The following is a 72,089-nucleotide window of genomic DNA, read 5'->3' on the forward strand; positions in this document are numbered from 1 at the left end:
GAAAAGATTGACTCTGTATTACAGTCTGCGAACAAAGAAATCTGGGTAACCCGGGAGAAGGTATTAGGAATTTCCGAGTTCCGTGGTTCTAGCACGGTTGCTCAACTATTATTATTGGCCTAATTATCTGATTTTAAAACACTTTTAAGCCTATGTGCATTTTAACTTTCAACCGCTTTTAATTATTTTAAGGAAGATTTCAACGTCATCTAAAATACGTCTTTGGACGACGCCACATGAAATGCACCCGCGGTCCGCGACACGTTTTATTTAACGTTGTTAAGATTTGGATTTGGGTCACATGAAATGCACACCCGAGTTTAGGAAGGTAATTTTAAATTACGCGCCTAAAGCAACTACGCACTTGCAACTTTGCGAGGGCCATGGACTCGAATTCTAAGGATTAAAATTAATTAAATGAGGGTCATGCGTTTATGGAAGATTGTTGTAGGAGAGGTAATGTGAATTTGTGAAAAGGAAAAGATGTGAGCCAAGAAAGAAGAAGCACATAGTGTGGGAAATATGCAGATAGTGAATAACCATTAGAGCGCTAGCCAAGAATAAAAGGAGAGGTGTTGCTTTGATTATAAGAAAGGAACATAGTTTAACTAAACAATCAACTATGGATTTCAACCACTTAATATCAAAAGAAATGAATTCATTTACGTTATTATCTAATACCAACGTGAGGAACATGAGGATTTAGAGCAGATTATATGCAGAGGCTTAGGGAGAAGGAAAAAATATTAATTACACGAAGACGGACAATCAATAATTAATCATACAATTACCAAATCTAATCACAAACTACAACATAGCTAGTGCCTTTTTACATCCCTAGAATTATGATGATAACTGTAAGTATCTCTATGTTAAAAAGGATACAAAACCCCCCCATTGAAATCCATGTTTTTTGCAAGATTACTCAAGTTTCAAACCCACGATAGTACCAATACTACATGAGTATGCAGCAGCACATCAGAATCAAATAAGCACATAGCTCAAATTCCCCTCCGGATATTACAAACATGTGCCAAACCATTCCAGGGAAAAAAATGGGACTATCCAATGAATTGATTAACACATGAGGGACATTGAACGACAACATGATTTAGACGCATCAGATATACCCCAAATTGATAGAATAAAACTCACTGAAAACTTCTACTCAACAATGAACCTATCAAAACAAACTCACCCCGCTGATTTCCTTTGGCTGATTAACAATGCAAAACCAAACAGAACTTAGATAAACACATAAAGTAACAAGTAAAGCAGAGCTGCTGCAAGCCAACCAGTGCAGAATTTTACACTCAAAGTCGTGCAAATAGGTTGCCGAGATAGTGCAAACAGGGCAGATTTTCAGCAAAGTAATCCCAGGCTAACTCAAAAGTTGATTCAAGTAAACATACTAATTTTTCATGCTTAGATATGTGAACAAAGAGTCATGAGCATTATTTAACATTATCGGCATTTTTAGGTTAAGGTCAGAAAACTTCGAGCGACATTCTCAACATTTATTTAAAGTTCAAACTCAAACCAGACAAACAGAAATATTCATGACAACGGCAAGCAGTTACACGATGCCTTCGCACTTTGCTAACAATAGTCCAGCTAGTTAAGGTGCCCAATAGACTTCACCTTAAGCAAATAAGATGGATTTCAACATGCCTCAAGGTGGTAAATTGAAATAGCTAAGCAAGTAATGAACAAATCATTCTTTTCATGAGAGCAACTCCAATAGAAAATGATCCCATCACAACTTCGATTTTCATACTCATACTATGATGTTCAAAATCAAGCAAACCTATGATTCAACTTCCCAGTTTTAACAGACAAGAGCAGCTTTACGCTAACAGACTAACCAACTATAACAGGACAACTTTGCAAACATTAGGAGAACCAGTCGACCTAAACTAAGAGTAATGTGACACCCTTCAAGAATCCATACAATCTCAAAGCTGAACACAATTGTTCATTTGAAAACGACGAAATCTTGACTCAAATGAAAACTCGACACCATAATAACAATTAAAGCATATAAGCATAGAGAAAGACCACTCTAAATCAACTTTTACTGACTGAATATACTCAAGTACATCATACCATTGAGAAGAGATTCATCAGCGAGAATAACACGTCAAAAATCATTTTCGAATACGAATCGGGACTAAATGATGAACCCAAGCTCATCTTCTTCATGAAGTTCGATCGCAGAACACAACAAACCATTCTAGATAGGATCTTATAGCTCAGGAATACTTAAAGAATAGGGTCACATAAAAGAGGAAATCGAACCTGAAATTGCAAATTCCCTTTATAATAGTTACAGGAAGAAGCAACAAATACACTTTTGGATTCCAAGATCCTAGAGAGGTTCAGTAGCGAAGCAGTAGGACAGCAGTAGAAAATCGAAGTCGACAAACTTGAATCTCACCACCAATCGAATGACCTCAATTCATTTTATCTCTTTGGAACTTCAAAAGCCAGATTCAGAAATTAAAATATATATGTATCTCACTCTTTGAACCTTTTAGAGAAACTTTTAGAAGAAATTTTTCAGAGAAGAGAAAATGAGAAGCTCCAGAAAATCCTTAAACCTTTCCCTTCCAAATTTTTACTCCCAAAAATCTCCGCCCTCAAAATCGGATGAGGTCCCTTTTTGAAAACAAACCCCTGATGAATGTGGGGCTCGGATTGAGTGAAATCAATCCAACGCCTCACACTCATCCAACGAATATTTCTCAGAACCTTCCAATCGCGTGCTATATCTCAAATTCGAGCGAGTGAGAGGAGGGGGAATCTTTGGTGTAAGAACCGTTAGAAATGGTAAGAGGAGAGAAGGAGGGAACACATGGTTGGAGACTGGATTCACTCACCATGGATTTGGATGATTTAGGGACGAATTTAGGCTTGTTGGAGAAGAAGAACAGTAACGCCCGTTTCTGCGCTTGGGATTTAGGGCTCGTCGCATTGTCTGATTATATTTTGGGCGAGTGGGGCGGGCCGGGTCAGCCAGGCGGGTTGGGTGGGTCTCAGGGGAAAATTGTTTGGGCCTGGGGGAAATTCAATTGATAAGCCCAAAATTCAAATTCTCTTGTTTCAAAACCTTTTTCTCTTTTTCAATTTCAAGTTTTCTTTTCTTTTCAAAATTAAAAATTAAAAATAAAACCTAAATTAAATCCCAAACCAAATTATCCCACAAAATTAGATTAATTACTCAAAATAATATTTACAACAACTAATTAATTATCAAATTAAAGAAAACTACAAGATTCGAAGCTAAGTGCAAAAATGGGTTATTTTTGTGATTTTTTTATTTTTGTAACACAACTAAATTACTAATTAATTTAAAGATGCAAATTAAATCCTAAATGCAAATGCAATATATTTTTTGTATTTTTCATGAATTAAATAAAATAAACGTGCATAGACAAATGCAGGCAATCAACAAAAAATGCTACAAAAATCCACGAAATTGCAAACATTGGGAAAAAATTATTTTGTTTGAATTTATGGGAATAATTCATATAGGGCAAAAATCACGTGCTCACAGCTGCCCCTCTTTGCTTGGAAATACGAAGAGTTTTCGTGCAAAGATAAAGTGAGCGGATACGAGCGATTTTTGCCCGTTTGAATACTCCATGGGAAACATTTTTGAAAGATTTGACCGCACCCTGCTTCCGAGTTTGTCTACATATCCTTGGCTATAAAGAAATCAGGTCAGTGTAGTTCGGAAAGTTTCGGTAGCTGAGACTACCATGAAGCTGTGATTTCAATATTGCTGCTGCTGCTACTGCTTACTGAACTCCTTATTACACCATGACAAAATAAAAGAAGCTAGACTAAATTATGATCTATGCATTACAAGAATCATATCTATATCTTCAAACTTGATCTTGCAGTTCATGTTGCTCTGTTGTCTCGTACTCTCCAGGTGAAACTCCTTTGTTGCCGACTTGAATTGTAATCTGAGATACTTTCCCTTTTCTTCAAGTAGGCGCCTGATTGCTGAACTTGAACCGTCTTCCTTTGAACATTGCTGCTTTGTTCTCCAGGTGGGCTCCTAATTACCGACGCTTGATTTGCTTTGTTCTCCAGGTGGGATCCTGATTACCGACGCTTGATCTGCTTTGTTCTCCAAGTGGGCTCCTGATTACCGACACTTGATCTACCTTGTTCTCTAGGTAGGCTCCTGATTACCGACGCTTGATCTGCTTTGTTCTCCAGGCGGGCTCCTGATTATCGACGCTTGATCTGCTTTGTTTTCCATGTGGGCTCCTGATTACCGACGCTTGATCTGCTTTGTTCTCCAGGTGGGCTCCTGATTACCGACACTTGAATTGTTTTATTCTCCAGGTGGGCTCCTAATTACCGACGCTTGAATTGTTTTGTTCTCCAGGCGGGCTTCTGATTATCAACGCTTGAATTGCTTTGTTCTCCAAGTGGGCTCCTTACTACCGATGCTTGAATTGCTTCCTATCCTTAAAACTGGCATTGTTCTCCCTTGCTCTCCTGATGGGTGCCTGACTTCAACAAAATAGACAAAACAAAGAAAATTTTTTGCCCCAGTTTGGTAGCTGGGCACATCTGTGAGTGTTAACTGAATCAGGTTACCAAATATCACTAAGAATTTGAAAGCTAGATCCCATTATCTAGGAGGTTCCTGAAAACTCCTAGTTAAATGACGGTTTTAAATCTAAATTATATCTTCTAAAGGTTGACTTCCGCTAAATCTTGTTATCTAATAGAAATTTTAGAGCTAAGTCCCATTATTAAGAAGGGTCCCGAAAACTCCTAATTGAATCCTATCTCAAGCATGCAAATTTTGAAGCCAACTTATATTCCTTTGTGGTACATTTATGCTAGATTTTGATACTCATGATTGTTTTGAATTTTAAACTAGGTCCCATTTTCCAGGAGGGTCCTGAGAATTTACGGTCAAACCTGTCTGGTGCTTGCTTTTCCTTACGGAGGATTTCTCCGAAACAAACAAAATTTTTTGCCCCTGTTTCAAATCAAAGAAAAATTTTGTCAGTTTAAAAATATGGTGGTTGGTTTGTGGCCTTGGCTTTGAGGGCGATTGCTCCTTCACTTCCCATGATAACTTTGATTTCCACTCGAAGACCTTGCTTGTTTACTGACTAACCACTTTCTCTGTCACCCTTATCACAGAAAATACCTCTTCTCCGTTCAGACCTAATACCCTCTATTTGTTGCATTGCTCATGAACTAGCATTTACCAAACCTTTGTGTCTCACACGAATCCCAAAGCACGTCAATTGCCACCCACTCAGTGCGTATGTTGTTCCTTCTTGACTTAAACCACTGGCCTTAGCCGTGAGGTCTATTGCTCCATCACTTGCCATGATAACTTTGATTTTTGTTTGGAAGACCTTGCTTGTCACTGGTTAACCACTTTCCTTGTCAATATTATCACAGAAAATACCTTTGATCCGTTCATCTAACACCCTCCATCTGTTGCATTGTTCATGAATTGATATATACCAAACCTTTGTATTTCACATGGATCCCAAAGCATGTTGATTGTTACCAACTCAGTGCGTTTGTTGTTCTTTGCCACTTTGATATGCTAGCCAGATCCTGTTTTGTGCCATTGGAAAGCTGGTGGCAAATTTTGAAGTCATTTCTCACTTGTTTTGACCAAACAGACTCAGAAAGAGGAAGTAAACAAGACAAAAGGAACAGAGTAAAGGACAATGGAAAGAGATGATTCCTACTAAGAAAACTACAAAGTAGAAACCTATCAGATGTGGATACCAACTCTAATGACCATGACATGCACCTGTGGATTAAGTGGCCTAATCTGTCAAGCAAGTCTGATGTTCAACTCTTGTTGTGCCTTTTCACCGTGAAATTGGGCTTCAATGCTCCGATTATCCAGTCTTGATTCACAATCCTTATTCGACTTGTAGTGCCCGAAGGGTTTTCACCATCAAGCCTCTCTCATCTTGTTTTTTCTCTCAACTCATCATCGCCTCATGGTGCCTGTGAAGGTTTTCACCAATAAGACTCTCTCATTTTGTTCTTTTCTTCTTATTCTACTCTGATTCTGCAGATGACAAGGCATTAACCGTGGTAAAAAAAATAGCATATACTCTTGGCATGTCTAAACTCAGCATTCTCAAAGATTATTTGGGAGGGCTTTTTTGGATTGTAATGTGGTTTTTGGACAGGATTAGAAAGAAAGGATATCATAAAGGCTCAAAGTAACTATGACAACAAGGTTATTTATTTACAACTTTTGGAATCCATTCTAAAAACTTTGCCCCAATTTCTAAAGCAAGGGAATTTGATTCTTTTCTTTTTGAGATGGAATTTTCGCACACTCTTGACTTCGTGGGATCATGAAATATTTTATTTGGTGCGACCGAACCATGAGACTGCCTACGTATCTTGTGGTGACAAGAATCAGGTCAAACGTAGTTCACAAAGATACGTTTTGTTGTTGTTATTTTTCTTTTTTCTTTCTTTTCCCCTTTTATATCTATTTTTTTTTTGAATTTTCATTTTGGTATGAACTTTTTCAAATAAACCTATTGAGACATAAACTTCTTTTTTCTTCTTTTTTTATGACTCTAACTTGATTCCAAAAGAGGGGAGGTCAAAGAAACTAGTACAGGCTCAAGAGGGTATCAAATGGTATAAGTATTTGGGTAGCTGAAAGAGGGCCTCCCAATCCCTAAGAATGCCAAGTACAACAAATGCAACTTAAAATGAAAATTGAAGATCATGCACAATATTTCTTTTGCGGCTTCAGCGTTGATATCACTAATATGCCTTCCACTTTCCTTTAGTGCCTTGTCAAGTAGAAAACCCTCGTTGGGTGATTATCTTTTCACAATGGATATCCTCCGTCAATTCGGAGAAAACTTCCTTTAGAGAAATTCAAAACAAGTTAGATGCTCGTGACCCACAACAACTAATAGGGCCAACATTTTAGAACTACTATTTTTATTTTTGCAACTACATACTTTCCTGGAATAAGAAAGCCTGAAGGTGACTTAACTACTTTTGGATCCAGGCAGAATGGGAATATACACCTCTGGATGACCGAAGAACCAAAAGTTTTTGCAACTTGAGATGCACTTGAACTCAAAATTGCTTGCTTCAAATCGTCCGGGATGCACTTTCCTTTAACAAATTCTTGCCATCCTATTAACTTCAAAATTATCTGCCCTCAGTTTCACACAGTTCAGGCTTCAAATGCTCTCAAAATTATCTGCCCCAGTTTCACACAGTTTGGGCTTCAAATGATCTCAAAATTATGTACTTATTTCCTTCAAATGCCCCAATCATCTTCAAAATTGTTTCATTACTTCGTGATTAAACTAACTTTTAAGATCAGACCTAGAATTAATGCGTGCATGTCACGTCACCAGAACTAGCATGAAAAGAACTATAAAAGGAGAATAAAACTAAATAGAAATGACTAGAAATAACAAAAAATAGAAAATTGCATTAGACAAATGGTGAAGGGGTTTGAACAACAAAACAAGCACTAAACTTGGGTTACAACCCTGGAACAAACCTAGACAGCATTAAACGAGTTACTACGACTAAACAAACCAGGCAAAATAAGGGTTTGAGTCACAAGACAATATCCGGATTACAACCCTGAAATAAACTGGACAACAGAAATGACAACAAAATAAACCACCAAGACTCCTCCCTGTCTAGCCAAGAAAGGAGCATCTTTCCAATCACCAAGCTCAACATCTTAGCCACTAAGTTCCGCATCAACATTACTAAGACCTTCATAAGTCTTCATCACATTGAGTTTAGCAAATTGCGTTTGGGTCCCTTTTGCCGGCTCATTCTTAAGATCAATCTCTGATAGCGCTGAAAGATTCGTAGCATGTGGACCTCCGAGGATCTCAGAAGAATTCTCATATTCCTTTTCAAAATAAGTCATACCCACCATATGCGTCTCATTATGAACAGACGATGGACTTTGGCTAGTGTCTGCTGTATCTGGATTTTGCACGACAATGTCACCTAAATCAATAAGCTTCTGAATTGCTTTTTTCAGGTGCCAACATTTTTCTGTAATGTGACCCGGGGCATGGAGCAATATGCGCACCTTTTAGAAAAATCAAACTTCTTTGGCAGAAAGTTTGGCATTTTTATCTGAATCGGCTTCAACATGTCCAATTGTATCAACCTTTGGAACAAACTGGCATATGATTCTTCAATAGGGGTGAAAGCCTTTTCTTTTTTCAGTAGTCTTTTCAGTTTGTATTCTGGCCTCGGTTGGAACCTTTTGCAAGCAGGTGGCTGATATGCTTGAGGGGGAGGGTAAGACATTTGGGGAAGTGGTGCGGGCTATTGCGGGCCTCGTGGGTGTGGAGCATATGGTGGTGCATTGTGGATAGGGTACTGGGAAAGTGATGCATGACTTTGGGGGTTCTGTGGAGAGAAGTAGCATTAGGGAGGATCATCTGGTGCACAATGATATCCATGGGGTCAATGTCGAGGCTGAAAGCGTTGAGCAGGAATGCCCAGCGGATCATCTTTTCTATTTCCCTTTCTCCATGGGATATTCTGAATGTCTTCCGTAGTATCTTTCAATGTCGAATAACTCATGATTTTGCCTGACTTGATTCCCTCTTCTACTATCTCCCCTATTTTTACCATATCATTGAAAGGTTTACCCAAGGTCAGAATCAAATAACTGAAGTAGGTGGGCCCCTGAGCTTGTAGGAAAAGCTCAACCATTTCTTCTTCACCAATCGTGGGGCTGACTCGAATAGCTTGCTCCCTCCACCTGAGCCCAAACTCCCTAAAGCTTTCCTCTGGCTTCTTTTCCATTTTAGATAGGGAGGAGCGGTCTGGGGTAACACCCGATCTGTATTGAAAGTATCGAACAAAATCTTTAGCCATGTCGCCCAATGTATGCCACTTACCGACATCTTGACGATTATGCCATTCCAAAGCTTCCCCAGTCAAGCTCTTACTGAAATATGCCATCAACAAGTCATCTTTCTCTCCAACACTTCTCATTTCACTACAGTAAACCCTCAGGTGGGCTACCGGATCTCCACACCCATCGTACAAGTTAAATTTTGGCGCTTTAAACCCCGCGGGCAGGCGAACGTCAGGGGACACAGACAATTCTTTGTAGGCCACGTTACCCTGGTCTCCCATTCCTTGCTTGTTCTTTAAGGATTGTTCTATGCCTTTCAGCTTCCTGGGTATCTCATCTCGCCCTTCTCTTCCTGTGAACTTTTCATTTTCAACATGAGGCTCATCCCCTGGGCTCTGCTTGTATGAGTTGAAAACCTTGTGGGCAACCTCTGAGGGGTAATATTGGGCATTATGAGCTTTGAGTGGGTATTCATTGTCGGGGATAGTGGCTATGACAGGAGGGCAATTTTGGGGAAAGGTAACTGGAGGACGAGTGATGGAGCTACTAGGGTGGTTGGAAAGCTGTGATAAGCGGGTGGATCTGGAGAGTATGGGGGATCATCTGGCACTATGACCGGAGTTTGGGTAAGGGTAGCATCTAGGAAGCTAGGTGGTGGTGGGGGTGGTACCTTCCCAGTCATCCAAGCATGATACATGTCTGTAATGTGTTGTCTTAACATCCTTACCTCATCAGCCAACCCAGTGTCTTGTTCAACCAAATGTTTTCGGGCACCGATATCAACCAACTCAATCATGTTGTTGTCTGCCATTGCCTTTTGACTTTATGTTGTAGAGAGGAGTTACCACTTTAAAAATCACAAACCAACCACCTTTCTGCTATGAATATAACAAAATGAGGCCATCACATTAGCGTTATGGCATTTAACATAAGATAATTTCGCTTTATGTGCAATGCACCTAGCCACAGTTATCGGTTCTAGAATGACTTCGAGAGTACAAAGGTCAGTTGACATCATCCCAATTTGTTCATTTCAACCTCTCTTTTCTTTTCTTTTCTAGCACTTGCTTGCTCATTTTCCTTCCTCTTTTTATTCTAATTATCACTCTTTTCTTTCCCCTCATTTCTCGCATCCCATAGCTTCATCCTTTTATTTTCCTTTTCTTTTAATAATAAAAACAATGATTTGATCGAACCCTATGTAGGTTGCCTACGTATCATGACGCTGCATGAATCAGATCTTTGCGTAGTTTTGGAAGATCGGAAATAAAGCAAACAAACTAACATTCCTTTTCCTTTTTTTTTCTTTTTCTTTTTACCTTAATGACTACCTTGACGAGAAAAGAGAAATAAAAGAAACAAATCTTTTTTTTTTGTGTTTTCTAGACTTAATGTTCTATAACCTATTCTAAACTCAAGCTTAACGGATTTTTTTCTTTTTTCTTTTCTTTTTGAAACAAATACTCTATTAAGGAAAAATCCTAGAAGAGAAAAATATTTTTTGACTTTTTTTTTAGGAAGGAAATCTAAAGAATGTACCCAAACATATTTTGAATTTTCATTTAATACTCTGAAGAAAAACTTCGCAACGAGAAATGAAAGAAATAAACTATTTTGTATTTTTTTTCTTCTATGCATAATGTCCTAAAGTTCTAGTGAAAATAAAAAGAATATATTTTTGTTGTTTTTTTTAATTTCCGAAAGAATAACCTCAAAGGAAAATCTTTTTGGCTTTTGGAATTAATACCTTAAAAAAACTTGTAAAGAGACATCAAAAGAGAAAAATCCCATTTTTTTGAGTTTTTTAGTCCTAGTATCATAAAGGAAATATAAAAGCAATTTTTGATTTTTTGAGTTCTAGATATTAATTTTCTAAAAAAACCACCTCAATTTTTTTTTAATTTCTAGGAGTAGTATTTCTAAAGAAAACTCTAACGGAAATGTAAAAACGCAAAATATCTCTTTTTTGGATTTTTGAGTTATAACACACTTTTTTTCAAATACAAAATAGAAAGTACAATAACAAAAGACTCGATATTACTGTACAAAACTAGAAGGTAAAAGAAGACATAAAAAGAAAAACATACTCAAAACATAAAAAGAAAAATCTACTTAAGCAACTCCTGAATGAGCGATCTTGACTGGATGGTCCTAGGGCGTCTGTAGACGCCATCTTCCCGTGCCTTGTGTACACAAATATAGCATCCACCCCTAGGTTGTCAGCCATTTCCACTGCACAATTGCAAATTTGCTCAGCAATTTGATCTGGCAAAGATACTTCAAGTTTACGTTGATGCAATAAAGTTTGCTTGTTCTCTTCACGACATGATTGTTCCATTCGGGTGCTAGTTGTACGCAAGACAGAAAGAGCTTTCATTCCATATGATCCAATGGCTGACTCACCAGATAACATCAATGCATCAGCATACTGTCGAACCGCTTCAGAAACATCTGCAACCTCTGCTCGTGTTGGAGTTGGGAATTCAACCATTGACTCCAGAAGTTGAGAGGTGACAATAACGGGCTTGTTGAGCTTCCTGCAAACATAAGTAATATCTTCCTGAACAGATGGACTTTGTTCAAGTGGAATCTCAACTCCAAGTTCTCCCCTTGCTATCATAATCCCATCAGAAGCCTCAACGATCTCTTCCAACCTTTGGAGAGACTGTAAACTCTCTATCTTTGCCAACACTTTTATGGCCTTGGAGGATTTAGTTGCGAGGTAGTCCTTCATATGCTTGATCGCATCAGCATCCTTTACAAATGAAACGGCAATAAAATCGATATCTTCAGATATTCCAAACACAATATCTGACCAATCCTTTGTTGATAGAGTGGGGAGGTCATAATCTGTTCCTAAAAGCTTGCCATCTCTCCAAAACTCAACTTAGCTCTAGGCAGAAGCAGACCGGGGTCTGTGCACTTGCAGCGCAAGTCATTCCCGACTCTCTCTATAACTTCAAAAGTAGCCATTCCTCCATCTACGACAATTTCATCACCAGGATTGACAACCTTCAGAAAAACCTTCATAATTTGCCTGAATTGTAAATGGACGAGAACCTTCAAACTTCTCAGTAGTAAAGTACCAGATTGAATCCTCCTCTGCTTTAACAGAAGATGAAGAGCCATGATCAACTACTTGTATTTGATTCCCCTATGTATCAATCATGACCGATACACCATAACCTTTTCTTGATTCAACATCTTAATTTTCCTAATCACATCTTGATGCCACTCCCTTAAGTTATGACACATTTAGCCTAGCCACATTCATACCTCCTAAAGCTAACTTCTCCAACTCATCCAAAGAACAACAAACTGGTCCAATTGTGCAAACTAACTTTGTTTTCCTTAACCCCAAGAATCAATTTTCCTTTAGTTCCTTTTCTGTCACCACATCAAAGCCTAAATACCCTTTCTTTTTAAACTCTTCAATTCACTTGAACTTTGAATTTTCTCCAACCCCACTCGCATCACTGCTTTGACAGCAATTCTTGATTTTTTAATACATTCCAAATTTTTACCCAAACTCCGGTAAGTAAATTCATACCTGTATGAAAAAAATTAAGACCAAATAAAGTTAAAGACCTAGAACGCTGTGTGAGACAACAACCCTTCCCGTTGGACACCTTCAAGACATGATTGTGACTATTTTTCTAAAATTAACCTATGTGGCTAAAAGTGGCTAAAAATGCAAGATTTGGCTAAGAGCCCGCGAAGCCAAGAACCTAACTCACTAGGAAGACCGGACCCTATGTGGGTTGTCTGTGTATCACACTCTGAAAGACGAGAATCGTGTATGCGTAGTTCGGGCAAATTGGATACGGGCGAGAAATAAAAATAACAACTAATTCAGAGAAGAAAAAATATATTTTGTTTTTTGTTTTGAAAAAAAATGATGAAACATGTAATCATCATTTTGGATTTTATTTTCCCCTTTTTGATTATTTGTTTTTCAGAAAATGATGAAAAAGTGCAATTTTTTTTTTGAATTTTTCATTTTTTTCTTAACAAAAATGTGAAAGAAAATATAATTGAGCCCTACTTGCTTTATTTTCACACTTCACCCTCTTTTTTTTTTTCTTTTTCATTTGCCCTCAACTATCATTGGTCCGCCAAATGAGCCTTTTACCCTTGAAGAAATGCAACATGTAACACGTAGGATGCATCAAGATGGTCTGTTATTTTGAGTACACCTGTCCTAGACGGACCCAACCCCTATGTTGAGTCCCCAAAGTCAAATGCACGTGATGTAACAAACGTTCCTACTAGGGATCTGGCATGAGGCTATGTTATTCTAGGATTAAAAACCTGGGTTTATTTGTTCTAAACCTTACTTACCCGAGTGGACAGCTCGGGCCGAGGGGGGCAGCGTATCGGGATTACAGAAGCTTCACCGGCTTTGCAACTTGTCCGAACCTCGTTCTAAAGTTGGAATATGACTCTAATAGAAGAGAAGTCACATGAAGTGCACACTTCCCAGATGATTTAGAAGACTCAGAGAGAGGAGGATTTCGCAACAATTATATACAGTTCAACAATATCAAAGCGGTAAAAAGCAACATTTAGCACATTAGGCCCAAACATGTGAATAAAACCAGATAATAAATAAAGCCAAAATATAACAATTATTCTAAGCTCGAATTCTTGAACCCTGAACCAGAGATTCTGGGTTCTTCTCCCCAGCAGAGTCGCCAGAGTTGTCACACCTCCTTTTTTCTATACCCCCGGAAGGGTATAAGGGAGTTTTTTTCAACTTAAAATGACAATCGAAACGGGATTATTTATTTCAAGATCAGAGTCGCCACTTGGGATGATTTATGGTGTCCCAAGTCACCGGTTCAAATCCCGAATTGAGGAAAAGATTGACTCTGTATTACAGTCCGCGAACACAGAAATTCGGGTAAGGAATTCTATTAATCCGGGAGAAGGTATTAGGCATTTCCGAGTTCTGTGGTTCTAGCACGGTTGCTCAACTGTTATTATTGGCCTAATTATCTGATTTTAAAATACTTTTAAGCTTATGTGCATTTTAACTTTAAACCGCTTTTAATAATTATTTAAGGAAGATTTCAACGTCATCTAAAACATGTCTTTGGACTACGTCACATGAAATGCACCTGCAGTCCGCGACACGTTTTATTTAACGTTGTTAAGATTTGGATTTGGGTCACATGAAATGAACACCCGAGTTTAGGAAGGTAATTTTAAATTACGCGCCTAAAGCAACTACGCATTTGCAACTTTGCGAGGGCCATGAAAAATTCGCTAAATGGCACGCCTCGAATTCTAAGGATTAAAATTAATTAAATGAGGGCCATGTGTTTATGGAAGATTGTTGTAGGAGAGGTAATGTGAATTTGTGAAAAGGAAAAGATGTGAGCCAAGAAAGAAGAAGCACATAGTGTGGGAAATATGCAGATAGTGAATAACCATTAGAGCGCTAGCCAAGAATAAAAGGAGAGGTGATGCTTTGATTATAAGAAAGGAACATAGTTTAACTAAACAACCAACTATGGATTTCAACCACTTAATATCAAAAGAAATGAATTCATTTACGTTATTATCTTATACTAGCGTGAGCAACATGAGGATTTAGAGCAGATTATATGCAGAGGCTTAGGGAGAAGGAAAAAATGTTAATTACACGAAGACAGACAATCAATAATTAATCATACAATTACGAAATCTAATCACAAACTACAACATAGCTAGTGCCTTTTTACATCCCTAGAATTATGATGATAACTGTAAGTATCTCTATGTTAAAAAGGATGCAAAAAAACTAATTGAAATTCATGTTTTTGCAAGATTACTCAAGTTTCAAACCCATGATAGTACTAGTACTACATGAGTATGCAGCAGCACATCAGAATCAAATAAGCACATAGCTCAAATTTCCCCCTGGATATTACAAACATGTGCCAAACCATTCCAAGGAAAACAAATGGGACTATCCAATGAATTGATTAACACAGGAGGGCCATTGAACGACAACATGATTTAGACGCATCAGATATACCCCAAATTGACAGAATAAAACTCATTGAAAACTTCTACTCAACAATGAACCTATCAAAACAAACTCACCCCGCTGATTTCCTTTGGCTGATTAACAATTGCAAAACCAAACAGAACTCAGATAAATACATAAAGTAACAAGTAAAGCAGAGCTACTGCAAGCCAACTAGTGTAGAATTTTACACTCAAAGTCGTGCAAATAGGTTGCCGAGACAATGCAAACAGGGCAGATTTTCAGCAAAGTAATCCCAGGCTAACTCAAAAGTTGATTCAAGTAAACATACTAATTTTGCATGCTTAGATACGTAAACAAAGAGTTGTTACACCTCCTTTTTTCTACACCCCCCGAAAGGGAGGTACATAAGGGAGTTATTTTCAACTTAAAGTGACAATCAAAATGGGATCATTTTTTATTATTCAGAGTCGCCACTTGGGATAATTTATGGTATCCCAAGTCACTGATTTTAAATCCCGAATTGAGGAACGATTGACTCTGTATTACAGTCCACAAACACAGAAATCCGGGTAAGGAATTTTGTTAACCCGGGAGAAGGTGTTAGGCATTCCCGAGTTCCGTGGTTCTAGCACGGTCGCTCAACTGTTATAATCGACTTATTTATCTGATTTTAACACGTATTTTAACCTATGGTAGATTTTGATTTATTAACCGCTTTTGATCATTTTTAAGAAGATTCAATGCTATTTAAAACACGTCTTGGACTACGCCACATGAAATGCACCCGCGATCCGCAACATATTTTATCTAACGATGTTGAGATTTGGATTTGGGTCACATGAAATGCACACCCGAGTTTAAGGAAGTTAATTTAAAATTACGCGCCTAAAGCAACTACGCGTTTTCAAGTTGGCGAGGGCCATGGAAGATTCACCAGTGGCACACCTCGATTTCTAATTGTGAAGGGAAATGCTTAACTGACTAAAAAGAGGTCCAAAAGTTGGGTTACTCTAAATTAATGTTCAAATTGCCCTTACCAGTTATAAGCCTGTGTTTGATAACACTAGGCACCTTCAATCATATAAAAGGATTTGGGCCAGCAACGAGCCCACTACATTTGCTCAAACATGAACCTCATAATTCAACATCCAGTATTTAAGTACATTTGCCAACACTAACTTTCAAAATTCAGCATTAAGTTGCAAAATTAACTTAACAATCTCATCACATCAATCTAAGGAAACATTAAGACCTCAAATCATGCTAAACTACTGTCAAGTCCATAAACAAAGAACATGGTCAAATGTCCTAGACTAACTGATCACAACATAACTTTCAGGAGTAAAGTTAAAATTCACTCAGCGGAAGAATTAAGAGGTTTGTGACTCCATATGTAATTTGACTTTAACTTATAATGAAACTTCCACATATTCAACCAAGAAAGCTTGTTTTTAACCAAAGACACATACCAAAATTTCCACCAGATGTCAAACACACTTCAATTCTTTAAGAACTAAAATAACAAGTTGATGGATGGAGAAAACATAGCTTAAGCCAAATTTGCAAAGTAGCAACATGAAGGAATACATATTATACTAAGCATGGAGCAGCTTTTAAACCAAATGTATTTAAATAAACCCCGACAAAAGGTGTTCTTCTTGCAAGCCATCCAACATGAAACTATAAATGAATTCATAGTAAATCTTAATGACATCAATGAACGTAATGGACAGTAGAAGCACTAAATTAATATAGAACTTTTAAGAAAATACATTTAATATTCAATGTCAGGAGACTAATGTGCATCTTGGGCTTCCAGTCGATTGCATGGCTTCAAGCTCACATTTCATACATTCATGGGGGTCTGAGAAGTACCTGGGGACAGAAATTAAAGCAAGAGAAGATGAGGAATCAACAGCAGTGTAGTAGTGCAAATCAACAGATCAACAACAACCAATCCCACTTCCTTAAACCATTTCGAGCCCAGAAGGCATTAGAAATTACTTCAAAATTTGAAAACCACCAAGAATTACTGAAAAAACTTCAATGTAACAATAATTTTGTGATTTGTCTTTGTATTTTCTTCTGATTATTCAAACCCCTTCAGTATTTTTGTTTTCAGCCGTTTCTAATCTTTACAAGTCTGATCCCCCTCAAAAATTCAAAAAATGGGACTTTATAGAGATGTTTTTAGGGCAGCAGTAATAGCTTTGTTAATTATCATTCACCCCTTTCCCTAATTTCATTATTTCAGTTCAGACCCCAATTCAAATTAGTTTTTGCAAGCCAATCCCTTACCCCACTTTCCTAGAAGCTTCCCAATGCAGTTACAAAAGATTCCCCTACCCAATTTCCTTGAACTACCCCTTAAACAGCTACTATTTACCTCTAAACTACTGATAATTACCCTTACCCATATCTGAAACTTGGAACCCATTAAATGACTGGCAGACCCAAAACTTCCCCCACAATCTTTTGGGCCTCATCTAATGGGCTCGTCTGCATGTAATGCAGGCCCAATCCAAACAAAGACCCATACACAACGAGTTTGGAAGAAGAAGAAAGCAGCCACAATCTGACTCAATGAAATTAAAACAAATCTAATGGGCCAAAGGCCTATCATGCAAACACATTTGAATAAGAAAAGAAAGACAGAAGAAGAACATCGAAGAGGACAAATACGGACAACGCAATCAAAAGAAAAGAAAGAAAACTAAATGACTAACCACAGCAAATGAAAATAGAGGCGAATCTACTAGCCAACTCGAACTGCTCTTCAAGGGTGAGAAACTCGTCTTAACGAACTCCCTCAAACAAGAATGCCCTATCAAGGCGAGCTTCGAACCCTGACGAGCAAAGGACTTCAACTCGACTCTAGTTTTGAAATCAGATTTAGCCCTAGATCCCAAACTCGGTAAAATCTAGGTTCATTCGGGAAAATAATCTGGAGTTTTGGGTTTGGAGAGACGTAGTGACTGTGGGGGTGCAAATTTGAGTGGATTTGGGTAGTTTAAGGTTCAAGTGCCCGACCTTCGATCTCATATTCGAAGGGTTTAAGGGCGATTTGAAGGGAACGAGTTATAGATTTGGCATGAGGGGACGACAGGGATTCTATGATGTGATTTTGAGGTGGGTAAGGGTGGTGCAAGGTTGCGCCGCCACCAGCGATGATGGTGAGCTTTTAGGGCGGCAGATTAGGGCTCCTGGAGATGAAGTGAAGGGTGTTTGGGAACTGATCGTCTCTGAGGAATTTTGGATAGTCTTAAACGAGAATAGAGAAGTGTTTTAGGCCGTTAGATGAAACAAGATGAAGGGCCCGTATTTGTTGAGGCTACACTGAACTTGAAACGGTGTAGTTCCAATTCTGTACTGCGTCGTCTCGAAGGCCTGGGCGACTGGCTCCTTGGACCGGGTAAAATAGCAGGTTTTGGGCCTAGGCTAAGCGGGTATCCGTGGGGGAATTCACATTGGGCTTGGAAAAATTAAAACAAGACAACCCAACTTTCTAACTTTTCAATTCCCATTTCTTTTTTTTCAAAATAATTCTTTTTTCTTCTTTTTTTTCAAAATTAAATTAATATCTAAATTAAATCCTAGAACCTAATTAACCTGAAAAAACTAATTAAACCTAAATAAAAATTATCACAATTAATTATAAACAAATTAAACGAGACTACTCAAAATCAAAGTTAAAATTAAAGAGTGCAAATTAAACTATTTTTGTGATTTTCCTTTTTTTATAAAATAACTAATTACTAATTAATTCTTAAAAATGCAAAGTTAAATCCTAAATGCACATGCAACATATTTTTTTGTATTTTTCATTAATTAAATAAAACAACTGTGCACAGACAAATGCAAACAATTGATAGAAAATGCCACAAAAATCCACAAAACTACAAACAATGGGAAAATTATTTTGTTCTGAATTTGTGGGAGTAATTCATATAGGGCAAAAATCACGTGCTCATAGCTGCCCCTCTTTGCTCAGAAACACGAAGAGTTTTTGTGCAAAGATAAAGTGAGCGGATACGAGCGATTTTTGCCCGTTTGAATACTCCGTGGAAAGTATTTTTTGAAATATTTGACCGCACCCTACTTCCGAGGTTGCCTACATATCCTTGGCTATAAAGGAATCATGTTAGTGTAGTTCGGAAAGTTTCGGTGGCTGGGACTACCATGAAGCTGTGATTTCACTATTGTTGCTGCTGCTATTGCTTACTGAACTCCTTATTACACCATGATAAAAGAAGCTAGGCTAGACTAGGATATATGAATTACAAGAATCCTAACTATATCTTCAAACTTGATTTTGCGGTTTTTGTTGACATGTATTCTCCCGGTGAAGTCCCTTTGTTGCCGACTTGAATTGTAATCTGAGATGCTTTCCCTTTTCCCCAGGTGGACACCTGATTGCTGAACTTTGAATTATATTCCCGTTCTCTCCAGGTGGGCGCCTGACTGCTAAACTTGAATTGTATTCCCGTGCTCTCCAGGTGGGCGCCTGACTGCTGAACTTGAATTGTATTCCCGTGCTCTCTAGGTGGGTGTCTGATTGCTGAACTTGAAATGTATTCCCGTGCTCTTGAGATGGGCTCCTGACTGCTGAACTTGAATTGTATTCCCGTGCTCTCCAGGTGGGATCCTGATTGTTGAACTTGAATTGTATTCCCGTGCTCTCCAGGTAGGCGCCTGACTGCTGAACTTAAATCATATTCCCGTGCTCTCCAGATGGGCGCCTGACTGCTAAACTTGAACTGATTCTCCATGTTCTCCAAGTGGGTACCTAATTTCAACAAAAATAAACAAAACAAAGAAAAATTTTCTGCCCCAGTTTGGTAGCTGGGCACATATGTGAGTGTTAAACTGACTCATATTACCAAATATTACTAAGAATTTGAAAGCTAGGTCCCGTTATCCAGGAGGGTCGTGACAGCTCCTAGTTAAACGACAGTTTTAAATCTAAATTATATCTCCTAAAGGTATTACTTTCGCTACATCTTGTTATCTAAGCCGATCTTTAGACTACACCCCATTATCCAGGAGGGTCCTGACAACTCTTAATTAAACGATAATTTTAAATCTAAGTTATATCTTCTGAAGGTAAGAAAGTATTAAAGCTACATCTCATTATCCAGGAGGGTCCTGAAAATCAAAAGTCAAGTTTTATCTTAAGAATGACTATATTACGGCTAAATTATATTACCCTACACCAGAACTTACGCTAAATTTGTTATCCAATGGAAATTTTAAAGCTAGGTCCCATTATTCAGGAGGGTCCTGACAGCTCTTAATTGAATACTATCTCAAACATGCAAACTTTGAAGCCAACTTATATTCCTTAGGGTTACATTTATGCTAGATTATGCTACTAATGATTGTTTTGAATTTTAAACTAGGTCCCATTTTCCAGGAGGGTCCTTAAAATTTACAGTCAAACCTGTCTGGTGCTTGCCTTTCCTTACGGTAGGTTTCTCCGAAACAATCGAAATTTTCTGCCCCTGTTTCAATCAAAGAAAAATGTTGTCAGTTTAAAATGTGGTGGTTAGTTTGTGGCATTCTTGCTGAAAATGGCCTCCCCGCTATCGTGCTTTGTTTTGACTGACTTCTCCTGAACTGGCCAAGAACCGCTTGACTTCTCGACTAACTTTCAAACCCCATGACATTGGATGACCCGCGTGTTCTATACCCAAACCATTGTGTTACATCTCTGCCCCATCTGTTTGAACCTCTGCATTTCCCACGAAATTACCAAACCATTTCACCGATGGAACTTCCTCTAACCTTTTATAACCCATTTCACATCATACTATCTCTACGCCCTGTGCCTTGTGCAACTTTGGAAGTTGGGAGTAAGCTTAGAAATTCCTTCTTATTTGCTTAAACAGAACTGACATTAGGAACATCTTAGAGAAATAAACCCAAAAGAAATGAAATGAAATGACTTTCAGAGTTAAGGATAAGAAAAATTTAAAACTGGAAGACTATCTGAAGGGGAAAAAGAAAAGAGACTTATCTGAGTGGAGCAGCTGGCACCAATGATCATGACATGCATTTTGGATTAATCGGCCCAATCTGTCCAACCAATCAACTTTCAGTTGCCATACCTTGTGCCCCGAGACCTTTGAAACCTAATTTCTTTGCCAAAACTTTGACCTTGTTAGACATGTGGTGCCCTGAAGGGTTTTCACCAACAGACCTCTCCCATTTGTTCATTTCTCAACTCACTTTAGCCTCAAGGTGCCCGTGAAGGTTTTTACCAACAAGACTCTCTCATTTTGATTTCTCTTACCTCCCATCGCCTTACGGTGCCCGTGAGGGTTTTCACCAATACGACTCTCTCATTTTTCATTTCTCTCAGCTCTCGTCGCCTTACGGTGCCCGTGAGGGTTTTCACCAATAAGACTCTCTCATTTTTCATTTTCCTGCTTGGACCAGAGTGTTGCCCCTGATATGAATCACTTCTACTTTCTCGACTTGGCATCTCTCGAAGACTGATCAGAAGGTCTTTCTTCGGACCATAATGTGGGCTTTTGGATAGGGTTAGAAAGAAAGGGTGTCACAAGGCTCAAAACAATTTAAATGGGTTCAAAATTACAACTTTCAGAATCAAATTTCTTACAACAACCACAACTTCTGCCCCAGTTTCTTTGCTTGGGGACTTTTGGATTTTTGTTTTGATGGGACCGAACCATGAGGCTGCCTACGTATCCTTAAAAGGAATCAGGTCGAACGTAGTTCATGTCATAGGAATTGCTCTGTGGTTGTGATTTTTCTTTTCTCTTTCTCTTTTCTTTTCTTTTCTTTCTTCCTTTTTCTCTTTTTGTTGTTTTGTTGTTTTTTTCTTTCTTCTTTTTCCTCTTTTTTCTCCTTTTTTTTCTTTTTTTTCCAATTTTCATCTTTTCTTTTCTCTCTTTTCCTTTACTTATCTTTCGTGCTTGCGTTTCTGATCTTTACTACTGATTCCAAAAGAGGGGTACGAAAGGAAGTAAATAAGGCTCAAATGGGGTAACAAAGGATAAAGTGTTTAGACAGCAGAACAAAAATGCCTTCGTCATTCCAATCTTCAAAATATGCCAAGTACAAACAAATACAATTTAACCCAAAGAAAATCATACATAATATCTCTTGACCGCATCGGAATTGATGGCCATTTTTACACACTTGCCTTCTATGTCTGTTAAATACAAAGCACTATTGGACAACACTTTAGTTACGATGAACGGCCCCTGCCGATTTGGGGCGAACTTGCCTTTTGCTTCAGCCTGATGAGAAAGGATGTGTTTCAATACTAACTGACCCACTTCAAACTTTTGTGGACGCACCTTCTTATTATATGCTCTTGCCATTCTCTGTTGACACAACTGGCCATGACACATTGCTGCTAATCTTTTCTCATCAATCAAACTCAGTTGCTCCATGCGGGTTTTGACCCATTCATCATCATCAATTCCGGCTTCAGCGACAATCTGAAGCGACGGGATTTCAACTTCCGCGGGTATTACTACTTCAGTGCCATATACTAACAATAAGGAGTTGCCCCTATTGAAGTACGAATAGTAGTGCGATAACCCAAAAATGCAAAAGGCAGCTTCTCATGCCATTGCCTGGAACCTTCCACCATTTTCCGAAGTATCTTCTTTATATTCTTGTTGGCCGCCTCAACTGCTCTGTTTGCCTTGGGGCGATAAGGGGTGGAATTGCGATGTGTAATCTTGAACTGCTGACATACCTCTTTCATCAGATGGCTATTGAGATTATCCCCATTGTCTGTAATGATCACCTTTGGTATCCCAAACCGACAAATGATATTTGAGTGCACAAAATCAACCACCGCTTTCTTGGTTATAGACTTGAACGTTTAGCCTCTATCCACTTGGTGAAATAGTCGATGACTACTAGAATGAACCTGTGCCCATTTGATGTTGATGGCTCAATTGTCCCAATGACATCCATGCCCCATGCAACAAAAGGCCATGGTGCAGATATTGCATGCAATTCAGATGGTGGAGAATGAATCAAATCTCCGTGCACTTGGCACTTATGACATTTGCGCACGAAACTGATACAATCTCGCTCCATAGTGAGCCAATAATAACCTGCTCGGAGGATCTTCTTTGCCAACGCATACCCACTCATATGCGGTCCACAGACTCCAGAATGTACTTCGGTCATGATAGATGTGGCTTGTCTAGCATCTATGCATCTTAACAATCCAAGATCTGGAGTCCTTTTGTACAAAACCCCTCCGCTGAAGAAAAATTCGCTCGCCAACCGCCGAATTGTTCTCTTTTGATCACTTGTGGCTTGTACCGGATACACCCCCATCCTGATATAGTCCTTGATATCATGAAACCAAGGCTCACCATCAAGTTCTTCTTCTACCACATTACAGTAAGCATGTTGATCATGGACCTGAATATGCAACGGGTCAATATAAGCCTTATCCGGATGATGTAACATTGACGCCAAGGTAGCCAAAGCATCAGCAACTTCGTTATGGATCCTTGAATATGCCTGAACTCTACTGATCGAAATCGTTGACAAAGATCATGCAAACATTGCCAGTACGGTATGAGTTTCAAATCTCGTGTTTCCCATTCCCCTTGAATCTGGTGCACCAGAAGGTCCGAGTCCCTCAAGACCAAAACTTCCTGGACACTCATGTCTGCAGCTAACCTCAAGCCTAAAATGCATGCCTCATACTCAGCCATGTTGTTAGTACAGTAGAAACGAAGCTGAGCCATAACAGGGAGATGTCCTGTTTCAGAAATCAATACAGATCCTATCCCAACGCCTTTCATGTTAGCAGCTCTATCAAAGAAAATTTTCCAACCTGGCTCTCCAACTTGTTCCAACTCATCAATGTGCATTACCTCTTCATCAGGGAAGTAAGTCTTTAAAGGCTCATATTCTTCATCCACTAGGTTCTCAGCCAAATGGTCGGCCAATGCCTGGGCTTTCATTGCAGTCCAGGTCACATAGACGATGTCAAATTCTGTGAGCAAAATCTGCCACTTTGCGAGCCTCCCTGTGGGCATAGGCTTCTGAAAGATATACTTTAATGGATCCAAACGAGAGATGAGGTAAGTAGTGTAAGATGACAAATAATGCTTCAGCTTCTGTGCCACCCAAGTTAGGGCGCAACATGTCCTTTCCAGGTGAGTGTACTTAACCTAGTAAGATGTGAATTTCTTGCTGAGATAATAGATGGCCTGCTCTTTCCTGCCGGTGATATCATGCTGACCTAACACGCAACCAAACGAATTATACAAAATCGTCAAATATTGAATCAAAGGTCTCTCCGGTTCTGGTGGCACCAACACAGGTGGGTTTGACAAATACTCCTTTATCTTATCAAATGCTTCTTGACACTCATCTGTCCACTTGACCGCAACATCTTTCTTCAACAGTTTGAAGATAAGCTCACAAGTTGTCGTAAGCTGAGCAATAAACCTGCTGATGTAATTCAACCTCCCTAATAGACTCATCACTTTAGTCTTGTTCCTTGGAGGTGGCAATTCTTGGATAGCTTTAATCTTTGACGGGTCCAATTCAATACCTTGGCGGCTGACTATGAATCCCAACAATTTTCCAGATGGCACACCGAATGCGCATTTTGCAGGATTGAGCTTAAGATTGTACCTGCGAAGCCTTTGGAAGAACTTTCTCAAATCCCTGACATGGTCAGACTGCTTTCTAGACTTTATGATCATATCATCCACATAAACCTCAATCTCCTTGTGTATCATGTTGTGGAATATGGTCATCATTGCCCTCATGTAAGTTTCCCCAACATTTTTCAAACCGAAAGGCATGACCCTGTAGCAGTATGTTCCCCATGGCGTGATGAATGTCGTCTTCTCTGCATCTTCCTCATCCATTAGATTCGATGATAGCTCGCATAGCAATCCACAAAAGACCCAATCTCATATTTGGCGCAATTGTCAATCAAAATGTGGATGTTTGGCAATGGGAAGTTATCCTTTGGGCTTGCCTTGTTGAGATCTCGATAATCAACACACACCCTGGACTTACCATCCTTCTTTGGCACAGGTACTACATTGGCTAACCAAGTGGGATACCAAGTGACCCGAATGACTTTTGCATCGAACTGCTTGGTGACCTCTTCTTTGAACTTCACACTCATATCAGTTTTAAATTTCCTTAGCTTCTACTTGACAAGAGGGAATGTCGGGTCAGTGGACAATTTGTGAACCACCAAATTAGTGCTTAGACCCGGCATGTCGTCATATGACCATGCAAAAATATCTTTGTACTCAAACAATGCTTTAATTATCTCCTCCCTGAGTTGAGGTTCAAGATGGACACTTATCTTAGTTTCTCTGGTATTATCTGGGTCCCCTAAATTGATTGTTTCTGTATCACTCAAGTTAGGCTTGGGTTTTTCTTCAAAATGGCTTAATTCTTTACTAATCTCTTCAAATGTCTCATCCTCATCATATTCTGATTCATCATCACACTCTATTTCTTGAATTACTATTTCAGAATTAGATTAGCTTTTAAGACTGGGCCGAAGATTCCTCATGCATGTCATGTCATTGAATCCAGCATAAAAAGAACTATACAAGAAAGAAAAGAAAACAAAAATAAAACTATCAGGAATGAAGAAAAAAAGGAAATTGCATTTCATTGAAATTAAAAGATAACAAGGTTTATACATCTAAAAGGACAGAACATAGAATCTAAATTACAACCCTGAAATAATCCAGATAAACTGAAAGAAAATCAAAGCAAACTACCAAAACTCCTTCCTGGTGGGGAGAGGAGTAGCTTCCCAATTGTTAATCTTTGCACTAGGCCCAACAAATTTCGCATACGCCTTGCTAGAACCCTCTCCAGCTTCCACCATGTTCACATTGTCACACCTCCTTTTTACATACCCGCGAGGGTACAAGAGAGTTTTTTCCAATTAAAGGACAATCGAAACGGGATTCGTTTATTTATTTCAGAGTCGCCACTTGGGAGATTTAGGGTGTCCCAAGTCACCAATTTTAATCACGAATCGAGGAAAAGAATGACTCCATATTACAGTCTGCGCACCAGAAATCCGGATAAGGAATTCTGTTAACCCGGGAGAAGGTGTTAGGCATTCCCGAGTTCCGTGGTTCTAGCACGGTCGCTCAACTGTTATATTCGGCTTGATTATCTGATTTTATAAAAATATGAACTTATGTGCAAAATTTTATCTTTTTACCGTCTTACTTATTGTTATTATTTTACGAGAATTGCAACGTCGTGGAAATATATCTCGAACCACGTTACATCAATGAACCCGTAGTTGTTTGGCATATCTCGACTCGGCTGAGATTTGGATTTGGGTCACATAAATGTGCACCCGAGTTAAGGAAAATAAATTATTAAAGGCGCGCCTAAAGCAACTAGCGTCTTGTTATTTTGGGGAAGGCCGTAAAATTCGCTAAACGGCCTGTCCTCGAATTCTAAGTATTTTAATATATACATTTAGAGGGCCCCGCAGCTTGTGCATTTTTTGTTTGTCGAGGCTCGTCTCATTCATTATTAAAAAGAATTTGCAATGTCATGGAAATACATCTCAGATCACGTCACAATCAATGTACCCGTGATTAGAGACACATTTCGATTTCGTTGAGATTTGGATTTGGGTCACATAAATGTGCACCCGAGTTTAAGGAGATAACATTATTAAATACGCGCCTAAAGCGACTAGCGCAGGGTTATTTTGAGAAAAGGCCGTGAAGTTCGCTAAGCGGCCAATCCCGAGTTCTAAGTAATTAACACATACATTTGTGAGGGCCCCACAATCTATATATTTTACTAGGCGAGGCTCATCTCATTTATTTTAAATGGACAAATCCTAAAGCGACTACATCTTTTCTATTAAAATTAGTCTCTAAAATAAATAAAGAAAATCCTAATTAATTACGAGCTTTTTTTATTTAAGAAAGCATGGCATACTAATTGCTATATTAATACAAATATTGATGAACAAGAATTTTACTAAAAAAATTCGAAATTATAAATAAAATAAAAATTTGACAACTAATATTCAAAAGAATCAAATATAGTTAGATTGAAGCTCGCATTGTTATATATAAAAAAACTATTGGAATTAATTATTCACAACCATTTGAAACTGGATTTAACCATAATTACTAAAGCTTAATAGAAAGTTTATTAGACTTAAACGTTCTTCTAATTTTGTTTGAACTCAAATCATGCCTTAATACCTAATTCACGAAATTTAGTTCAAATTCATGCCTTAGCTAAATTTAAGTACTTGTTCACAATTAACCTACTGTTGATAATCTTAGAACCTTCATAGCTAGTGAATTAATCCGTTTTGCCAAGCCGATTCATTAAAGACTAACTTATGTTATTTTCTCTTATTCCAATTATTATTCAATAATACATAAAATAGCCTAAATACAATCAATAAAAGGAACAGAGAAAAAGCGAAATTAAAACTTCAAAATTCGATTCTTCATATGTATTCATGCTTCCACATTTTTAGCTTGCAATAACTAGTATTACATTCGTGTACCTGGTATTGGAAAACAAGAGAAGATGAAGCTGAGAAGCAGCAACAGTAGTAACAATGTAGCACAACAACGACAGTCAAGCAACACAGGAATAGACCAGTAACAGTAGGAATAGTAGAAAACCCAGGAGACTATAAACGACTCCAAGTATAGAGAAGAAGTAAAAGGCAGGAAGGTTCTGACTATTTCAGATCTTAAGCGAGGCAATGAAACAATAACTATTCTTTTTCAACTTCAAAACTCTCCAAAATGAAATCTGCCCCTGTATATTCAGTGTATCCAGAATGTATATCGGGTGTATACCTCTCACTCCGCCCCCTCTTTTTTTCTTCTCTCTATCTAGTTTTTCCTCTTTTTTTTCCACCCCTTCTTCCTAAATTTTCTCTTCTATTTATAGCAAAATTTTCGAAATTTTCAGATTTGTTTTTTTATTATTTTATTATTTTTTTAATTAAAAGAAATCCCACTTACAAATTGCTTTTATTTTTTTAGAAAAAGAAATCTCACCTTTATTTACTTTTATTTTTAAAATTCCAACTTTAATTAATTTATCTTATTTAAAATCCCACTTTTTATTTTTTTAAAAGAGAATCTCACTTTATTTAACTTTTCTTTAAAAAACAAACCACTATCTTTTCTTTTTCTTTTAAAAATGCTACTTTCAATTACTTTAATTTTTTTAAATTTTCAGATACCTTTATATTTATTTTTTAATTCCAACCTTATTTTACTTTTAAATTTTTTAAAACTTTTTACTTTTTTTTTTAAATTTTCTACATTCTTTTACTTTTTTTTATTTTTTTATTTTTTATTTTTTAAAATCATTTCCGAAATTACTATATATATATATATATTTTAAAATAAAAATAATAAATAAAATAAAATATTTTCGAATTTTTTTTTATATATAAAAAAACAAAAAATAAAACTATTAATAGTGATAATTCACTTTTTATTTTTTTATTTTTTTGGTTTTGTTTTGTGTTGGACAAAAATGAAGAAGGGGTGTTGGGTTAATGGAGCGGACCGGATCGAACCGGTTTGAAACGGACCGGGTCATGGGGAAAGTTGGGCAATTATTTGGGCCTGTGGTTTGAAATTGAAGAAGTAGCCCAATCCGATTTTTCTTTGTATTTTTGTTCTCTTTTCTTCTTTTATTTTTCTAAAACTAAATTATAAAAGTACTTAAATTATTATTAAGAACTAAATTAAGTTATAAAAGCGCAAATTAACTTCCAATAACAATTAACGCACAATTAAGTAATAATTAAGCATAAATTGTTCATTTGGACATTAAATGCTAAAAATGCAAAAAATGCCTATTTTTGTATTTTTTATTAATTTAACAAATAAACATGCATAGACAAACATACAAATAGTTACACAAAATATCACAAAAATTGCACACCAAGAAAAATTATTTTATTTTTGAATTTTTTGGGAGTAATTCTCATATAGGGCAAAAATCACGTGCTTACACACATCATCGAATAACTTCTCGAACCTTTCAATCAACTCATTATCAGGACCAACCACAGAACTGGGAACTGTTGTTACTAGGCGTTTCTTGGTGCCGGGCCTAACAAATGATCTGGAGAGACGTGGGATGGGCTTTGGGAGGACCCATGCCCTCTGTTTCAACTTTCTGGCTCTTTTTATGTCTGAAACTGTGGTCTTGAGCCCCAAACAAAATGTATCCAAGTTTTTGGGGAGAGACACCGGCTGTACGATACCTTGCAGAGATGCACCCAAACACTTGCCCGGTACAAAACCATTTTTCAACATTTCAACGGCTACCATGACTGATGTAGAAGCTACCCTCGGAATTGGGACACACTTCCCTTCTGGAATTTTCTCTACCGACACCGTGTCAAAAACCTGGTAGACCCAAGGAACCTTATCGTCTTCAACCTCAATGAACGGAACAATGGCATCACCGAGAGCACACAAATTATCCACGCCGTGCACAACGATTTCCTGTCTATCCCATTCAAACTTTACCATCTGATGCAGTGTAGATGGGATTGCTTTGGCGGCATGAATACAGGGTCGACTCAATAGCAGATTGTAAGAAACAGCCATATCTAGCACCTGGAATTCCATGGTAAATTCAACTGGTTTGATTGCCAGCTTGAGCACTATGTCACCGACTAAATCTTTTCCTCCACCGTCGAATCCCCCAACGCAGATACTGTTCTTGTGAATTCTTTCATCATCCCCTTTCAACTTGTTCAGAGTGGAGAAAGGGCAAATATTCGCACTAGAACCATTGTCGATCAGTACCCGGGTAACCATGGAATCTTCACATTTCACCGTAAGATAGAGGGCTCTATTGTGCTCAGTACCCTCCACTGGCAACTCATCATCAGAAAAAGTGACTCTGTTTACCTCAAATATCTTGTTAGCTATCTTTTCCAAGTGGTTTACTGAGATTTTGTCAAGAACGTGGGCCTCATTCAGGATCTTCATCAAAGCCCGATGATGCTCGTCTGAATGGATCAATAATGACAATAGTGAAATCTGAGTCGGTGTCTTCCTCAGCTACTCTACAATGGAATAGTCCTGCACTTTCATCTTTCTCAAAAACTCTTCTGCCTCTTCTTTGGTCACAGCTTTCTTCACTAGCACTGGGTTCTCTTTGGAGGTTTTAGCTTATCTTAACTCTTCGGGGGCAAAGCATCTCCCCGACCGAGTCAATCCATGGGTCTCATAGACTTCTTCTTTGACTTCTTTGCCTTTGTAAGTCACTGTCACCCGTTCATAATTCCACAGGATGGCCTTGCTGTTGACTATTGGTAATTGAGTTACCGGCTTGATAATGACAGGATCTGTGCGGGCACCCTCCACAATTACAACATGCTTGTTCGCCACTCCTGGAACAACCACTTTGCTCTTTCTTGTTTTACTGCTACATCACTTGGGGTCTCCTTTTTGACTACTGTAGATGGTTCACTATTTGTCCCGCTCAACCTGATTACTGATTTATCACTTGTTGGCATTTCAACCGACCTGACTTCACTGGACCGAATCATCATGACGGTCTGTGAAGGCTTCTTAGTCTCCCCTCCCCTATGCACTATCTCGATCATATTTGTCTCATGATGGGCTGGCAACGGATTCTGGTTGATATTGGGCGCCTCCGGAGCTTGGACCTCAATCCGATTAGTATCAATAAGCTCTTGAATAGCTGTTTTAAATTCCCAGCATTTCTCTGTGTCGTGCCCCGGAGCACCAGAACAATATTCGCAACTCACAGAGTGATCAAGATTCATCGGGGAAGGATTTAGCAGTTTTGGCTTGATCGAACTCAGCATACCCAATTGTCGCAACCTGTGAAACAAACTGGTATAGGATTCTCCCAATGGAGTGAAGGTTTTCTTCTTCTGCAACCTTTCGTTCTTAAATGCTTGGTTGGGCCGGAAACCTGATCCATGAGGGTTTCGATAGGCTCTTAGGGGTGGATAGGCATTTTGTGGAGCTGGGTGTGTATTTTGTGGGACTGGCACACACCATTGTGCGTGGGCCAGAGGTTGGCTGTATGTTTGGGCACGGTGGACAGAAAATAGGGGTCTGGTGGTGGGTAGTAGTGTTGGGGTAGATTATACGGGGTATGAGGATAGGTTTGGTGGTAGGGACGAGGCTGATGATAGTGGTGAGGTGAACCCCTGGGCCCGAACCAAGCTCCTGATTCAACTGTTGCGACATCCTCTTTCTTCTTCTTTCCAATTACTCCCCCAGTTCCACTTTGAATGGCCTGGGTGGTTGCCTTGATCGCCGAATAGCTCATGATTTTGTTTGTCTTGAGTCCTTCTTCTACCATGCTGCCATCTTTACCACTTCATTGAAGGACTTGCCTATAGCTGATACCAGATGACCGTAATAAGTAGGTTCTAAGGCCTGTAGTTCTTTCATTGGAGGGTCAACCCTTGTTGCCTGCTCTCTCCACCTAAAACCATACTCCCTGAAACTTTCATTGTGCTTTTTCTCAAGTTTCATCAAACACAGACGATCCAGAATAATTTCGAGATTGTACTGGAAGTGGCAAGCAAATGCCTGGGCTAGATCATCCTATGTGTACCATCTTCTGTGATCCTATCGAGTATACCATTATAGCGTTGATCCACTCAGACTCTGACTAGAATACGCCATTAGCAGTTCGTCTTTCCCTCCAGCTCCCCTCATTTTGCTACAAAAACCTCTCAAATGTGCCACTGGATCACCGTGCCCATCATACAAATCAAACTTGGGCATCTTAAACCCTGCCGACAATTGCACATCTGGAAACAGACATAGGTCTTTGTAGGCCACACTTACTTGACCTCCCAACCCTCGCATGTCTCTAAATGACTGTTCTAGGCTTTTAACTTTCCTGAACATCTCCTCCTGTTCGGGATTTTTAGATGGTTTTTCGGTTTCTGCATGGAGGTCAAAATGAGGAGTGTAGGAATAGGGTTCGGGAACCTTGAAAGTGGGCTCCGGGGGTAATACTGGTTGTCGTGAGTCTGGAACAGAGGCTCACTAGAGGATCGGTGTAATGCAGTAGGTGGGGGTGCCACAAAAATAGGAATGACTGGTAGAGGAGGGTACATGACTTGTTTGGGTGGTGGAGCTTGTGATGTATGGGAAGTGGTGCCGTGGAATTGTTGGTAGAAGGGAAAGGCCGGAGATGAGTTCACGGTGGGAGGTTCATGGGGCTGAGCCAATGGCGGGATAAAGCAGGGTTGGTGGGGTAAACTGGCGGTGAGTGCCCTTTTTGCCCATCCTTGGTACATTTCAGCCATCTGCTGCTTCAGCTTATACAAGTCATCTTTCAGATTAACCTCCGATTCTTCCACCTCTTTTGACGGATCGACAATACTTGCCTCAAGTTCCTGGTTGGCCATGTTCAGCTTGTTTTTGGACCGGGTGTTGTAGGAGTGAGTTGCCAGAATGCCAATCAAACTAACCACCTGCCTGAACTATAATTTCATCAATAACAAACTTGTTAGCGATTAGGGCTTTAATAGATAAGCAACCACACATTTGAGGAGTGAATGCACCTAAGCAGTTAACCGTTTCTATTATGCATTTGATCGGCTGCTTGCGTCATCCTAGATTTTCCTTATTTTTATTTGCAACTTCCCTTTTCCTCTCTTTTTCACTCTTGCCGCTTTGTTTTTATTCTCTCATTTCTCTCTCTTATTTTTCCATTGTCTCCTTCTTACGGTTCCTTATTTTCTCTCTTTTCTTTTCTTTTCCCTCTTGTTTTTCCTCTCTTCATCTTTTCCTTTCTTTTCATTTGGTTACGGTCGAATCCTATGGAGATTGCCTACGTATCATGACCCCGCATGAATCAGACCAAGCGTAATTCTTGGAGATAAGTGCATAAAATAAATAACAAAATATTTTGGGATTTTCAAATTTTTTCCATAAAATAAAATAGTTTTGATTACAACCACTCATTCTACCAAATTATAAAATTAACAGACTCGAAAAGGGAAATTAACAGACTCTGACTCAAAACAAAACCAACAGACTCTGACAGAAAGGTGAAAACAACAGACTCGAAAACCAACTAACAAACTCCAATAAAATAAAATACAGACTCGCAAACAGACTAACAAACTCTAATGAAAATCATGAATACATTAATGCCTCAAATGCTCCTAGGGCCCGCGGGACATCATTCGGTCTTGCCATGGGCCTATATGCAAGATCCCTTTGAAGCCTCTCCAAATCACTCATTATCTGTCGGACAAACATCATCACTGCCACAAGGAAAGTGGTGCAAGTCATATCCTCACATGCTTGGCATTTCATGATAATGTAGTCGGCAATGGCTCTGACCCGCTCTCGGATTCTACCTTTTTCCTGAAGCAGACGCCCGACCTATTGATTCCGGGCTTCTAACACCTGAGTGTCATGGAGATATTAATTTTGCAACTGTTGCATTTCTTCCTCCATCCGAGCCATCAAATCATAACAGTGTTCCCTATCAGCTTTGAAATCTTTAGCCTGCTTGGCTGCCTCATTCTCAAAAGTAGTTACTTTTCTTTTCAGGCTGGTGATTGTCCCTTCATACTTTCTCTTCATTTGTTGCACAAACTGTGTCTGACCTTTTGCATTTTCCACCAATTGAGCCCGGACTTTCGCTAGACTGGCCTCAGACTTTTCTAGGTCATCTTGACACTCAAGGGCTTTCTTTTTCAGACTGCTTATAAGCCTTTCATCCGCTCGGCTTCTTTTCGGGTTTCTAGCAGCTATTTTCATCTTCCGGATGTGAGCTTTGAGGGCTTCATTTTCCTGAGTTAATTTCTTTTTCTCGCCTTCATCTGCGGTGGCTTGCAACCCATTCTCAAACTGAAGGTCCATGACTTACTTTTCCAACCTACTTATGGTGGCTCGGTACTCATTTTCTTTGGTTAACCAGTCCCGTTACACCTGTGCTCCATCGGTAAATTGTTGGACATGGAGTTTCTTTGTGGGCCTTTCGGGCTCATGATAAACTCGGGATCTTTTACCATACTAAGCAATGTAACTAGGCTCCACCTCGCCTTTGGATAGATCTCGTACTTGAGTTTTAGGCTCTAAGAATCTGCACTGATGCCAAATCCAACGCACTTTTTCTTCTGGAAAAGCGGCTTTTGGTTCCAACTCAATAACCTACCGACTCAAATCCTCATCGTGTGGGATGGTCTGGTATCGGCCCAACTGACGTAGAACTCGGTGCGTAGCATAAGGTTGGATACTCCGAAGACCCATCAACAGCAGAAAACATACCTCAACCGACATATAAATTACTTCACTGACTGAGAGCCACCCGAATGTCCATTCGATCTTATTTGCAGTCAAAGATCTCAAATGAGCATGCCATGCTTCTGCACCATCCGGGAACTCATAACCCTCTACCCGTTTTTCATGTTTTTCAATGCACTCGAGGCCAGTAATACCATAATTCAAGTATCCAGGACGGTGGCAAAGGTATTCCTCCATCCATAATTGTAACAGCATATTGCACCCTTCAAAGAACTTTCCCCCTTCTCGACAAAGGGTCAGAGCTCGGTAAATTTTTGCCAAAATCATCGACACTATGGTCCTATTTGCCTTTTTCATCATAAAGTCGGTTATCCCCACGAGTCCCAACTCTATGTTCCCGTCTTTTCTAGGGCAAATAAAAATACCCAGGAACGCCATTATAAAAGTTAATCCTCTCTGAGGTTCCCACTTGTCTTGGTTTCCCGCGTGAGTAAGACCGGTATCTGGCATCTCGAAGCCATGGGGATTCTCGTAACGTTGGTACAAAAAGTAGAAGGTACAGAATCCTTTGGCCAAATTTCCGTCTCGGATGTCCCGACTGATGCTTAACAAGTCCAAAAATTTGTGAGGGGTTACTGTTCTCGGTGCTACCGGATATTGATTTTTAAGATTCCCCTCGAAACCGGTGTAGCCTGCTATCTCTTCCAGTGTAGGAGTTAACTCGAAATCAGCAAAGTGGAATACATTATGTGCTGGGTCCCAAAATGGTACCAAGGCCTCAATTATGTCCTTTCTCGGCTTAACCTTCAAGAGCCCGACAAGACCACCCAATGCTTTTATCACAACTTTCCTGCTATTGTCCCCCAAATCATGCCACCACATATGTAGCTCCAACGGGATCTCTTCACAGACTGAGAAAGGTTCATTTTGAATTGTGCTCATCCTGCACATTTATTAAGGTGATTTTAATTAAAAGAAAACCATGACTCATTTTGACTCAAGAAAAATGACCATTTTTTCAAAATTTTCACAAAAATATCCGGCTTTGCCAATACGGCCTTTCAGCACTCCGAAAACGAAGATTTTAAGGTTGTGTTCGCTAACCGGCAAAAACCTTGAAAAATGACCAAAGGTGGCTATTCTTGCAAAAACAGCCTTCCGACACCCCTTTGGGGACATTCGGCTATTTTAGACAAGAATGACATCACCTTACTTATTTGCAATAAAATTAAATTTTTTGTTCTTTTAGGCTATTTTTGCAAAAGGTAAGTTGGACCCGATGGGGGCTGCCTACATATCTCACACCTTGTGAAAATCAAACTGGCGTAGTTCGAACAAATAAAATAAAACCAACTATTTTTCAAAACAAAACCCTTTCTTTTTTTTCATTTTCTCAAAAAAAAATTGGCAGAGTTTCAGTACCATTTGGACATTGGATTTTCCAAAATAGGTGATTTAACTCACTTAACCCTCACATTGCTATTTTCTTTTTTCCAACTTTCTCCCATTATTCAAAAGCCGGTCAACATGCAAATTCAAATCAAATAAATGCACAAGTAGCAAGTAAGATGCATCAGGATGGTCTTTTCATTTTTGGTACACTTGTCCTATACAGACCCAACCCCTGTGTTGAGTCTCCAAAGTTAGATGCACATGATGCAGATAAGCGTTCCTACTAGGGATCCGGCATGAGGCTTTGTTATACTAGGTTTAAAACCTGGGTTTATTGTTCTAGACCTGGCTTACCCGAGCGGACAACTCGAGCCGAGAGAGGGCAGCGTACCGGGAATACAGAAGCTTCACCGGCTTTGCAACTTGTCCGAACCTCGTTCTAAAATTTGGGATATGACTCTAACAGAAGAGAAGCCACACGAAGTGCACACTAGTTTATATACAGTTCACAGAATATCAAAGCGGTAAAAGCAACACTTAGCACATTAGGCCCAAACATGTAATAAAATCAGATAATTAATAAAGCCAACTATAATAATTCATCTAAGCTCGAATTCTGAACCCTGAACCAGAGATTCTGGGTTCGATCCCCAGCAGAGTCGCTAGAGCTGTCACACCTCCTTTTTTCTACACCCCCGAAAGGGAGGTATATAAAGGAGTTTTTTCCAACTTAAAGTGACAATCGAAACAGGATCATTTTTTATTATTCAGAGTCGCCACTTGGAATAATTTATGGTGTCCCAAATCACCGGTTTTAAATCCTGAATCGAGGAAAGATTGACTCTATATTACAGTCCGCGAACACAGAAATCTGGGTAAGGAATTCTGTTAACCCGGGAGAAGGTGTTAGACATTCCCGAGTTCCGTGGTTCTAGCACGGTCGCTCAACTGTTATAATCGGCTTATTTATCTGATTTTAACACATATTTTAACCTATGGTAGATTTTGATTTATTAACTGCTTTTGATCATTTTTAAGAAGATTCAACGCTATTTAAAACACGCCTTGGACCATGCCACATGAAGTACACCCGCGATCCGCAACATATTTTATCTAACGTTGTTGAGATTTGGATTTGGGTCACATGAAATGCACACCCGAGTTTAAGGAAGTTAATTTAAAATTACGCGCCTAAAGCAACTACGCGTTTTCAAGTTGGCGAGGGCCATGGAAGATTCACCAGTGACACACCTCGATTTCTAATTGTGAAGGGCAATGCTTAACTGACTAAAAAGAGGTCCAAAAGTTGGCTTTACTCTAAATTAATGTTCAAATTGCCCTTACCAGTTATAAGCCCGTGTTTGATAACACTAGGCACCTTCAATCACATAAAAGGATTTGGGCCAACAACGAGCCCACTACATTTGCTCAAACGTTAACCTCATAATTCAACATCCAGCATTTAAGTACGTTTGCCAACACTAACTTTCAAAATTCAGCATTAAGTTGTAAAATTAACTTAACAATCTCATCGCACATCAATCTAAGGAAACATTAAGACCTCAAATCATGCTAAACTACTGTCAAGTCCATAAACAAAGAACATGGTCAAATGTCATAGACTAACTGACCACAACATAACTTTTAGGAGTAAAGCTAAAATTCACTCAGCCGAAGAATTAAGAGGTTTGTGACTCCATATGTAATTTGACTTTAACTTATAATGAAAATTCCACATATTCAACCAAGAAAGTTTGTTTTTAACCAAAGACACATACCAAAATTTCCACCAGATGTCAAACACACTTCAATTCTTTAAGAACTAAAATAACAAGTTGATGGACGGAGAAAACATAGCTTAAGCCAAATTTGCAAAGTAGCAACATGAAGGAATACATATTATATTAAGCATGGAGCAGCTTTTAAACCAAATGCATTTAAATAAACCCCGACAAGAGGTGTTCTTCTTGCAAGCCATCCAACATGAAACTATAAATGAATTCATAGTAAATCTTAATGACATGAATGAACGTAATGGACCGTAGATGTACTAAATTAATACAGAACTTTTAAGAAAATACAGCTAATATTCAATGTCAGGAGACTAATGTGCATCTTGGGCTTCCAGTCGATTACATGGCTTCAAGCTCACATTTCATACATTCATGGGTGTCTGAGAAGTACCTGGGGACAAAAATTTAAGCAAGAGAAGATGAGGAATCAACAACAGTGTAGTAGTGCAAATCAACAGATCAACAACAACCAATCCCACTTCCTTAGATCATTTCGAGCCCAGAAGGCATCAGAAATTACTTCAAAATTTGAAAACCACCAAGAATTATAGAAAAAACTTCAATGTAATAGTAATTTTGTGATTTGTCTTTGTATTTTCTTCTGATTATTCAAACCCCTTCAGTATTTTTGTTTTCAGCCGTTTCTAATCTTTCCAAGTCTGATACCCCTCAGAAATTCAGGAAATGGGGACTTTATAGAGGGGGTTTTAGGGCAGCAGTAATAGCTTTGTTAATTATCATTCACCCCTTTCCCCAATTTTATTATTTCAGTTCAGACCCCAATTCAAATCCGTTTTTGCAAGCCAATCTCTTCCCCCACTTTCCTAGAAGCTTCCCAATGAAGTTACAAAAGATTCCCCTGCCTAATATCCTTGAACTACCCCTTAAACAGCTACTATTTACCCCTAAACTACTAATAATTACAATTACCCGTATCTGAAACTTGGAACCTATTAAACGACTGGCAGACCCAAAACTTCCCCCACAATCTTTTGGGCCTCATCTAATGGGCCCGTCTGCATGTAATGCAGGCCCAAGCCAAACAAAGACCCACACACGACGAGTTTGGAAGAAGAAGAAAGTCGCGACAATCTGACTCAATGAAATTAAAACAAACCTAATGGGCCAAATCAAACTAAACCACATAATTGTAACAAAGATTAATTAGAGGAATTTAGAAATGACCAATGCAGAACCATACGGATTCAAAGGCCTATCATGCAAACATATTTGAATAAGAAAAAAAAGAGAGAAGAAGAACACCGGAGAGGACAAATACGGACAACGCAATCAAAAGAAAAGAAAGAAAACGAAATGACTAACCACAACAGATGAAAATAGAGGCGAATCTACTAGCCAACTCGAACTGCTCTTCAAGGGTGAGAAACTCGTCTTAACGAACTCCCTCAAACAAGAATGCCCTGTTAAGGCGAGCTTCGAACCCTGACGAGCAAAGGATTTCAACTCGACTCCAGTTTTGAAATCAGATTTAGCCTTAGATCCCAAACTCGGTAAAATCTAGGTTCATTCGGGCAAATAATGTGGAGTTTTGGGTTTGGAGAGACGTAGTGACTGTGGGGGTGCAAATTTGAGTGGATTTGGGTAGTTTAAGTTTCAAGTGCCCGACCTTCGATCTTAGATTCGAAGGGTTTAAGGGTGATTTGAAGGGAACGGGTTATGGATTTGGCATGAGGGGATCTATGATGTGATTTTGAGGCGGGTAAGGGTGGTGCAAGGCTGCGCCGCCACCAGCGATGATGGTGAGCTTTTAGGGCGGCAGATTAGGGCTCCTGGAGATGAAGTGAAGGGTGTTTGGGAACTGACCATCTCAGAGGAATTTTGGACAGTCTTAAAAGAGAATAGAGAAGTGTTTTAGGTCGTTAGATGAAACAAGATGAAGGGCCCAGATTTGTTGAGGCTACACTGAACTTGAAACGACGTAGTTCCAATCCCGTACTGCGTCTTTTCGAAGGCTTGGGCGACTGACTCCTTGGACCGGGTAAAATAACGGGTTTTGGGCCTGGGTTAAGCGGGTATCCATAGGGGAATTCACATTGGGCTTGGACAAATTAAAACAAGACAGCCCAACTTTCTAACTTTTCAATTCCCATTTTTTTTCAAAATAATTCTTTTTTCTTCTTTTTTTCAAATTTAAATTAAATCCTAGAACCTAATTAACCTGAAAAATACTAATTAAACCTAAATAAAAATTATCAAAATTAATTAAAAACAGATTAAAAAAGGACTACTCAAAATCAAAGTTAAAATTAAAGAGTGCGAATTAAACTATTTTGTGATTTTCCTTTTTTTTATAAAATAACTAATAACTAATTACTAATTAATTCTTAAAAATGCAAAGTTATATCATAAATGCACAACATATTTTTTGTATTTTTTATTAATTAAATAAAACAAACGTGCATAGACAAATGCAAACTATTGACAGAAAATGCCACAAAAATCCACAAAATTGCAAACAATGAGAAAAATTATTTTGTTTTGAATTTGTGGGAGTAATTCATATAGGGAAAAAATCACGTGGTCACAAGAGTCATGAAAATTATTTAACATTATCGGCATTTTTATGTTAAGGGCAGAAAACTTCGAGCGACATTCTCAACACTTATTTAAAGTTCAAACTCAAACCAGACAAACAGAAATATTCATGACAGCGACAAGCAGTGACACGATGCCTTCACACTTTTCTAACAATAATCCAGCTAGTTAAGGTGCCCAACAGACTTCACCAAATAAGATGGATTTCAACATGCCTCAAGGTGGTAAATTGAAACAGCTAAGCAAGTAATGAACAGAACATTCTTTTCATGAGAGAAACTCCAATAGAAACTGATCCCATCACAACTTCGATTTTCATACTCATACTATGATGTTCAAAATCAAGCAAACCTATGATTCAACCTCCCAATTTCAACAGACAAGAGCAGCTTTATGCTAACAGACTAACTAACTATAACAGGACAACTTTGCAAACATTAGGAGAACCAGTCGTCCTAAACTAACAGTAATGTGACACCCTTCAAGAATCCATACAATCTCAAAGCTGAACGCAATCGTTCATTTGAAAATGACGAAATCTTGACTCAAATGAAAACTCGACACCATAATAACAGTTAAAGCACATAAGCATAGAGGACGACCAGTCAAAATCAACTTTTACAGACTGAACATACTCAAGTACATCACACCATTGAGAAGAGATTCATCAGCGAGAATAACGCGTCATAAATCATTTTCGACTACGAATCGGGACTAAATGATGAACCCAAGCTCGACTCCTCCATGAAGTTCGATCACAGAACATAACAAACCATTCTAGATAGGATCTTATAGCTCATGAACACTTAAAGAATAAGGTCACATAAAAGAGGAAATCGAACCTGAAATTGCAAATTCCCTTTATAATAATTACAGAAGAAACAGCAAATACACTTTTGGATTCCAAGATCCTAGCGAGGTTCAGCAGCGAAGCAGTAGGACAACAGTAGAAAATCGAAGTCGACGAACTTGAATCTCACTACCAATCGAATGACCTCAATTCATTTTATCTCTTTGGAACTTCAAAAACCATATTCAAAAACTAAAATATATATGTATCTCACTCTTTGAGCCTTTTAGAGAAACTTTTAGAAGAAATTTTTCAGAGAATAGAAAATGAGAAGCTCCAGAAAATCCTTAAACCTTTCCCTTCCAAATTTTTACTCCCAAAAATCTCCGCCCTCAAAATCGGATGAGGTCCCTTTTTGAAAACAAACCCCTGATGAATGTGGGGCTCGGATTGAGTGAAATCAATCCAACGCCTCACACTCATCCAACGAATATTTCTCAGAACCTTCCAATCGCGTGCTATATCTCAAATTCGAGCGAGTGAGAGGAGGGGGAATCTTTGGTGTCAGAACCGTTAGAAATGGCAAAAGGAGAGAAGGAGGGAACGCGTGGTTTGAGATTGGATTCACTCGCCATGGATTTGAGTAATTTAGGGACGAATTTAAGCTTGTTGGAGAAGAAGAACAGTAACGCCCATTTTTGCGCTTGGGATTTAGGGCTCGTCGCATTGTCTGATTATATTTTGGGCGAGTGGGGCGGGCCGGGTCAGCCAGGCGGGTGGGGCGGGTCTCAGGGGAAAATTGTTTGGGCCTGGGGGGAAATTCAATTGATAAGCCCAAAATTCAAATTCTCTTGTTTCAAAACCTTTTTCTCTTTTTCAATTTCAAGTTTTCTTTTCTTTTCAAAATAAAAAATTAAAAATAAAACCTAAATTAAATCCCAAACCAAATTATCCCACCAAATTAGATCAATTACTCAAAATAATATTTACAACAACTAATTAATTACCAAATTAAAGAAAACTACAAGATTCGAATCTAAGTGCAAAAATGGGTTAGTTTTGTGATTTTTCTATTTTTGTAACAACTAAATTACTAATTAATTTAAAGATGCAAAATTAAATCCTAAATGCAAATGCAATATATTTTTTGTATTTTTCATGAATTAAATAAAATAAACGTGCACAAATAAATGCAGGCAATCAACAAAAAATGCTACAAAAATCCACGAAATTGCAAACATTGGGAAAAATTTATTTTGTTTGAATTTATGGGAATAATTCATATAGGGCAAAAATCACGTGCTCACAAACAGAATAGTGTAGAAAATCTTTACACTAGTTGTATATAAACTTAAATCCTTTCATATTTTGTCACCTTTGTGTTCATATATATAAATTGCAAGAATTGCAAAAGTACTTACCAAAGAGCTTCAAGTCCTCATCTTCAAATGTTGGTACTTGACCAAAAGGCTGCATCTGTTTAAAAAAATCTCATTTTTAGAGAGGGGGCATGAATCCCCATGTTCAAAGCTAAAGTTGGAGAAAATGATAAAATGAGACATCTTTATCAATGGTCAATTGCAATATGCTGAAAAGTGGAATGGTGGTAAGTAGAGGCAGGCGGAGACTCTATTCAACGGGTTTCTTTTTCCAGAACATAAATATATATATGTGAATAATCACTAACAATAGACTCAATGTAATTATGCTTACATTGAGGGAAAGGTAAGGGTGCTTCTTGTGTTCGCTAGAGGCCATATCAACAGGGACAAACTCAAAATCCAGCTCCTTCTCGATTAGGCAATTTGTCTGATTTTGATGTTCTTGGTATGTATGGACTCGTGAGAGGATAAGGATTTTATTGATGTAATTTTTATCGGATTTCGAGACGTGGGCCGAGGCCAGGTTTAGCCAATTTCGGGATTTTTGGTATAAATTGGATATTTTCGAATGGACTTTGTTCCCTTAGCATATTTTTTATGGTATGAATCTGCTTTTGGCTAGATTTGGATCATTCGGAGGCCGAGTCGAGAGGCAAAGGCATTGCGGGCTAGATTTTGGATCAGATTGAGGTGAGTAATGATTGTAAATGTTGTCCTGAGGGTATGAAACCCCGAATTTCACATCGTTGTGCTATTTTGAGGTGACGCACATGCTAGACGACGAGCGTGGAGTTGTACACTGTTGGGGATTGTGACTTAGTCCATCCCGAATGACTGTTTTACTGCGTATTTGATTAAAAATTATTTGATATCATCATGTTTTGGGTTGAATGTCATATTTGGGCCTCGTGCCAACTGTTTTGGACCCTTAGGGGATTTTTACCACTATTCATCACTGTTTTGACTTTATACTTGTACTCAGTCATGCTATATTCTATTATTTTCATAACTCAACCATGTTTTACTCTGTTTTGACATCTTAAATGATATTTTGAGCTGAGCATCATATTTTACTGTGCCCGAGTGGCTTTTAGAGATTTCTGACTGAGTAGGGTTGAGGGCATGTGTTGTGAGATTATTATGGGATCGGGCTACATATCGCAGCAGTATTGTACTGATTTAAGATTATAAGGCCGAGGGCCTGAGTTGTTATTCCATGAGGTGGCTTGATATGAGGCCAGGAGCCTATTGATCATGCCACGAGATGGCTTGATATTGCGCTTGGGTTATAAGGGGCCCCTCCCGGAGTCTGTACACCCCCAGTGAGCACAAGTACCCAGTGTGTGATGTGATTAGCCCGAGGAGTTGAGATTGTTCCATGTTATTGCCCGAGGGGCTGATACAAGTGATTGTGAGATAGCCCAAGGGGCTAGTTCTGTTGGTATTTTGCCCGAGGGGTTGATTTTATGTGTTTACCTTTTCTTACTGTTTTCATTCACTCGTTTAACTGTTAAAAGATGTTTCAAAGAAGCTTATACTGAACTAATGTGTTTTTTTACAAGTTCTCACTATTTTATTGTATTGTATTGGTTACACTGCCTCTTTGTGGAATTTTGCTGTGTTTTACGAGTTTTCTTATCTCTCAACTGCTTTTACTTTTATTACTCACTGAGTTGACGTACTCACATTACTCCCTGCACCTTGTGTGCAGACTCAGGTAGTTCTGGACACGGTAATGGGTGTTGATTGCTCAGTGGCAGAATCATTGGAGTTAGCAAGGTAGCCCGACGTTCGCAGCACTGCTTTTCTCCCTCTTGTCTTCCTTCTACTGTATTTAGTACATTCTTAAACTCTTGTTGTACTCAGAACTTAATAGATGCTCGTGACTTGTGACATCCCGATGTCGGGCTTGTATATTATTTCTGCACTATTCATTCAGACTTACATTTTGAGATATTTGATTAATTAAAAGCTTAAAACGAATTATTATTGATTAAATGGTTAACTTGGGAGTTGTGTCGGCTGACCTAGTATTACGATAGGCGCCTTCACGACTGAGTCGGTTTTAGGGTCGTGACACCTTTATGAGCTTGTAGATATACGGTACGAGTTGAGTTCCAAACGCCATAGAAATAGCAAAACTCCTTCACTAGTGGATGCAAGCGGGAATGCCTATTTAGCCCTAAGCTCTAATAAATCGGCCTCCTTCATCGCCGACTCAGAGATTTAGGGCTCAGCTTCAGGCGCCTTTGTAAAATTATACCTGGCTTTCTCACTACGAGGAATTATCTCCTCCACCGTATGGAAGTTCTCGTCTTCAACAACAACGGAGACGCCCTCCACTTGAGGAGGGAAAACCATCGCTAAGGGAACCATGTCACTTTCCTTGCTGGACAAGAAGATACGTTAGACATATTTCCAACGAAATAGAGACTATTCAAAGCAACGGGGAGTTAAAAACAACAAGGATCGCTAGGGCAGGGAAAGGAGATGCACAACAATGGAAGAATAAGAAGACACAAGGTTTCGATATGGGAAATCTGTAAAACTTGTGATTATATCTTCACATCCCTATTTATAAGAGCTTAGGCGTCAGAACCAAGAAATTAGGTCATCATTACTTGGCACCACTATCAAAGCGGCAGATCCAACCAAAAGACGCATGCGAAACGATGCAACGCATCAGGAAAATGCATCATAATGACATTTGACGTCATGACGTCACTCTGATCTAGGAACAACGTAACCCCAAAAGTTGCGGCTCATGAAAGGCCACGTTGCCAACTCGCCTCAAACATCACGACCGACCCACTCGTCCAATCATCTCGACCACGGCAAACAGAATCCGCTCATTAAGCCCGCCTGAGGCCGGCCTCAATAAGTGGGGGACTAACTGTATTGGTCGAAATCTGTCAAATAATATTCGAAATACGAATAGCCCGAAGGAAGAATTCTCCAGTAGTCATTAGTCGAGATAGGCCAAGAAGCAAAAATATTCATAGCCAAAGAGTCGACAGGAGTCGTGATCGAGATGTCGATAATAGTCGAGGTCGAACATCACTGATGAAGTTGTAACGACTAGTTTTTGAAATAAGATATTAAAGGGAATATTCCAGCGAATATTCTTTGCGGTTTGTACTATTAAAGTTTGTTAGAAATATGTTTCATATATATAAAAAGAAGGGCCAATGATGTGAGGCACGTGAACTTTCATATGTAAGAACAAATTTTTGGCTAAAGATTCTCTCTCTTACTATGATACAAGAAGGACCTTTTCATCAAGATTCTTGTCCAAATTATTCCCCACTTTCCATCAGATCCGCGTATAATTCGAACATTCAAGGATTTATCTGTCACTCATCATTGTCAGGAGGAAATAACCACCTAGTTCATCCTTTATTGGGTGAAGCACTCCTTATATTTACTTAAATGTCATTTATTGTTATTCATTGCCATTAAATATTCTATTATTGCTCATGTATTATTGCTCATGTTACTTGGAATGATTATTGCACACCATCACTATATTTCTACCAGATCTGTCCAACGCTAATCACACTTTCGGAACTCGCATCTAGAGATATTATTGTTAATTAGGTTTATCCCTTCATATCATAAATTTAATTATTTAAACCAAGGATTATATTTTTTGGTCAAACAAATATTTCTTCTTTTACTTTTTCCATTCAACTCCCGACACTAATCGTCCCTGAATTGCACCTATAATTTCCTCGAGTACTTTTCAACTCCTAACAATTATATGAGTTTCTCCTTAGTTTAGAAAAGAAACAAGGGTTTGTAAAAGAAAAGGGATAATCTACGCGGTATGCCCATTGAAAATATCAGTTAACACCATAGACCATTAAAATATTTATTTTACTCTGTATACCTACTTTATAAAATTATTTTACCATGTATACCTATTGTATTCTAAAATATAATACTGTATATTCCAAATTAGAATATTGCGATATATTTAATTTGGATATTGTATTTCAAATTAGAATATTGTAGAATATTTAGTTTGAATATTGTATTCCAAATTAATAATTATTGTATATTTGCATTGGATATTGTATTCCAAATTAAAACGTTGTAGTATATTTGATTTGGATACTGTATTCCAAATTAGAATACTATAGTTTGTTTTTGTTAGAATATTATAGTATGTTTAGTTTGGATATTGTATTCTTAATTAAAATATTATGGTAAGCTAGGTTTGGATTTTTCGAATTAGAATATTGTGGTATCTTTAGTTTGAATAATATATTCAAAATTAAAACATTATGGTCTGTTTAGTTAAAATATTGTATTTCAAATTAGAATATATGGTAAGTTAGATTTGGATTGTATTCCAAAGTAGAATATCGTTATATGTTTTAGAATATATGGAGGTATAGCGTGTAATATTTTTGAGATATTTGATGTAATTTCAAAACTTAGGTATATCATGAAAGTGAGCTTTACAAATGAGTATATCATGTAATTTTCCCGAAGAAAAGAGGTTTTGAAAGAAAAAAAAAAGATGAATAAAGGATAAAAGAAAGTCTTTTCGTATTAATTATAACAGAAAAATGACTCTTTTTGCTCAGCTTTAAAATTGGTGACTAAACCTTAAATGGTAGGTTAAAAAATGACCACCCCACGTCATTACCACATTCCTGCCTCAGGGTGAGTTGATTTGCAAATAGTCTATTTTATAGCCTTATATTTAGAAGTTGACCACTTATTTTAAGCTTTAAATTAGTGATCTAAAGTTCGAAAGTTTAAAATTTGAAATTAATATTCAAATTAAGAGTTTAATTTTAATTGTGAAAAAATAACGAACTTCTAAGAGTGTCCACATGGTGTAATTACAATAGGATGACATTGTGTAACTGCTTGTAACACCCCTATTTAATATATATTACTAATATATATCAAGTTTATTAAAGTAGTTAAAATTTAATTAATTTTGACAAACTTCACTGAATCTGTTGGTGCTTCTTACTCAAACATTCTGATATGAATTTATACTTTGCCAAAACCTAAATTCATACCTAAAATTTGAAGTTTTAAAAGCCAAAGTTTAAATTTAGATCTTCGGATGTGAAGTTGGGCTCTTCCACTGTCTAACTTGGGGTATTATCATTTTTAACCCACACCAGAAATTATTTATATTTGGTAGCTGAAAAAGTGTATAAAATTTGTATATAATATACAGAATGTATATATATACAAAAAATATATAAATTTTATACATTTTTCGACTATTATTTTTACAACGGTTATACAGTATCTTTTTCGGTCTAACTTCAGACCTCATGTCTGAATTTAAACTTCAGCCTCACTCTAAATTTGGAAACTTTAAACCCCTGATATTAACTTAAGACTCACATATTTGAAAATTGAAATTAATTATGAGGCGGTTAAGCTCTAAAAACTTTGTAAATTCGGCTATTCCTTAAATAGGGATCCTAAATCGGCTACCTCGTGCAAACCATACGTAAAATTACTCTATTTTGGAATTTGGACAATGGACCGATTGGTCTTTAGCCCAAGAGGTCATTAAAAACCCAGTCTCCCACAAAACCCTAAGGCGGAACTTCACCGGTAATAGTTGAGTAAGAGGAGAGAGTTCCGCCGCACTACAATGGGTATGTTTATCTAATTTTATTTCAGTTATCTCTGCATTACCCTTCTTGTTTGATATTGATTCATGTCAAAATGAGGGTCGCTTTATTCATGTCAAAATAATGGTGCAATTTTTAGTGTTTGAAATGTAATTGTTGGAATTTTGGTAATGCTGGTTTGATCATGCAAATACAGGATATGCTTATATTGTGTTTTTCTGGAAAATGATTGTGGTTTGTTATGTGGTGGATATGTAGGTGCCTATACTTACGTGTCTGAGCTATGGAGGAAGAAACAGTCGGATGTGATGAGGTTTTTGCAGAGGGTGAGGTGCTGGGAGTACCGCCAGCTCCCATCCATAGTGCGTGTCACTAGACCTACTCGTCCTGACAAGGCACGACGCCTCGGCTACAAAGCCAAGCAGGTACTTTTTCTTTTCGTTCTGATATTTGACGGTGTTGAGTTGAGCTTAAATGTAGTGACATGTGTCGTGACGATTCTTGTAGTCAATCCCTACTTGCTTGTAATTGAGGCATAGTTGTTGTTTGTGATATTTTTGACAATGTCACTTGCTGAGAGGTTTCAGTCGTGCATATTGCAAATCTGTACCTATACTCATATGTAGGGTGTGCTAAGTTCTCTGAATCTACAATTGTTTGTTCTTGGATGCACTAAGGTGAAAATGAACTTGGTCTGGTAAAACCTGAGTTTGTGTGTTCAATTGAGATTGTACTTTTGATTTAATTCTGTTGCCTTTGACGGCATGTATTCAATTGATGCGATTCTATTACAATTAGCAATATTTGATTCAATATCTGATTAAATAAATATGCTCCTTTCTCGGCTTAGCCATAATTGTCGTGTCTCTTCTTATTGCCCCTGTAAATAATTGTGTAGAGCAGCATCTGTAATTTCTGTTAACAGGTTGCTGCTATGAGAGTATAATGTCCCTCTTTCCATTCATTGTCATCTGAAATTTCTTGATGCACTGGATTCAAGCAAGTTGCAGTTTTTTTCTTGTAGTACATGCAATTGTTGTATGACTTCTCAAAGTTAGAACTAAGTAACAGTATTGTCAATTCTCCATTTCCATATTAGAAATGGTGCCTTTGTTGTCTACTTTTGATTTATATCCGTGTGACTGTGTTCAATAATATTTGCAGGGCTACGTGGTTTACCGTGTTCGTGTAAAGCGTGGTGGAAGGAAGAGACCTGTACCCAAAGGTATTGTGTATGGTAAGCCTACCAACCAGGGAGTAACCCAGTTGAAGTTTCAGCGCAGTAAGCGCTCTGTTGCTGAGGAGCGTGCTGGTAGGAAATTGGGTGGTCTAAAGGTCCTTAATTCTTACTGGATCAACGAGGTATTTGCCTGTTGACTCTCTTAGCAAAATTTGAATTTTCTACCAGTGCAGATTCTCTGGGCTCATGTCATACAAAACAACTTTTTACGTTGTTGATTGCAGGATTCTACTTATAAGTACTTTGAAGTGATCCTGATTGATGCTGCCCATGCTGCTGTGAGGAATGACCCAAGAATCAACTGGATCTGCAACCCGGTGCACAAGCATAGAGAGCTTCGTGGACTGACTTCAGCTGGCAAGAAAAACAGGGGTCTCCAAGGAAAAGGACACTTGCACCACAAGCAACGCCCCTCAAGAAGGGCAACTTGGAAGAGGAACCAGACTTTGTCTCTACGTCGCTACCGTTGATATGCTTAGACTTTTTAGAGAGAGTTTCTTGTTATATTTTCACGGTTGTAGACCTTTCATCCCTTTTTGGAAATCAAGTTCTGCAGAAACTTCTTAGAACAGCTCGATTTGAGCGTTGGGCAATATGATGATAGATTATTATGTTATACTGGTATATTTTTCAGGTCATTTTAGATGCTACTACATGTCAGCTCATTTCTTTTAAACGTCTGTCTTAGACCCGTGTAATCCAGGCTCAAGCCGTGAGGATTGGCCACTTTTTTGTACTTTTGAAGTTTTTGGAGAGGTTGTTCCTTATTACCATGTTTTTGACTTGGTCATAGAACAAATTTTCCTTCTAATTAACTTGGTTGCAAAGCTTGAAGTTCAAAAGCATACTCTAGTTCTTCAATGCAGAAATACTCGAAAATAAAATATATTATCACATATAGAGAATTCCTGCACTGTTATGCAGGCCCCAAATAGAACTCGGAATTTAATCAACAATACATAGTTTTAGCTATTTACACCTTCCTATGAAACATGCCTTGCACCCCTTTCCAAAAATCAATACTCAAGTGTCTTATATAAGATAGAAGAACCTGCCAAGATAGCATATTTTCTCTCAGTAGTAATTCAACTTCCATCAAAAGGAGAGAGCAGGCTCAAGCCGTGAGGATTGGCCACTTTTTTGTACTTTTAAGTTTTTGGAGAGGTTATTCCTTTTTACCCTGCCTGACTTGGTCATAGAACAAATTTTCCTTCTAATTAATTAGTATCTCACAAGAAACTTTTCATTGTAATAATTAGGAAAGAGGGGCCACCCTTTGTCAAACTGGTATAACAGAATTTTGTATATATTGTCTACAAAATTATGTGCATCTGTGGATGCAGTTCAAACATCCTCTTCTATCTTCCAAGTTGATGAAATCCTATAAGAGAACTCCGCACGAGCTTCTTCTATCTTCACAAAGAGCTCCTTCATGAAATTAGTGTTTGTTCCATGAGTAATTCGCAGTATCTCTGCTGCCTTGGCTAGTGACCTGTATGCTTCCCCAGTCTCACCAAGCCACCTGTAATGAACAAAACAGTTCCTCGGGAGATCATTAACAAAACCACCACTTTCTCGACATTTCTTTAAGAATTGTATAAAACTATAGATTCCAGCTTTTTCCATGTCTCCAAGAAGCTCAAAATTTGCAACAAGTTGAATAACTTGAACAATAAATCCTGCTCAATGGAAAACTGTCGCTAACTTCATTAATAGTTTTGACGTCACATAACTTCAGAAGTTAGCAAATCTTGGATCGTTGATAAAGTTGATAAATGTATAAAAATCCTCAAAGACCTGCACAACTGGTCGAACTCGCTCTGTTTTCTCCTGATGTTTACTAGGACCAAGATCGGCAAAATAAAACAGAATAAGCCAGGAGGAGCAAATCCCCAGACCACAAAATGGTCGCAGAATACATCTAATCAACTAAGATGAAAGATAGTTTTCGCATCTCAACAACTTAAACTAAGCAGATTAAAAATATTCTATATGTATATAAAGACAAAAGTTTAGCACACATCAAAAAACTAAAAAACAAAGACAGTTGTTTAATGATCTCTAAGCAGTTTTAGACCCTTATACAATGGAGTCCTGAGATAATGGTACGGGTTATCATGTGCTGGGTGTTGGTGAGAGTTAAAAAGAGAATGTACAGAAGAATCGAGGATCAGTATGGGCTACTATCGAATATACATATTCGTCTTTTGCAGTTACATACTCTTTCATATGCATACATTGTACTGGACTACTAGTATATTATGCACACACGTTTCGTGTAAGCAACCATATCAGTAATTGTCTGGTACAACAGTCTGCTTGGCACTAGTCCTAGAGACTGTCGAACTTAAGACAAACTAATTTCTTAGGTAATACTTTCAATTTTGAGACACTTCAATCAGTGCATACACATACATATATTAGTCCGTAATGATCTAATATACATTAATACTTATTAATTCGAGTGACTATTAAATGTACTTTTCAAATATTATCTTTTCCTTATAATCCTTTATTTACTAGAATATAAGTGCTGTTTACTATTTAACAATCATGTCCTCATTTTCTTAAATAAGTGCTAACAATGTAAATGGCTAGACTACAGTTCAAGAAACTACGAGCCACCTCGAGCACCTGTTTCAAACCGTACGCGAACTTCCCCATGCCTCTAGAGGCATTGCCACAACTTCACCAGAAGTTGGCATGTGCAGGATATGCTTGAGCAGTATTGCAACAAGATATACTAGATCTAAACAAATGTCTGATAATCAAAATAATGAAACATGAAATAGAAAGAAGACAACTGTTAAAAGCCAGAAATAAGCAACGCAATATATTGAAAAACCAAAAGCTCTCTAACCATTCAAGTTTTCCACAAGTGTAATATTGCAGTCCGAGCAAAGGATGACATTCTGGATAAACTCCTATCAAAAGAAGAAATATTACCATATGGAGAAAGCATGTACATCTAATAAGTACATATGTTGAGCAAGCTGCACATAACGATTGGGAAACAGAACTTTAGTGCATGACTAAGTTCAGAAAAAGTCATTACTTCCTTATATATGCTGGTGATACGAATGAAGCATAAGAAAGTTTCTTGGTTATACTACGAAGCAACTCAAATCTATACGTTTCTCAAATCAAATGTTCCTTCAGAACGAATGCGAACAATCTCCAGGTAAAAGATGAATGTCTAATACCAGAAAGAACAGAAAAGCAATAGAATTAGTAACATCCCAGGCAGAGGAGCAAAACAGCAAGGTCCGGGGTGCATGAGCAAAATAAAGACATGATGATAAGAATTTGTTACACAGACATTCAACTGGCACCAATAAGGAATATAGCTAAAGCATGTAGAAAAACCTGCTCTCTCTCCATTCGAATTTAGATTCCTTCTTTAATTTGAGCGCAATTATTAATGAGAAAGTAAAAAAAACTGTCATGTATAAACTTGGGGCCAAGGTCAGAGATAATTCCCTCATTGAATTAAATATAAAACTGGATCTCATTGTACTTTCTTATAGTAGAAATTTGAAGAAGTACTGAAGAATATAGTGTTTTAGAATATGGACCCAGCTTTGAGACAACTTAAAAACAGGAAGTGGGTAGATTAATTTGGGACAGGAAAAGTAGTTTTAAGTCTTGAACCTGGCCTACTACTATATTATACTAAACTAAGGGATAGCACTGAAATAGTGATTGCTGAATAGAATTCTCTTGAACCTTCAGGTAGTGCCAACTTACTCTTATAAACCGGGATAGATAATCTGCAGTACTTCAGTGCCTCTTTCCAATCTTGCAGCTCCATCAATATCTAAACGAATAAACATCCATTCTTCAGGTCCAAAAAAGTATTAACTAATTAAAGATGACTGGAACAAGATTGATGTCAGCATCTTCCTAGGGACAGCAAAAAGAAGTTTCCTCAACGGAATAAACATAGATTATACCATTCTTCTGTTACACACTGCAGTAAAGGAAATCAAACCTTTAAAAGATTCTCCCGTGTGCGCATCAGATTGACTGAGAATTGATGGTATAGCTTCTGCTGAAGTTTCTCAATCATTTTATACATTACACTTGCATCTTTATTATCTAAATTCTGTCAAAGCAGTCTGTTTTCCCAACAAAACTAAATATAATCTAAATACTGTTTAAATTAATTAAAGGAACATTTCGCCTCCTCACTTCTACTCACTCAGGTGGACTGATCAAAAGTGCCTCCTCTTATGACATAAGAATGTAGCTTGTGCAGACATAGAGAGGAGATTCTTTGCTCAAATCATCTTTAGAAGTAGCATAAATATGATGATTATTCTAAAATTAGTAATTAGAAGGCTATAATGTAGTGTTTATACACAATAACATAGATTAGATATTCTCAGCCACTGGCTTCAAAGGATACGACCATTGGAAAGTGAAAATGAAGCTTTTTCTGACATTGATTCCATTTCATTAACAACAATTTTTATTTCTTCCCTGTCCCTAAAGAGTCCACACAATTGGCATCTGAATCCTTTATTACCTGCAAACACAAGAAACTGAGAAGTCACAGGCAGACCAGATCAATCATGCAGATATAAGATGAGGTTGAGACAAGGATCATATACCAGAGTCGCGAAGCAGGAAACCACTGCATCTCTTATCCTTGCATCTATAACCCTCCAAAACTGCACTTTCTTGGATATCATCGTTTTGGCCCTTATAATGAGCAGGGTGATAAGTTTGAGATCAGAAACCAAATTACTGAGGACTAATTAGACAATACAACGAACATACCAACTTGATGCAGCGAATGCAAGTGCAGGAGAAAAAGTACTGTCCTCTAAGAGCCTTTTGACGAGTTGCAGTGCTTCCAGCCATTTCTATGTAACTTATCAATACCTTTTGAAAGACAATCAAGTAAATCAGAAAGTTAGTGATTTCTGGATGCCAATATTATTACTTGTGCTTCTAGTTTACTGCTTAAAAACCAGTAAATAACATCCATGTACTACTTATCGTTCCATCAACTTGTTGTACATTCAAGAATGCACACGCCCAAACCCGCACACGGAGAGCAGGAGAAGTTTGTAGAGAGGAATCCCTCAGAATAATGACAAATTTAACAAAATACTATAGTAATGTGTTTCAAACCTAAACCCTTACAAATTGGCCCAATTTTAACCACTGGAAGCTTTTTTCTTTGACATACAACATCATCAGAACCATTGGAAGCTCAGCCATCAGAAAATCCCACTTCACTGATTGTGCACCACTTTTTCTCTTCCACCTTTTCTACAGTCTCCTTTTGAACTCCACACAGAATTCAAAAAAGCAAACAAGAATCTTAAAGTAATTAACTTCCAAAAGGACATTCAACTGTCAAGGACAAAGATGTAAATGCTTGCTGATCATGTACATCATCACAATGACATGCATATCATTATACATTCTTCCTAAATTCGACAATACAAACCCTGCTCAAAATTGGAGTTTTTGGTCAAATGAAAAGCATCTTTCTCAGATAACACCTCTTGGTGGCTGATTTGCATCACTCAGTGGAAAACTCAAATTCTTCTTCTTTTTCAATAACTAACTTATGCTTGGTTTTCAGAAGGATAACCTACTCTATCAATTAATGATAATTTTTACTAATAGAGGTTGATCAAAATAATTTGGAAAACAATGTATTACCTCAGTACCTTTGGGTATATGCTGCACTGCGCGGACAACAGCCATTCGTCCTTCAAATATTAGAACCGAATTCGGCAAACAACTATAACACAAAAAGGCCATTTAGAGAAATAAATATACTAGCTAGAAAGAAAGTTACTATAACAATTACCTGTGGTTGATTATAGAAACCAACGGATAAAGTCCTGTCCCCAGGGGTTTCAGTTCAGCGTCACAAATTGTATGTGCGTTACATGAGAACTGCCCATTCTCAGAAAAACAGCAGTGGTACACCAGGTTAGACAATAAATTCTGTAGGAAAAAGGATTATGCTTCCAGACAAGTGAATAAGGGAAGACTTCAGCCACGTCGGCCTCAGTTTTCATGAACAAGGCCCAGACGTTATGCATGGACAGGCCTATGCAACACATCATACAGTTGCATAGTTTTTAGACAAATAAAGCGAAATGTTGTATCTGGCCCACAATCTATACCTTAGAAAACTTTTCTGCAATCTCCTTTATACTCATCTCAGGCCGCTGAAGAATCAGATTGACAAGGTTTGCCATCTGAGCATACAAAACAAGTTGCTTCTCATCAATATCAGCGATATCTTGGGAAACAAACTTGTTAAGAACAACAAAAGGTCAAACACATAGCAAATATAGATCTTAATGAAGCATAATTCAAAATTACATCAGAAACACGTCAGTATAAGCTCTTTCTCAGCAACCAAAAAAAACCATCAGTATAAGCTCAGAAGGATACGAGATACCAAGGATTCCACCAGATTGAAATTGTCCAGGACTGTAGCTGGAATAACCTGGCAATGAAAGAGTAGTTAAGCGCTTCATAGAAAAACCAACATATACTATCGTCGAAAGACTACTTTATAAGACAAAGTTGAGAATCGAGAACGACAAATCCAACAAGGGTAAGAAGATAAAATCAGAGGTGATCAGGACAAAGTAATTACTCGAAACAATGACATCTGATAAACAGAAAGAAAAGCGCTGAAGTGATTAAACCTGCTGGAACATATATTCCAGCTACTTTGGAAACTTACCTACTTTTATATAGCACGTATTGAGGTTTCCATGGTTTGGAAGCCATTACTTTGGATTTCTAGCCATCAACTATTCCAAACAATCTGATGATGTTAACATTCTTCTAGGTAATTTTTTGATAACAGTGCGCACCTCGATTAATTCCATGGGATACTGCCACCTCCCACCAGCAAATTCTTCTAGGTATTTCCATGCACTTATTAAGATTTTACACTTTGTCTAGAAACTTAGGAAAGGAAGGAAGTGAGGAAAGGTAAATAGAAGAGCTGACAGAAACTGATTCTCCTTTCAAAATTTTATGATTTGATTCCCTCCGAAAAGAAAGAGAGACCTTAGCAGATTGAGGAGGAACATATTTTTGTCACTTCAGTTTCCTTCTTTCTTTTGCCAAGCTAAACCCAGGAAATAGATAACTTAGCCAAGCCTCAATTCCGTTTACTTCCCTAGTTTCCAAACAAAGGGCTTCTGTCGGAATCTTTTCACTTTCTAAATGTTAAGGATGTCTGATAGACATTTCCATGGCAATTCACTCCTATGGTCGATGAAAACAACCATGTGCTTGCAGATATTTGGCGGATGAGGTAAAAAGGTGTTCTCTTTGAATGTGATCCGTTTGCCACATCACTGTATCCATAAGGAATGTAACAGATCCTTGGCACATTAAATTTAGTTGTAAGAATAAAAAATTGCTTTACCTATGAGGAATAAAAGTTTAGCTGGGTTATCTTGGTATGATTGGCTCAATCAAAGACACGACCGAGCTGGTACATAATTTTCATAAAGAATTGAAAGGATTCAAGGAATTAGATAGCCTTCTCAATTGACTTTAGTTGCCTGTGTTTTTTTACAGAAAACCCTTCAAACCAAGTAACTTCAGAAAGCAAAGACCTCATTTTGACTTACTTGTGCAGAATATCATCAAAAAACCTCAGAAGAGGAAACAAATATGTTTAAGAATCACATCTAGTGATAACAATATTATTCAAGTTATACATATTACATATGCTCCCACTTCTTGAAAGATGTACAGTTATCCAGCTTTTAAACTCACTTCAGACTAGTAAACAGTCACTTAATAAGAATATTAAATTCATAGCAACTGAATTGTAGAAACAGAGGAAGTAGATGGAAACTGACCTTCTCATCTTGCAGTTTCCTCCGCAGATAAAGCTTGACCATCAATCTTACACTGGGCGTAAGTGATTTTATTCTTTCCTTGTCAACCTTGGATAAAGCCTTGCATTCAACCCTATGCAACTTCCAATCTGACTTCTGCAGTTAGCTTCACTATAATTATTAATAGCCCAAACAAAAATAAAAAACAAATAGCTATCTGTGGCACTACGCCTCAGTCCCAAACAAGTTGGGGTCAGCTATATGAACCCTCACTGACCAAGTTACTTCATTTAGATTCCCTCCCCCTCCCCCCAAAAAAAAAAATCTGAATCAGCAATCCGATACACTGAATTTTGAAGTATACAAAGTGTACCTGGCATGTATTACCACAGTAGTAAACAACATGGCAAGCAGAACATCTCTTAAGGTTAGTTGAAGTGAAACACCATTCACATTTTGCTGATGATTTGTTTGGAACTGAAACATATGGCTCTTCCCATATAATTACTTCCCCTGTTATCCAAACAAAAACCCATTTAAGTTTCACATAACCTTAGGTATGTTCCTAAATTTTAACGAATTTAAAATGGAGGAAGACCTGGAGAGAAATCACGAGTAGTGAAAAGGCAGCGACCCTTTTTCGGCACAGGAGACACTGTTAGCCCCTTATCACTCAACGCTTTCTGTAATTCCTCCATTGACGAAGCACAAATCTTCTTCTGCAGAGCCATGAGACTTGAGAACTCTACAATGTTTACAGTCGAAGCATAAGTCACAGTATAAACAATTAGAAATGGACCTCGAAAGTTCGAATAAATGGGGTTAAACTTACATCCTTATATGTATCTTAATGATTTTAAAACAATAAATAAATCAATCCTAAATAGAGTAGCTTTTTACCACAGTTTAGTTTGATTTTTTATTTGTTTCGGTTTTTTTGGAAAATTTTGGCACAAGAACAATTGGGCTCCCTACTTTTTAATTTTATAGCCCATATTTCAATTTCTAACCAACTAATCCAAAAATATTAGGTTAATACTCAATATTCAACTCCAATAGATTCTCGAAATTACTATTTAATTTTTAAAAAAGATTGTTCAACCTTTTAAGTTAATTTTTAAATCAGTAATTGTGACTCAAATATTAGTTCAACAAACCAAATTCATTTGGGTGGTGAAAATTAGATGTTTAATAAGCTTAAATATATGAGTTTAAATTTCGAATTTGAGTTTGTGAATATTTTAGAGTGTGTGTTATTTAGAATTGTTAGAAATAGTATAAGGAGGTTGTATATAAAATTTGAAGTCATTTAATGGAGTTTTGGACTGATTTTGAACAAGAATTGTAACTGAAAATCGTGGAAGAAGTTCGTCTACAAGCGTTTGTATAAAGGTGTATAAAAGTATATAATAGTGTATAAGATGTGTTTATACACTCATATACACTATTATACAAGATTATACATAATTATACAAAAAACTGACTTCGTCTTCTACCTTGCGCCTTTGCTTAAATTTAACTCAAATCTTGCTTAAATCTATTCCAAATCACTTCAAATTTAAATTTTGAACTCCTTTTGATATTTTCAATCAATTGGAACAATACTCAATTCAAACAACTTACAAAATCAAAAAATCCTATTTTCGAAAGCAATGCTTTGAATGACCTTCAATTGTGGACTTCTATTCTTCAATTTTCTGACATTGCAAACAAGGGGAGAAGCAGAAAATACACGCCCCTTTGAAGCATATGTAGAAGATGTGAGAAGAAGACAGGGTGAAAGCAATGGTTGTGAGAACACAGATTTAACTCCATAGCTGTTAGAAGCAATGGTTGTAAGAACACGAATTTTGAATTTGCTAATGCTTTTAAAATATATACAATATGAGCTAGGTAGGGTAAAACTTAAAAACACGGGCCATTTTTTGTTATGGTGCGAAGTCATGTGTATTTTCTTGTAATTCTTTCTTCTTCTTCTTTTTTTGTTTTTTTCTTAAACACCCTTAGGTGCGATATGGTAAACTTATAAAATGGCCATAACAAAAAAGAACGAGACACAAACTAAAGTTGTCCTAGAAGACATGATGTAATATCATCTATCATATTTATGTACGGGTAAAATCGGAGATAAAGTTACCCCCGATTTCCCGATGAAGAAACAACGAACAACGTGAATCGACGCTGGCTCGGGTAAGGCTGAGGGTAACCATAGATCGGAGCCCGAGGGTGGATGAATGATATGCCTGGAATCGAGCATGGCCCAACACAGGAAGAATCAAGCTCGAGCGAAACAAAGAATCGGGGTTAGAAGGAATACAGTTAAAGAGGACAAAATGAAGAAAGTGAGCACGGTCAAAATGGAGAGTTCAAACTTATGATAGAATGCCTACTTGAAGGAGGAAACAAAGAGCAGAATACCTTGGAAGAACTTTTGAAAAACAGTCTCCAAAATAATTTGGTGATAACTCACAAATGAGAGAAATGATTGATGTTATAGGTCCAAAAAGCTTCGGAAGTGAACGATGGCCAATAATCTTCCTTAGATGTTGAAGCCGAAAATCCTTCTTGGGAACTTGATCCAAACCAAGAAGAACTCTCAAATGCTCAAAATGAGAGGATGATGCTCATGTTGGAGGCCATTCTTGAAAATGAGGAGAAACAAAACTTGGCACTCGAGAACTTAAAACAAGCACTACATCAAAATGATGAGACTATCTGCACTTTGGAAGATCAAATGAAATCATTGATTGAGGCTCATTATGCCTATCAATTTGAGAGTGTCGAAAGAGGTCAAGAAGAGTCCAACTTCGAGGAAGAAAGTAAGCTTTATTTTGAGGAATCAAGAATTGAACATCCGCCAACCGACTCCATGCTTGTTAGTGATGCCAAGAAAAATATAAAATTAGAGCAACTAAAAAATTTGAAGATGTGGTTGTAAGTGACTCTAGTTCGGGGGACCAAGAGGATGTTAAAATCTAGAAATACTTGCAATTTAGAGTTTTGATGTCACATTCCAAGCACTTATCAATATTGAAATTGTGTGGTGATATGGGAATTGAACTGCACGAGTCATTGAGGGATTGCGAAGAGGAAAGGCAAAGGCCATACTGTTTACCCTTAAAATTGGGTAACAATTAAACTTATAAGTGGTTTTAAGTATATGTGATTTTACTTGGTACAAACTGAGAAATATGAGAATTAATGTTAGAAATTAAATGTAAAATAAAGTAAACCAATATGATGAGTGATTATGTCCCTCGAGCTATATCGCCCTCGAACCAACTGAGTATGCTATTGAAAAGTATGAACTGAATAACAGAGCTTAAGAGAGAAAGTGTAATGTATTGCCTTGTTATGCGTGAATATCATGTTCATAAAATGATTAGAACCCCCTTTATATAGTAGAGGAATTCTACTTATGGTGCAATTCTAAAAACAGAAGGAAATCTCATGATTGACTAAATAACCGGTCTTGACTTGATATGTGCCGAGATTTCCGCAACGATCCTTGCCCGATCACGGATATCTCAGCTTTATGTTATCCGACTTAATAGACTTCCTTCGATCTCGCTTGATCTTTATCCCGCTTTTTTCTCGATTATGGCTGGTCTCGATCATGATCGATCATTGATTCATGAGCTTAGCAATCCACTTCCTGCCATAGTTCGATACAATGCGAGGCCGAGCCTTGGTCTACCACACCGGTTTCGATTAGCCATACAGAATTGGGGAAGCCCGATTTTGACCGTATATAGATAGTCCCCTCATTTTTTGGAGTGTAATGACAATAAACGAATTGAGTCTTCGAATTTCCCCTCGGTTTACCATGATGTAAGCGACGAGCCCGACCATGATGTCAACGGTAAGTACGCATTGAAACGTCCCATCGGTTCGGACGTCGAGGCATTAAATGCCATTAGTTATTGTTGACCACTACCGGTTCTGAACCGTCGTCTTCAACCTATAAATATATCTTCCTTCTTTTGCCCAAACTTTACTTTCAAATCTTCTTCTCCAAAATCCTTTGCCTCCCTAAAAGCTCTGAACTTTCGGATCTTTGGTGTTTCTTTGCCTCTTACATCACAAAATACCAAACGTTTCTCATCAGTTTCCATTCTTGTTCACTCGCAAAAGTAAAATGGCTAAGACTTCAAAAATTGTTCCGCAAAAGGAAGCTGCTTCCTCATCCTGGTAGGCCGGCGAGTAACCATCAGCGAAGCCATGCCCTGAAGAGTTCATTCCGGGAGGATGCGTCCTTGACTCCGACTTTAAGGTTTAAAAAAACCCCTCGGTTGCGGGTTGATGCGAGCCAATTCCGAGGTACATATGCATGATCACCAGTAATCTCCTCGACCAAGTTAAAGAGGACTGCAACTAGGTTGACAAGCAGGTGGTGGTGCCCTCGCCTGAGGAGTCAATCACTACCTATGTAGAAAGGTTTCTAAGTGTTTACACTTACCCTTTCACATTGGGTCCTTTGGACCCAGTCATTGTAGACTTCTGCAAGAAGTACAAAGTGACCCTCGGTCAGATTCACCCCTCTTTCTAGAGGATAGTGATATTACTCTGCCTCTTTGTGATCTAAGTCGATGGGATTCCCTTTACCCTCGATCACCTCGTACGCCTATATAGCCCCGAACTCTATCGAGGGGGACTAATAAAGCTTCAATGAATGGCCTCCAAGGAACCTTTCTCGAGCATAGATGAGGTCAAGGACCGGGGCTGGATGAGCCGATTTGTCCGAATGAAGACCTCGGACTTGATCCCAACCGAGAGTATGCCATTTGCAGAGAAATGGAATATGAGACGTAAGTATAACTCCATCTTTAATTTTTGCTTATTGTCTTCATTTCTTTATTCTTTCTTATCAGCATTTTACTTGATGCAACCGTTGCCTGGATGCCAGGTGCGATTCCCTAACTCGAGAACTGGGTCAAGAGCCTAGTATCGAAGTCAACACATGATGAGCGCGCATGGCGTGATTGACGAAGGGTCGATAGGAGTCCCGAAGCCATGGTAAATTTTCATTTTCCTCTATGACTCGACAATTTTGATCATTGTTTGAATTTTTCTCGATCTTAATCGTCTTTCTTTTGTAGGTCTTGGGAAAGACGTGCCGATGAGGCCCCCATCTGGCGATGAAAACAACCTTCCCCAACCATCTGCTCTGAAGTGGAAGTGGAGAGAGGCTCCGAGCTCTACGAAGTTGGATAAGGGGAAGCCTAAAAAGAGATGAACCCGTAAAGGAAATATCATCCCTCTAATAATGGACTCTGTCCTTCGGCTACTAGATGACCCCGAAGAGGATAAAGAAGAAACCTGGCTGGTGCCTCGATCGCGGGCAGGCGCTGATGCTAAAAAAATCTCCGAGTCGGCGGGAGTTGAGACTGCTCCGCCTCGACTTGGTGAGATCGGGGGGGGGAAGCCTCAGTCGAAGTCCCTAGGCCAGAAAGAGCCGAAATCGCTTCCCCTTGAGATGAGAAGGCTATCGAGGAGGCGGCGGACGCTGATGTAAAAACCACATCTGAGGCCCCCTAAGTTGAAGGTGGCGTCTCAAAAGATTTACTTAGGGCGATAAAAATTGGAGATTCACCTTCATTGCCTTCATTCTCTGACTCGACAATCAAAGATGCTCAAGCAATGGAAACTTGCCACGGGGAAGGGGTCCGTAGGGTCGTAGACCCTTTTCGTGGTTATTTTGTTGGAGTGGAAGACGTCACCGGTCTGGGTGACTTGGAAGTACCGAGGAAGGTCTCGAATGAAGCCTCCTCGAGTTTTAAACTGACTGGCTAGTTCCCATCCCCCAGCGTCGATCCTGTGCGTAAACGATTAATCATCATCTCGGTCCCAGAGGATGCTCAAGTTCTCTCTACCCGCGTAGGGGTGGCTATCCACCTCCGATGCTTGGTCATCGAAGAAGACCAAGCCAAGATGGATGAGGTGGAAATACCTTGTCTTTTTAACAAGGCCCAACAAGCTCTGAACTGGGTAATCCCAGATCCCCCTGCCGATGTCAATTTTCATATTTAGATTTTTCTCCTTTTATATAACTTCCTTTTCAGTTTTTGCAGGCTTATGTGCTTCATCATGAGGCTTTCCTCCGATTTCGAGGGGAGATGAGCTAGTATGAGGCCGAGGTCCAAGGGCTTATTGAGGAAAATGATGCCTTCAAGTTTCTTAGCGAGCAAAGGGAAGGGGAAGTTAAAAGGCCTCCGCGCTAAACTGGAAACAGCTTAGAAAGACCATGCCGAACTAGTCGAGCAGGTAAGAAGAATATTTGAAGTTAGTGACGGCTATTCAGGCGTGATATCTAATGGTTCAAACCAGCAGGTCCAATAAAAACTTGACGTGATCAGGCAACTCCATGAAGAGGCTGATGCACTAAAAACCAAGGCCGGAGGTTGGAGGGAGAAAATGGACCGCCTGTCCTCAAAGATGGAAACTGCTCGGGCCCACCTAGCCTCGGCTAAAAACCAGCTTCGGGGTATGAAAGAGGAAATCTTGGTGCGGGCCAAGAAAGTCGAGGATCTCTAGTCCTAGTTGGGTTCAGCAGTTTCTGCTCGGGAGAATCTGGTCGCGGAGCTCGAAGCGGCCAAATCTGAAGTTAAGGAACCCAAGGTCGATGTTAACGCAGTGGTGGCTATTTACCGGACCGACATCGAAGCCGCTCAAATTCGAGCAAAGAAGGTTGATGAGACCTCTCAAATTCAAGCAGAGAAAGTCGCCGAGCACGCCAAATGTCAATCTCAAAGGGAGTCCCTCGAGTAAATCCATGCTCAGGGCTTTGATCTCACAACCGAGATTGAGAATTCTAACGAGCTCGAAGATGAAGCATGGAGATTAGCTTACCCCGATGATGACGACGAGTCTGGGAGCTTGAGCGAATCCGGAAGTAGAGAAGACCCCGAGGACGGAGATGCTTCTCCGAAGACGACCAGGCTACTTAGGCTTTAAGATAGTGTTTTGAATTTCTGTTGAGGTCATTATATAAAACTTTTTTCCCTTCCATGTCTTCTGAGTCTGTCATCTTTTTAATTTATTCAAAGGTCAGAATGCCTTAACATAAATTTATAATGTTGACATAAAATGGTGTTGCATTTGAAGGTCCAAGGTCGAGATAATAAGGACCGATAATAAGTACTGCCCTCGACCGTTTCTAATCGATGGACCCTGAATGATTATTCGAACTTGAGCTTATGTAGCCCTTAAGCTTATCGGTCGAATGAGGAGCTGCTCGAACTCGAAACAAGGTAGCCATTGGGCTTTCTAGTCGAGTGACAATGATTTCTCGAACTCGAAGTGAAAGTAGCCTTTAGTCCTTTGTAAATTTTGTATTTGGCCGATCTGGCCTTTGTAAAACGATCGTTTAGACATATATAAAAGGCTTTCTACCCGTTTTCGGCTTTCAAATTTTTTCCTTTGTTTTATCATTCGTGTTCACAAAGGTTGTAATGCCTTAGCATGAGATAATGAGTTTGTGTTTGATGGTTCGAATAAAACCTTGCCTTTATTGCTTTTCTGGGTTAAGGTGTTATCGGGGTTCGATGTTTCCGAAGTTTTTTCCCAAAAATATCTTAAGTTTAAGATTCTGCCGAGGATAGCCTATAAGACTGGTTGTTAAAGAATTTTTTCTTTTTCGAATGCCTTTTTTATGGATTTCGGATGTCTCCGAACCGTGTTAATTTGGTCGTAGCCTTTTTAGTTCGGGATTTGCCCCTTGGGCTTATTTTCCTATTTTACTTCAAGTTTGCCCGAAGTGTCAGTCCCCGAGTGGGGTGGCCGTGACCTATAAAAATTGAGAGTTGCCTAAAAGGTCTTATGATCTCGCAGTTTTAATAGTTTGATCTCGTTTATTTTTTGGACGGTAGTCCCCAAGTGTGGGGGTAATTATCCGAAATCTGGTAATGATCGGCCCTTAAACTTGTTTACATAATAGACCGAGAGTATGAAATTGTAAAGTAGAAAGAAAATTCTAAGGCATGAGATATCGACATGGAAAAATACTTCTCTTTATAATTGATTATATATGCGTACATGTTCTGTGCCAGGGCTCGAGCAAACTATGCGGGCACGGTTCGTTTGACCGTTTGGCCCTTACAAATTTTTCCTATCAAGACCCTGATGCCATGAAGTAAATTCCTTGCAAAAAAGTTGACATTCAAGGGTAATGCCCCTAGTATTCGAGGTTGATTGTAAAGAAACCTCAGATACTGTTGAATTGTTCTAAGTTAGCACGATCAATGGTTGCCTCATTAAAAACCTCGCCGAAAAACCCATTTGGGACAAAACCGGTCTAAGGGAAAAAGAGTGCAACGCGTGCTTTCATACCTAAAGACTTTGTGTTGAGGAGTCCATCGTTGTTTTTGATCAAACACCTACAAAATTTAGTTTAAAATATAAATGAAAATGGAATGGGTCGTCCTTAGCAGTAGTATCATTTTAGGTGTGATACGTTCTAATTGCTCGGTAGTTGTTCGCCGTTCATCGTGCCGAGATTGTATGATCCATTTCCGCTGATTACGAGAACCTGGTACGGTCCTTCTCAGTTCGGACCCAATTTCCCTTCATTCGGAATTCGGGTGTTGAGGGTGACTTTTCTTAGCACCAAGTCCCCAATATTAAAATGTCGAACATTGTCTCTTCGATTGTAGTACCTTTCGATCCGCTGTTTTTGGGCAGCCAATCGGACGAGGGTGGCTTCACGTCTTTCATCCAACAATTCTAGGCTCGTATTCATGGACTCGTTATTTGACTCCTCTGTTGCATATCAAAATATGATGTTAGGTTCTCCGACTTTGACCGAGATTAGGGCTTCAGCGCCATAAACTAATGAGAATGGTGTTGCTTAGGTACTAGATTCCGATGTTTGCGGTATGCCCATAGAAGTTCGGGCAGTATCTCTCTCCACTTCCCTTTAGCGTCGATCAATCTCTTCTTAAGGTTCTGAATGATGGTTTTGTTGGTCGATTCGTCTCTTCCGTTCCCGCTGGGATGATAAGGAGTTGATAGGATTCTTTTGATCTTGTGATCCTCGAGAAATTTAGTCACTTTGTTGCCGATGAATTGCTTTCCATTATCACATATGATCTCGGAGGGCATTCCGAATTGGCGATGTGGTCCCAAATGAAGTCTATGACTTCTTTTTCTCTGACTTTCTCGAAAGACTGTGCTTCAACCCACTTAGAAAAATAATTAGTCATAAATAAAATAAACTAACTTTACTTGGGGCCGATGAAAGAGGGCCGACGATGTCCATTCCCCATTTTATGAATGGCCATGGGGATAAGACCTAATGGAGCTGCTCTACAGGCTGGTGAATTATTGGCGCAGTTTTGAAAGAACTCCATTGCATCCTTCTCCATATCAGTTCAATAGTACCCTGGTCTGATTACTTTATGGACCAACGATTCGGCACTGGAATGATTTCCACAAGTGCCTTCATGAACTTCCCGTAGGACGAGTCGGTATCTCTCGGTCCCAAACATATTGTCAACGCTTCATCGAACATCCTTCTAAACAACATTTTATCTTCAAATAAAATGAACCGTGACGCCTAAGTGCATAGAGCTCTTGACTCCTTTGGATCTAATGGAAGCTTCAAATTCTTTAAGTACTCTATGTAATTGTTTCTCCAATCCCCGATCAAACTCGTGGAGTTTATTTCGGTGTGGCCTTCTTTGATCACCGACCTCATGAGTTGTACGACAGTCCCTGAGTTGAGTTCGTCGTCTTCGACCGATGAATCTAGATTGGCAAGAGCGTGGGCCTCACTGCTCTATTCTCGAGGTACATGTTGCAAGGTCTATTTCTTAAAATCGATGTGGAGTCATCTGTAGTTTATCCAAGTGCATTTGCATTCGGTCTTCTTGGACTTCAAAAGTCTTGTTAACTTGGTTTACGAGGAGGGAATCACATTTGGCTTCTATGACCTTCGCTCCCAAACTTTTAGCTAGTTCAAGACCTGCAACCATGGCCTCATATTCGGCCTCATTATTAGTCAATTTTGTAGTTCTGATAGACTGTCTAACTATATTACCCGTGGGTGATTTTAGCACGATGCCTAGTCCGAAGCCCTTCACGTTCGAAGCACCGTCCGTAAAAAGGGTCCAGACTCCCGAAGATGTACCCAATTTTATCAGCAGTTCTTTCAGCCTCAGGTACGAGGGACGACACGAAGTCAGCCACGAAGTTTGCCAAGATTTGAGACTTGATGGTTGTTCGGGGTCGATACTCAATATCGTACCCATTGATTTCCACGGCCCATTTGGCCAATCGCCCCGAAAGCTCAGGTTTGTGCAAAATATTTCGAATAGGATAAGTTGTCACAACACATATTGGATGACATTGGAAATATGTTTTTAGTTTCCTATAAGCGCTTATTAAAGCAAGCACTAATTTTTCTTAGTGCGGATACTAGTTTTGGCCTCCCCTAAGGCCCAACTAACATAATAGACAGGGAATTGCGTACCTTGTTCTTCTCGAACGAGGACTCCACTTACCGCTACCTCTGAGACTACCAAATACAAGTAAAGATGTTCGTCCACTTTTGAGGTATGAAGCAGCGACGAGCTCGATAAATACTGCTTTTGTTCCTCCAAGGCCTGCTGGCATTCTGGAGTCCATGTAAAATTGCTCTTCTTCATAAGTAGTGAGAAGAATTGGTGACTTCTATCTGAGGATCTCGAATTGAATCGCACTAGGACAGCTATGTGCCCCGTTAGCCTCTACACGGCCTTTACATTATCTACGACTGTGATATCCTTGATAGCTTTAATTTTATCGGGGTTGATCTCATCCCCCGGTTAGATGTCATGAAGCCAAGAAACTTGCTCGAGCCAACCCCGAACGCGTACTTTTCTGGGCTGAGCTTCATATTATACTTCCTCAGTATATCGAAAGTCTCCTGCAAATGCTTTAAATGGTTCTCTGCTCGCAGGGACTTAACTAGCATGTCATCAATATAGACTTCCATAGATTTCCCTATTTGTTCTTCGAACATTCGATTTACTAGGCATTGATAGGTTACACCAACATTTTTTAGTCCGAATGACATTACATTATAACAGTAGGTACTATACTTAGTGATGAACAAAATCTTTTCCTGGTCTTCTTGTTCATTTGTATTTGGTTGTACCTAGAATAGGCGTCGAGAAAACTGAGGATCTAGTGGTCGGTTGTGGCATCGATCATGAGATCAATGTTATGCAAAGGAAAAGAATCCTTGGGGAATGCTTTATTTAGGTCTTTGTAGTCTACACACAACCTAAGCTTTTTCACTTTTTAGGGACTACTACCACAGTTGCTAACTATTTGGGATATTTTACTTCCCAGATGGGTCCTATTTTGAGAATCTTGGTTACCTCGTCTTTGATGAAAGTTTGTTTGACCTCGGACTGAGGCCTTCTTTTTTCTTTCACCGGGCAGAACTTCGGGTCCAAGCTTAGTTTATGAGTAGTGATCCCTGGTAGGATCCCTGTCATATCAAGATGGGACCAGGAAAAATAATCCATATTAGCTACAAGAAATTGAATAAGTTTTTTCCTGAGCTCGGGAGTTAACCCCGTTCCCATGTATACCTTTCGATCGGGCTGATGCTCGATCAGTATGATCTGTTCTATCTCTTCGACCATTGATTTTGTAGCATCAGAATCATCAGGTATTATGAAGGATCGAGGTACCGTATAGTCATCATCCTCTTAAGTCCCCTGATCCTCCGATTGGGTCGACGCCGGTGTCTGTGGTTGCTATTTAACCTCCTGTTTTTCCTTCGAACTTGACCCTTTTGTTGATAAGATCACCAATATCGGTATCATTTCATCGATGGAAAACATTTCTTTGGCGGCGGGTTACTCTCCATAGACTGTTTTGACTCCCTCTAGCATTGGGAACTTTAGAACCTGGTGAAGGATCGAAGGCACTGCTCTCATGTTATGGATTCACGGTCTCTCGAATAAGGCATTATACCCCATATCGCCCTCGATCACATGGAACTTCATTTCTTGGATGATCCCGGCCACGTTTACTAGCAAAGTTATCTCGCCTTTGGTAGTTTCACATGCCATGTTGAATCTGTTTAGAACTCGGGCCGCGGGTACAACCTGATCCTGTAGGCTGAGCTGTTCTATGACCTTCGATCGAATTATGTTGGCCGAGCTACCTGGATCAATCAAAACACGTTTAACTTGAGTCTTATTCATAAGTACAAATATTACCAGTGCGTCGTTTGTGTGGTTGTTTGATCCCTTTTGCATCCTCGTCATTGAAATACAATGTCCCTTCTAGTAAGTAATCTCGAGTTCGCTTCTCTCTTGTGATCGACACCTTGGTGCGTTTAAATACTGGTCCTTGAGGAATATCGACCCCTCCAAAGATCCGGTGGATCACGTGTTGTGGCTCTTCTTACTCGTTCTGTCTATTTGAATCTCTGTTTTTGAAGTGGTTCTTGGCCTGATCACTTAATAATTCCCGAAGGTGCCATGATACTTGCTCCTTTAGGTACTTCCTCCTTTAGCTGTCTACAATATTCTGTTTTATAGCCATGGGTACCATGATACTTGCATATTTGGTTTGGATTTCTCTGGGTCGGATCAGTCTGCAGAGTTCGAGGCCATCTAGTATCTTTGATACGTCCGATGACCGATACGATGGCGGATGCATCAACACTGAAGTTATATTCTGACAATCACAATGCTTCTTTGGGCCTGATCCCTGTCGAAAGCACCCTTGCTCATGAGTCCCCGTAAAGTTTGACCTCGATCATTTCTCTTCTCATTCCATGCAAAATTTCGCACAAATCCAGTGCCTCTACGGTCTCCATTATATGGTTGGTATCGATCCCTATTCGACCTTGACTCTCGTTCGATATCCCTTTTAACTCTATCCATGGGCCTATTAGGATAAATTGACCCAGAAGGATCCCCCAGTTGATCATCCTCGACCCTGATCTTCGACTGATACTGGTTATGTACATCGGCCCAAGTGATTGTTGGATAATGGATATTCAATCAAATTCTACTTCAACTGCTATGAAGCTATGGAACTCCGAGCATTGAGAGCTTGAGTAAAAGCTTAAACAGCCCAATCATCAGTGACTGGTGTCAAATCCATTCATTTCATTTGGAATCGAGATGTGAATTCCCTTAGCATTTTGTTGTCTTTCTGCCTTACCTTGAAAAGGTCCGACTTTCTTGTAGCGACCTTAATGGCTCTGGCGTGTGCCTTTACAAAAGAATCTGCAAGCATAGCAAATGAATCAATAGAATTAAGTGGTATATTATGATACCATATCATAGCACCCTTCTATAGAGTCTCCTCAAATTTCTTCAGCAATACGGATTCAATCTCGTTATCTTCCAAGTCATTTCCCTTGATGAAGCACGTGTATGAGGTGACGTGTTTGTTTGGATCTGCCGTCCCGTTATATTTCAGAATCTAGGGCATACGGAACTTCTTAGGGATTGGCTTCGAAGCCGCACTCGGGGTGATAGGTTTTTGCACAAACTTTTTAGAATCTAGTCCTTTCAATATCGCTAGTGCCCCCGGGATTTGGTCGACCATGGAGATATAAGTTTTCACCTTCTTATCGTTTTACTCAATCTTCCTTTCCCCTGTTTCAATTCGCTTTGTCAGTTCTTCGATCATCTTTATGATAGCATGATTGGTCTCCGATTCTCCTCCATTCGATCTCTTTGGTACCGATTCAGACCTATGAATTATTTCCTGTAAAGGCTCAAGCTCAATCCTGCTTGGTGCACGGTTCTAATTTTAGAGTTGTGCTATTGCAGCTTGCTGACTCTGTAACATTTTGAATATCACTCGAAGGCTGATCCCACCTTTGTCACCGCCTTATGCGTTCTGATCGGCTGGTCAAACGTCATTGCGGATGCTATTTTCAGGATCAACGGCCAAATTCCCATTAATGGCAATATGGGTACTAACGTCGATTGGGTCCACGGTTGGGGCTCCATCGAGGTTGACTGGAGGTACTCCATCTCCTGGGGTGGCTATGTTGTCATTCTCGCCATGGAGGCCAAGGCCATTATCTATATGTGTGGATGTTGCTTGAGAGTTTGACATGTTGATCCTAGAATCAAAGACACTTCAAATAACAAGTGTAAAATAGTGTGTGTTACGAAAATTTACCAGGCAATCACTATTATAATTAGCCCCACGGTAGGCGCCAAACTGTTTACCCTTAAAATTGGATAACAATTAAATTTATAAGAGGTTTTAAGGATATGTGATTTCATTTGGCACAAACTGAGAAATATGAGAATTAATGTTATAAATTAACTGTAAAATAAAGTAAACCAATATGATGAGAGGTTATGGCCCTTGAGCTAGATCGCCCTCGAATCAACTGAGTATACTATTGAAAAGTATGAACTGAACAACGGAGCTTAAGAGAGAAAGTGTAATGTATTGCTTTGTTATGCATGAATATCATGTTCACAAAATGATTAGAACCTCCTTTATATAGTAGAAGAATTCTACTTATGGTGAAATTCTAAATATACAAGGAAATCCCATGATTGACTAAATAACCGGTCTTGACTTGATACGTGGCAAGATTTTTGTCACGATCCTTGCCCGATCACGGATATCTCGGCTTTCTGTTATCCAACTTAACAGACTTTTTTCGATCTCGCTCGATCTCTATCCCGCTCCGGTCTCAATCACGACTGGTCTCGATCATAATTGGTCATTGATTCATGAGCTTAACAATCCACCTTCGTGCCATGGTTCGATACAATGCGAGGTCGAGCCTTGGTCTGCCACACTGGTTTCGATTAGCCATACAAAATTTGGAAAGCCTAATTTTGACCGTATACACATACATTTTACAATTTGAAAGTACAAGAAGGCAAAATGGCATTCCTCACATGAAAGGCAAGAAATGCAAAATCAAGCAAATGGCATTGGCTTGATCATCTTCTTACCACCTCTCACCACTCGTGGTCACAAACTTGATTCCAAGTTAGGTGCCCAGTTCATATCCTCCAAGTGGAGAGAAAAGTGGTAAAGTTTATTCGTTTCGTGCCACGACATTAAATGCGGCACTTAGTTCTATGACCTAGCTTCTTGTATTTGAACCAGTTACGTCGATTGTTGAATTTGACTTTACTTTGACGTGTTCGCCTTTCCCTATATCTTAATTAATCGGAAGAGTCAGTGGCTATCCTGTACAGGAAGAAGTCAACTCTTTCCAAAGCAAGGGGGCATCGCTCTAATCACTTATGTAATTTTTTTATGTTGAGGCAACCCCTCCTTTTTAATTTTTTTATTATTTCATTTTCTGTCATTTTTTAAATTTTTATATTTGTTTTTCAAATTTTATCTTTA

The 72,089-nt window shown here is 38.8% G+C and overlaps 2 protein-coding genes and 1 pseudogene across 4 annotated transcripts; 1 reads left to right on the top strand and 2 right to left on the bottom strand.

Moving 5' to 3' along the window:
* Positions 1–8,487: 8,487 nt before the first annotated feature.
* Positions 8,488–44,415, bottom strand: LOC107792340 (pyruvate kinase isozyme A, chloroplastic-like; annotated as a pseudogene).
* Positions 44,416–47,553: 3,138 nt separating this feature from the next.
* On the top strand, positions 47,554–49,676 carry LOC107805262 (large ribosomal subunit protein eL15). Its single transcript, XM_016629262.2, has 4 exons — positions 47,554–47,690; positions 47,925–48,091; positions 48,831–49,028; positions 49,131–49,676. The coding sequence occupies exons 1-4, from the start codon at positions 47,687–47,689 to the stop codon at positions 49,374–49,376; spliced, it is 615 nt and encodes a 204-aa protein (XP_016484748.1). The 5' UTR covers positions 47,554–47,686; the 3' UTR covers positions 49,377–49,676.
* A 419-nt stretch (positions 49,677–50,095) lies between these two features.
* LOC107805261 (histone-lysine N-methyltransferase ASHR1) lies at positions 50,096–57,590 on the bottom strand. 3 transcript variants are annotated; one of them, XM_016629260.2, is made up of 14 exons: positions 57,346–57,590; positions 57,121–57,260; positions 56,769–56,903; positions 55,333–55,387; positions 55,059–55,177; positions 54,737–54,825; positions 54,586–54,667; positions 53,689–53,793; positions 53,520–53,610; positions 53,315–53,434; positions 52,898–52,995; positions 52,654–52,723; positions 51,767–51,830; positions 50,096–50,428 (listed from the first exon to the last, which is right to left on the bottom strand). In XM_016629260.2, the coding sequence occupies exons 1-14, from the start codon at positions 57,476–57,478 to the stop codon at positions 50,251–50,253; spliced, it is 1,479 nt and encodes a 492-aa protein (XP_016484746.1). In that variant the 5' UTR covers positions 57,479–57,590; the 3' UTR covers positions 50,096–50,250. The 3 variants fall into 3 exon arrangements, with proteins under 3 accessions (XP_016484746.1, XP_016484745.1, XP_016484747.1); XM_016629259.2 differs by having other exon boundaries at positions 52,898–53,004; XM_016629261.2 differs by lacking the exon at positions 51,767–51,830 and having other exon boundaries at positions 50,250–50,428; positions 52,898–53,004.
* Between the last annotated feature and the right edge of the window lie 14,499 nt (positions 57,591–72,089).

The sequence above is a fragment of the Nicotiana tabacum genome, chromosome 8 (assembly GCF_000715075.1).
Source record: "Nicotiana tabacum cultivar K326 chromosome 8, ASM71507v2, whole genome shotgun sequence".
In the NCBI taxonomy this organism is placed as follows: domain Eukaryota; kingdom Viridiplantae; phylum Streptophyta; class Magnoliopsida; order Solanales; family Solanaceae; genus Nicotiana; species Nicotiana tabacum.

What these genes read in the sequence shown, in the direction of transcription:
- LOC107805262 (XM_016629262.2), top strand. An exon ending in TCGGCTACAAAGCCAAGCAG is followed by an intron (nt 48,092 to 48,830) that starts GTACTTTTTCTT and finishes TAATATTTGCAG; the next exon opens with GGCTACGTGGTTTACCGTGT. An exon ending in ATTCTTACTGGATCAACGAG is followed by an intron (nt 49,029 to 49,130) that starts GTATTTGCCTGT and finishes TGTTGATTGCAG; the next exon opens with GATTCTACTTATAAGTACTT.
- LOC107805261 (XM_016629259.2), bottom strand. Translation starts at nt 57,478, where the DNA reads ATGGCTCTGCAGAAGAAGATTTGTGCTTCGTCAATGGAGGAATTACAG. An exon ending in GGAAACTGCAAGATGAGAAG is followed by an intron (nt 55,388 to 56,768) that starts GTCAGTTTCCAT and finishes TTTCATTGCCAG; the next exon opens with GTTATTCCAGCTACAGTCCT. An exon ending in CACGGGAGAATCTTTTAAAG is followed by an intron (nt 52,724 to 52,897) that starts GTTTGATTTCCT and finishes TTATTCGTTTAG; the next exon opens with ATATTGATGGAGCTGCAAGA.